Source organism: Ixodes scapularis, unplaced genomic scaffold (genome assembly GCF_016920785.2).
Source record: "Ixodes scapularis isolate PalLabHiFi unplaced genomic scaffold, ASM1692078v2 PGA_scaffold1__304_contigs__length_218370807, whole genome shotgun sequence".
Classification (NCBI taxonomy): Eukaryota; Metazoa; Arthropoda; class Arachnida; order Ixodida; family Ixodidae; genus Ixodes; species Ixodes scapularis.
The window spans coordinates 38,293,037-38,365,125 of record NW_024609846.1 but is presented as its reverse complement, the minus strand read 5'-3'; the positions used below and the strand labels follow the sequence as shown (position 1 = coordinate 38,365,125).

Below are 72,089 nucleotides of genomic sequence, written 5' to 3'. Positions count from 1 at the left end.
AACGTCAATGGCTTCGTCAATCTTCCTGGCGTGGTCTTTCGTTGACTAAATGAATCAAGTGCAGCCGTAGCAAATGTCCCGTGACTTGTGCTTTTAGTGTGTTCATGTTTTCGTGTGTTCGAGCCTTCGATAGTACTTTCAACCAAGATAAAACAAACTATGTGGCGAGTACAGATGCTCTGAAATCGACATTTGTATTATTTTCCGTGCCTCCTACTTTCCTAATTAATAACTAAGCAATACACTTTTTTGCTTCGCTTATTTTTGTGCAGGTGTGGCGAAATTCTTAGCAAAAATGTCACTGCAGCGCAAGATGTAGCAGACTTTCGATTATGGTGCAAAAGGGCGCCGCACTTCCATCACTGGAACTCTTTCGAAGTCCTAACTGGAATGGCTCATTAAACACGCACCAATTTCTCAGATTCCGCTGTGCAAGCACGGACGCAAATCTTGTTTTACAGCTGTTTTAGCTAGTGATTGACGATTTTGGTGTGCTCAGCGTTGTGAAACGAAACCTATGTTTGAATTTTTCTTGCCTCTTTATGTCAATTTATTTTTTCACCTGTAACATTTCTGTGATGATGATGCTAGCGGCGCCATGCATCCGTGGCGCGAGAATAAAGACAAGAAGTGTCTGGCATCTCGAGCTGCCTGCACACGCACGCTGAGAACGATGGTGTTCATTTCTTCCTGTCCCCCGATTTACTCGGGAAAGCTTATAACAAACTGGCGACGAGGGTAAAACCTGTATTATCTCCTTACGGCAAGCATTAGCCGTGTTCAGCTCCACCATGCCGAAGTACGGGACCCTGGAAGTCTTTGACGGGGAACCAGCGGGCTGGTTAGAGTACATGGAACGCACCGCGCTGTTCTTCGAGGCCAACAACATTCCTACTGCAAAAAGAAGGTCAGTTGTTCTGACGTCCTGTGGTGCTAAAACGTACTCCATTCTGCGGAGCATTCTGACCCCCAAGGCTCCTAACGAAGTGAGCATAGAGGATATTTTTGGCGCTCTCAGCAACCACTTCACCCCAAAACCCTCTGTGGTAGTCACCCGTTGCCAGTTCAACAGCCGATGTCGACACACGGGAGAATCTGTGAGCGACTATGTTGCCGCACTCAAGAAACTAACCGAGCACTGCGAGTACGGAACATTCCTGAATGACATGCTTCGCGACAGACTTGTCTGCGGCATCAATGACTCCACAATGCAGACACGGTTGCTTGAAGAGCCCAATCTCACGTTCGAGTCTGCGATACAGCTTCTACTAGCGATGGAAACTGCGAAGAACGATTCGAACTTGCTAATGAAACAAGGAAAATGTCAAGTGGCGTCCGAAGCTATCAACGTGGTCAAAGAAGCTTCATCGAAGAGCATCACTTGCTATCGTTGTGGAGGGCCTCATTATGCGTCTGTGTGGAAGCACTCGAAAACAAAGTGCAACGCATGCCACAAGACGGGACACCTTGCCAGTGTGTGCAAATCAAGAAAGCAGCAAGGCCAATCCAACAATTCCGGACAGAAGAAAAACGCTCACAAGCGTTCTGTCTATGCTGTTGACAATTCCGAACAGTCGTCCACGAGTCAGCCACCCGTGACGTACAACATGTGGTCACTGAAATCCTCCATATCATCACCTCCATATGTTACTACTTTGGAAGTGGCGGGGAAACCACTTCGGCTAGAAGTGGACACCGGAGCCAGCGTCTCCATCATCGGACAAAGAACTTTGGTAGAAGAATTTCCAGAGCTTCAATGTGAACCTTTGGATGTCATCCTAAGAAGCTATCGCGGTGACCTTTCTAAGGTTCAAGGAAAGGTTGTCGTACCAGTTCGATTTCTAGACAAAGAAGCAACGCTTCCTTTGTATGTCGCACGTGATCAGACTCCTACACTCCTTGGAAGAGGTTGGATCAACGCCGTTGGAATAAGTTTGGCCGATGTGAAAGAAGTTACCACTGCATCCAGCATGGAAGCAGTTCTGAAAAATCACAAAGAAGTTTTTCCGACGGACTACGTACGCTGAAAGGCGTGAAAGCTAAGATCATCATTCAAGAGGGAGCGCGGCCCAAGTTCTTCAAGCCTCGCACGATTCCGTTTGCGTTACAGGACAAGGTTGCTCAAGAACTGCAACGACTTCAGCGCGATGGAATTATCTGTGCTGTGAGAACATCTGAATGGGCAGCACCGATCGTGCCTGTTCTAAAGCGTGACGGCCGAGTGCGGATCTGCGGTGATTTCAAGGTTACTGTAAATCCTGCAACCATTCTCGAAAAGTACCCGGTACCCAGTTGGAAGATCTGTGGGCCAAACTTTCAGGAGGCGTCAAGTTTACGAAACTGGACCTGAAGGACGCATACCAACAGGTGGAGCTCGAGCCTGAGAGTCAGAAGATTGTCACCATCAACACTCCAAAAGGACTTTTTCAATATACCAGACTACCATTTGGAGTATCCTCGGCTCCTGCAATCTTCCAGAGAGAAATGGAAAACCTACTGCAGGATATGCAACACGTCGTCGTATACTTTGACGATATTCTCGTGACTGCACTCAATGACAAAGACCGCCTAAAAATCTTGAACAAGGGCTGCAGCGTCTAGAGGACGCAGGTCTCAAGCTCAAGCTTGAAAAATGCACATTTATGGCCCCCGAGGTGGAATACCTTGCGCATGTGATTGAAGCTGGAGGACTGAAGCCAACGCCAGGCAAGGTAGAAGCTGTCCTAAATGCGCCTCGACCAGTTGACCTCAAGCAGCTTCAAAGCTACCTTGGACTCGTCAACTATTACCGGCGTTTCCTTCCCAACTTGTCCTCAGTACTTCAACCGTCGTACCGCCTGCTCGCTGCGAATACATCATGGCGATGGGGGCAACAAGAGGAGAAGTCTTTTCACAAGAGTAAAGAGCTCTTGACATCTGCAGCAGTACTTCAACACTTTGATCCTAACAAAGGATCATCCTCAGCTGTGACGCATCTCCTTACGGACTCGGCGCTGTTCTTGCCCATCGAGATTCAAGGGGATAGGAACGTCCCATAGCCTTCACCTCGAGAAGCCTCCTACCAGCTGAGCAAAATTACAGTCAGCTTGATAAGGAAGCCTTGGCACTCGTTTTCGGAGTGACGAAGTTTCATCAGTACCTTTGGGGTAACCAGTTTGAAGCCGTCACTGACCATAAACCGCTCTTTGGACTTCTGGGCCTTGACAAAGCCATTGCAGAGAGAGGATCACCTCGAGTCATACGTTGGGCAATTACACTAGCAGCGTACAAGTACAAGCTGGTCTACCGACCCTGCCCGAGCATAGGTAACGCCGATGCGTTGAGTCGCTTACCGTTACCAGTGGACAACTTCCAACTTCCGCGGCCAGCTGATGTACTCATGTTGGAAGCGGCGTACCCTGCTGTTCTCTCCGCCGCAGTCGTTGCACAGCATACCGCGACTGACCCAGTGTTGTCACGAGTGAGACAAGCACTGTGGTCCGGTAGCGATCTCCCAGGAGGACCACAGTGGTCGCCTTTTCGAACAAAGCTGACAGAACTCAGCGTCCAAGAAGACTGTTTACTGTGGGGATCAAGAGTGATCATCCCACTCAGGTTACAAGAGCAAGTACTTCAGTTACTGCACGAAAGTCATCCAGGAGTGGAGAAGATGAAGTCCATTGCACGAAGTCACGTCTGGTGGGATGGGCTAGACCACTGTATCACGGCAAAGCTTCAAGATTGTCGTGAATGCCAAAAACATCACCGTTCCGATCAAAAAGTACAGTCAACCCCGTGGCCGTTTCCAGAACGGCCATGGTCCCGCTTACATGTTGACTTTGGTGGTCCATTCCAAGGACGTTATTTCCTGGTATTGGTCGACGCATACTCGAAATGGGTTGAGGTCATACCGGTATCGTCACCCTCTGCTGATGCTACGATCAAATGCCTTCGGAACATCTTTTCGACACACGGTCTACCAGATATTGTCGTTTCGGATAACGGTCCGGCATTCGTAAGCGACAAGTACAGCGAATTCCTGAGCCGCAATGGGATCCGACGTATGCTGATTCCCCCTTACCCCCCAGCATCAAACGGAGCTGCGGAACGCGTCGTGCAGACCGTGAAAGGAATGCTGAAGAAAGCGTCATCTGGAGATTTTCAGACCAAGATTGACAGGATGCTTCTGACATACAGAACTACAAAGCATTCACTAACAGGTCATAGTCCAGCAGAGCTGCTAATGGGCAGAAGGCTAAAGACAGCCCTAGACCTTCTACATCCGGACATGCGGAGTGAAGTACTCTGGAAGCAGCTGAAGCAAAAGTTATTCTGTGACCAAAGAGCACGCAAAGGCCCTCTACCTCAGCATGGTCAAAAAGTGTTTGCCCGAAATTTCAGGTCAGGGCCTTAATGGCTTCCTGGGGTTGTTATACAACCATCGAGTTCATCATCTGTGCAAGTGGAACTGAGAGATGGGACTCGTTGGAACCGTCATGGTGACCATCTTCGAGAACATCATCGTCCACCTGTGACACCCTACAGAGAGCACGGGGCAACCGACTCCACAGCTGAACGAGACAGGTCAACCGGATCTTCCGGGAACGAAGATCATCATGGACCAACAACAGCACACCATGACATAGGACCTCCTCGAACTCGGGAAGTTTCATGCCAGACGTTGCCAACCGTCCAAACTCCGAGTAGTCCCCAAAAGCTGCGCTCTACGAGAGTAAAAAAGCCAGTACATCGTTACAGGCCTTAGACCATAGTGACCCGAACTTTGACGTCTAGGTTGTGAGACAGTATTGTTGTTTCTTCGTATAAAAAGGGGAGGAGTGTGATGATGATGCTAGCGGCGCCATGCATCCGTGGCGCGAGAATAAAGACAAGAAGTGTCTGGCATCTCTAGCTGCCTGCACACGCACGTTGAGAACGATGGTGTTCATTTCTTCCTGTCCCTCGATTTACTCGGGAAAGCTTATAACAATTTCTTACTTTTGTTAGCTGCATTTCCAGGTATTATTAAGGCTGTTGAATGTATTTTTAGTGAATTCTGTATAGTTTGCAGTCTTTGCTCCAGTTGCAAGACTTTGCCCTCGGAACTGGACCATGTCTTGTCCTTTCTAGTTTTAAGGATCCTCCTCTTTGTTCTGTAAAATAAAGAAAATTTTGCACTTCCCTTTCTTTATTGTTATTTAAATGTTACAAGTATGCAAGCAAACAGCCACCAAAATGCAGCTTGCCAAGACCTTACCCACCCTCCCCCCCCAACGAAAAAAAAATTACCATATTTTCTAAGCTATAGTTTACACTCAGCGCCTAATCCAAATGTAAAAAAACCATCCGAGGTCAGCTCATGTGCCAGGGCTAGCGCCTTAAAAGTATTGTACCTAGCACCCCTTCACAAATCCCTGCAGTATTAGCTTACGAAGAAGCTTGTATCATACATAAAACAACATGAATATACTCTGTTATTCATAAAATCTCATGTCTTGCCACAGTGGACAATCTAGAAAAAAATTTATATAGTCTGCACTGGCTAACTTTTCAACTTTTAGGCATGTATAGTATGGGCACTATAAACCAGAATATATGGCACACACCAGAATTTGCACACACTTGTATGAAGAATATTGGAGAAAACACTAAACATGTGCTAGAAAATGTTAAAAATGTAGAACAAAAAGATGTTAAAACATAGGAAAAATACTTAACATAGGCTTATGTCAAATACTTGCTTTCTCAGACATCCCAAAAAGAAGAAGAAAAAAAAAGCTCTTAGCCATTGTTTGGAGCTCCTGGTATGTATTCTTTTATCAGCTTCAAAAACGCTACTCGCAAGGCTAGGACCTGTGAGGGGTCGACTTGCTGCATTGGGTCCGCCAGCGACAGCAGGAAGTATTCGTGTAAGTCTATCCCTTATAATCTTTTTAGTCTAGCATTAATGTCTTCGAGTTCTTCCGCGACTGCATCCTGCACTTTTTTTGGGGGGTGGGGGCTTGCTTTGAGCACTACAAAAGCTCGTTGCTTTTTTTCGTGGGTTGGGAGCAGTGCTGGGGTTCGCTGGCATCTCAACACATTCCGAAGAGGTCCCATTGGCAGCACTGGAGGTGCATGCAGGGCTGTCTGCGCACTGCACGTCCTCTACGAGCACCGTGTCCACACATCCTCTTGGATCCGGTGCTTCGTAGAGGTCGGCAATACGCTCCAGCAGGTCCTCTGCACAGTCTTGTTGTGTGCCTCGCCCTTCGTCCACCACGGGCACCACCATATTTCCAGAGGTCTTGCAGAAAAGTATTCCAGGGAATGTGTTTTGCACTGGATTGCTGAGTATATGTAACTACCCTTTAATAAGGTGGAGAACTGGGCCAGTTGGTTGACGTTATACATGATGGGGAAAACAGTTGAGGAAACACGGACTACGAAGAGGAACAAACACGACAGGAAAATGCTGTACTTGCAACTGAAGAATTCTAGGTGCAAATTGTGAAGTCCTACCCCTCAGGTCTACTCTCATGTGCCCGCGGCGTCTAAGCCGCACCTGCGCCTTTCCAAGGTCGTCTTTCTCCATTTCCCTATGGAGCAAAGGGTAAATATTTGCAACCTTAAAATTCGAAAACCCACTCTTGACTGGCGTTGCTCCGTATGAGTTTTCACGTACTTCGACCCGCAAAAGTTCTCGGAGCTCGGGTTCAATCGCGTTTTCGGGGCAACGCTCCACCGTGTTTTCCGTACATCTGCGGCGGAATCTGCCTCTACAAAGCGTTTGTGTGTTCGACGGTCCGGAAATTACTAGGGGACGACATTCTCCTGTGCCGGTAATAAATATTATATGCATAACAATATTTATTCCTTCACTAATATTCAGATTGCTCCTCGCTCGCCGGCGGATCGAACCGACGCAGAGGAATTCAGATGATCGCGGCGGCTTTCGGGGGCGCACGGAGGGGAATAGTTTTCTCGATTTCCAGCTCTCATTAAAAACGTTGGCGACGAGTGTGGCCCCGAGCTCGTCCTCTCTTTGAGTAGACAGCATAAATGTGCAATCAATGTGCTATATCGTGTTGAGGACATAGTTCAGTCACACAAGCAATTTGGAGATACCTCAGATTAATTTACGTATCATTCAAATATTCCAGAAAAATCTAGATGTTTGAGTCAAACTTAGTTTTGCACCTAAAAACTCACTGACATTTATCTCCAAAGTCAAGTAGTTCATGGGATACACTACTTAAGATACACTCGTCTTAGTTTGATTAGGAAACGTTAAAGACAATTCGGGAATGAAGGAGAATCAATGTTTAATCATTCCCAGCTAAACTTAGAGGAAAAATGAACTGGTGCATAGGTCACGCGACACATGTTTCCTAGCTAAATATAGTAGGGACGCAATTTTTTTCTGTTAAATTTAGCGGGGAGGCCAAATTACTGTAAAGAACGCGTGACAGGTCACGTGATGTAATTTTCTCAGCAAGTTTTGCAGTACATTCAAATCGGTCTTGAGATCACAGGACATAATTTCGCCGACAAATCTAATAAAAAATTAAATTTGTGCACAGGTAACGTGATTCCAATTTCCCTGCTCTGGCAACGTCAATTTCCTCGCTAAACGGCAGTGGAATGCAAACAGGGACGGACGGACGATCGGACGGACAAACATTTAGGACCAAAGAGTTAAACTAAAAGCACTGCATGCTGTATTAACGTAGATGCAAGAATAAAGAATATGTTAAGTACAAAACGGAGCGCGTTGGTAACAGTAATTAAACATTTCGAAGATACATAGAAAGGGGGGACGGACAACGAAGACTTCCAAATAGCAACAACATTTATTGACCCGAAGTTTGTTTATATAGGTGAAGGAGGGGAGGGTGAAAGACGCTACACTGGTAAGTGGGAAAGCGAAGAACTTCCCTGGCTCTACATCCTCTCCCATCGCTTTCCCACTTTCTAATGTAGCATCTTTCACCCAAGCAATTATATATGCAAACTTCGGGTCAATAAATGTTGTTGCTAGTTAGAAGTCTTCGTTGTCCGTCCCCCCTTTCTATGTATCTTCCTCATGTTCAATTTAAGAAGATGTGTTCTATGGTACTTTTTATGTTATAGGAAGTACAATTCAAGGGTTCTCTTTACTCACACGACATGCTCCTCCAGTTGTGCAAATGATGTAGTCAGGAACTTCGCTTTTCATTTCGGAACTACATTGATCCTTATCAATCAAATCTTGTTTCCGTTCCATCAGTGTGTTTGCGACTCGAAATGTGACGAATCCTGCTTTTTCTGTTTGTGATCCAACGCTTGCTACTTCACTTGATGCTTTGTTTATAGGTCTCTGAATCTCTAGGTCGTCTATTTGTTCTTCGACTTCATAATCGTCTTCATAGTGATACGGATTGTAATATTTTAGGAGTAAAACAAATATTTATCGTAATAATTATTGAAAGCTATAAGAATATTTGTACATCATAAGACCTGATTGGTCGTGCAAGCATGTTTGAAACACCAACCACCGTCTGATCATCGACAGGCGATATGTCATAAAACGCTTTAGAAAGGTTTTCTAATTACCAGTTTAATGTATAAAATATGAAAAGATTCAAAGTTGTGGTGTTGTATCTTATAATGATTCGCGTCTGTGGTAAAATAATAAAATCAGGCAATTTACCATATATTTTTCCCAGCCAGCAAAATAGGGTGTACTTCTTGCAGGAGGATCGTCACAGTTTTTTCGGAAGGCACATTGGCTGAATATAGTCAGTATAGTTGACTTTCGTTTCTAATTTTACCACAGCAATGTCTTTCTGCGAAAGTAATATAGTTTTGAGAAAACCATACTGCGCAACATTTAAAGATGCTAGGACCGTTGCTAATTACGTACCATGAAAAGGCAAAAGTTATTTTGAATCGAGGTGCAGACGCTTTGTACTTCAAGACATTTATCACCTGGGTTTCAGGAGCCTCATGGTATTTTTTATCTACTCCTGGAGATTCTTCCAATTTTCTGGTTGTATTTTCCTGTATATTGGAATCCTTTAGAGTGTTGTTACATTGAGAAAAAGTGGTTCTGAGTGTGGCTCCAAGACGGACTGAAAAGTTTTGAGCATCTTGATTTCTTCAGTTGTAAAGAAACAGCAGAAACAATTACTGTTACCAAATACAATTCGTTTTATATTCAGAAATAATATGCAAATTTTATTTATAGACTTAAGATATACCCCGTGTCCTGCCCTTTGGCTAGAAACAAGAGCGTTATAATTTGCGCCAATTTAGAAATTCTTATTGGTGTTTAAAGGCAACTTTCCTCACCACATGTAATCCGAGTGCATGAAACCAGTGTTGTACACGTTCCTCAAAAAAAGGAACGAAAGCTCGTTCCTCATTCCTTCTGAATTTTGGAACGCGTTCCCGTTACAAGTTCCATATGCGAAAAAGGAACTCGTTCTTGTTACAGTTGAAAAAATGGAACGTATCGTTACATATACGTTACATTCTCATTTTTATGATTACAATATTAAATTAGATCAAACAGAGTTGGGTTTGTAGTTTTTTTATCTATCCCATTAAATGCCAATATACGAATTTGAATGTCGTGATGGAAGGACAGGAGAAAAAACATGCGGAAGCAAGGATTTCACTTAATGATATATTCACGTTTAAAAATCTCAGCTTTGGGCCATATTCATCTTTGTGGTGGGCGCCTCGGACGAGCCAAATGTACTGTTATTCTACATTGCATAAGTGTTTTACAACGACCTCACACGTTTTAATCTAACAAAGTTCCTTGTTCGAACTTAACACTTGCTTCTCGATGTTTCTGTCCGCAAGACGAGCAGGTGAAGAAGAGGGGGCCAGTCTTGAAAACTGCCAGTCCTTCGTGAAGGTTAGATTCGTTGTTCTGTTTTAAGGTGCGGGACAAGAGGAGATGGAATGAAGGTTATTTTTGTGTATATTTTAAGTGACCAATGCTCGGGATACAAGGTTGCGTTCGATGTCTGGTAACTTGTTGTTCTGTTGTAAATGTAGATCTCTTTCTAAGAGTTCAGTGATGGCTGTAGTCGGCCGTAGATTTCTGGGTGTATGAGGATTCGTGGAAGCAAAGAAAGTAGCTGAGTTTGAGACGTCACTCTTTCTGTCTTTTCCTTCGACTAAACGTTTTGGTTTCCTGTACAGCAGTCTCGGGCACTGAAAAACAATTTATCAATGTCCATTAGCTTCCTGCACTCAACTTTTACCAAGAGAAAACCTCACAAAATAAACCCTAAAGCGCCGTTCACACGCTTGCAACCGAGTACTACCAAGAGAAACAAGATCGGTTTTTAATGCTCTTGCGACGTCTTAGGACCAGTCCCACAGCAGCGCATCTGGTCCTACGACGTCGCAAGAGGCTTAAAAACCGGTCTTGTCTTGGTCGGTCCGACTCGGATGCAATCTGTCAACGGGCCTTAAAGCGCCGTTGACACACTTGCAACTGAGTAAGACTCAGGAAGGCAAGATCAATTTTTAAGCCTCTTACGACGACGTAGGACCAGATGCGCTGCTGCGAAGCAGGTCCTTCGCCGTCGTATCTCTCTGTCGTACGCGGTTGCACGAGTGTGGGGGGGCCTTAAGAGAAGTAACAAAAAAGTACCGAGGTCCGAGACCTTGCTCTTCGTAATGATATTGTTTTTATATGTTTTAGAATTTCCCTCTCAGGAATAAATTAAAAATTACCCACCTGGACGAAAAAAAGGAACGCCGTTCCTTCTTCCGTTCCAGTAAAAAAGTAACGAGTTCCCGTTCCAGTTCCACCAATGCAAAATGGAACGCCAGCGTTCCTTCGTTCCTCCCAAAAGGAACGCGTTCCAGGAACGCCGTTCCTTGGAACGCCGTTCCGTACAACACTGCATGAAACGCTATAATATTTTAAACTTTAATCAAAACAAGAATATTATTATCGGGGGTCTGGTCTAATTATCCGCCACAGTCAAATGCTAATTTTTGCAATGCCAAATGTAGAACAGTGTGTTTTGATTTATGCCTCCAACCGGACTGCATGGGCAGTGGCTGAATGACCTTAAAACGAAGAACGGACTGTGAATATCCGAGACAGTAATTAACGTTTATATGAAAAGAAATCACAATAAAAATTTACATTAAAATGGACAAAATAGAAAGCACTTCCCCAAAACATTGTGCTGCTGTTACCACATAATCCTTGCGAATTAGGACCCCTGCGCATAGTAATGTATCATTTTAATTATAGATTGCCCCACCCAGGGCCAGTGCTTAGGGAGAGCCTCAGTACCATTGATGATTCTTGCAGAAAGATGTTTTGCTTTTTGACGCTGCCCGCAGTTGTACTGCGAATCCTTTTCGTCTGTGAGTTTGAGATTTGCAGATTCTGTAATCATCTAGATAGCGAGTCCCATTCAAAGACACAGTTTACGTTGGAAATTGTGATTGCAAAAAAAAAGTTAATATATGGACGTTCTTAATATTCGATTTTGAAAAGTACAATTTTGCTTTCTACAAAAAAACCTTATTGTTGCAGAGTGTATCGCCTCCTAGAAATAGCCGGAATACTTTTTGGAAAGTGGTCGAAAAGTTACAGGATAAAGAGGACCGGAGTCGTTTTCAGTAATGGGATCAATCTCAAAGTAAAACGAGGGCGTTGTTCTTTGCAGACCGAGAGAATTCTAATTCGACATTCTTAGAAAAAGCTAATTGTAGCTGCTACTATGACTATTACTACCTTACCACTAGCTGTTTCACCTAAAATACGCCACGGGCAGTAAGTGCGGTTGCAGTACTACTTAAGAAAATCGAAACAATGATTACTAAAGTTTTTAGTCCACCGTTCCGATGACTCTGACAACAATGACCGATACTTCGCCGCCGCTTTTGCGCATGCATCTTATCGTTATCGAGCATTGTTTTCAATGGTATTTGTGGTATGGGAACGATCATCTAGAGCTCTATTTTTGTACTTTGTGTGCCTATGCAGTCAATTATATCGACATTTTCAGCGACATTTTAGAGGGAAGCGATTTACACGGCGTGTTCCTTTTCTTCAGAAGGTACAGAGGCCCAATTTTTTTTAATATTATCAAGTGAGCGTCGGCCGCCGGGACGGCCGGTGCTGTATCACGGAGGCGTGCGGCGAATCAGGAGAGATTAAGCGCGTGCGCACGAAGCCCTTTCTAGTGGGAGCGTCCTCTGCTAGGCTATTCTGTTGATCGCACACAGCCCCTGCTTCGTAGCAAGGAAGGCATCGCCGATACGTCCCTCCTTCTGGAATCCATTCACAATCCTAATGACGGTAGTCTGTGTAACCCCGACTATTGTTTCGATTTCCTTTTGCGTGATGCCGCCTATCGACATTTTCGCAATACGTTACCATGTTTCTCTGGACACTCGAGGAAGCACCAAAATGCGCGCGCGCGCTGGTCAAGGAAAAGTGCGACTACCCGGCTACATAGATTAGATGAAGAGAGCATCAACGCAGTTGATAATACAAAACACCAAGCGGAAAGTCTGCCTATACTCCGTTTCACTTTGTGTTGTACCGCTGCCGATGCTACGAGCCACCTTGGCCAGTCCATCGCTAAACGTGTGTCACGTGGCCTACCCGGTGGGTACTACTGCACGTGGAAGCACGATGTCAAGTGTCAGGGTGAAATCACTGGATTAGTTTTGATGGCTCGTAGCATCTGCTGCGCTATACAGTTTAATACATCATTCCATTCAGTTTGTCGCAACACCGTATTTTTCATTTCTACGCAAACATAAAATGAAAAAACAGCAACAACAACAAAACTCAAGATGATGCACCGTGTATACCGCGCCTGAGCAGTATCCCGCGAGCAAGCGCTCTTAAGATTTTTGATTGAAGGCGGGTAGCTATGCTAGCAGATAATCAGCAGGGGATGTGTACGGTCAACGGAATAGCTTAGAGCAGACGACGCTCGCAACGAAGAGAGCTTTATACTCACGCGCCTAATCTCTCCCGTGCCGCCTCATCCCTCCGCGTCACCGGGCTGGCCGTCCCGGCGGTTGACGCTCGTTTGATATCATTAAAAACTTCGGCCATTGTACCTCAGTGTCACCCGACAGCGCTGGGCTGTCTCTTTTCAGCAAAGGGCTGTGGCAGCCTGCGTAGGATCAATTCCGGACACTGATGGTGGCTAAATTGATGCGTTTTATTGCTTCTCTTCAGTCTTGTGGCAAACACAATTTCTCAATGATTAAAAAAAAAAACGATGTACCATTTTTAAGAACAATGACAAACAAATGAAAGTTATTTTTCGTGGCTCCGTGCGTGACCTAAAAAAATCGAAGGCAAGTGGAATGTTTGTTTTATGTTATGCAGATTTGTCACCATTAGATGAACTACCAATCCACAAAAATATTTACTTTCGAAAATATTTGACCTCACAAAAAAAGCCGAAAGGCATGGGTATTTCTCGCTCACAACATGAACTCCAACAAGTATCATGAATCAAACAACATACTGCAGCATTTTCGCTTTAATGCCGGACAGAATCCGGCTTATTTGAGGGCATGTTTTGAAAAGAGCTGCTCTTTCTTTTAAACGGCATTACAGAAAAACAAAACGGGCAGGTATCTTTTGTCATTTACCCTGTTACCCTGGACCCAACAGCTGTTCCTCCCGAAGACCGGTAACATAGCCGGGAAGACTTTTTGAAGATTATCTATGCTGAAATAATTATTGAAAAACGTCGAACCACCCAGGTCGTGAGCTGCTTGACGCTCGCTTTCTTCGTTGGTTTGCCGCGAAGGCCGAGCGGCCTACGAGACCTTGTATTCCATGGTTCTCACAATGGAATATAATACAAATTTATTTATCCTGAGCGGATAAATAAATCAAAACGTTCAAGAAGAACCGGCAAATTCTCAATGCACAATACAGGCGGGGAGTCGCGCTGTCAAGGTTTCGACAGCTTAGCGGGGTGACAGAAATTTCTGGCTGAGAGTGGTCGTCCGGGTCGCAGAATAGGGAGGCTGCAAAGCTCGTTTTGGCCACGGCGTGGTTGCTCGAGCAACTTGAACGAAAATCGAAGCCGCCCACGAGAACTCTTTCCATCTAAATCGCCACAAAAATTATGTGGCGATTTAGATGGGACGTCTCGCTGTGGCAATGACGAGAAAGCTAGCAAGGAAGGGGGCCTGACGTTTGTGTTATCGCGCCAACTAGGTTCAGACTTTCTTGGTTTCGGTTTCAGTCTGGGTTTTGGCGTGACAGGCACGCATTTCCTGCAGTTCATTACTTCGCATGAGAATCGCGGTTGAGGGTGCTAAATCGTGATCGCCGACCATGCAAGCATACTGGCGTCTCTTTCCCAAAGTTTCATTCGTTTTTAAACTGAAATGTTCCGACAATCCCACGAAGTAAATTACACGGTGGTCGGTCTCGTCAAATTTATTTGTCTTGCTACCAACGCATATTTGCGACCTCGATTCAAGAAATGCCGTAAATTTCACCACCGCTACTATGATCTGCGGTCATTGATGCGTAAACACTTTTGTTGCTGAAAAAGCATAGCGCGGGTGCGATATACCAAAATAGGGGCACGACCACGCTACGGCGCGAAGTCAAATTCTGTTTGGATCGCGTTTAGCAACCGGGAGGCCCACGAGGGAAACGTTCGAGCACCTCAGCTCGGTATTCGTACTGAAAAGGTTCACGCTGCAGTACCCAGGGATCCCTTGCTAATTACACACTCGTGCTCATTTACGCCGGTGCCCTCGTTACCGGTATAGGAATATAATGAAGGGTACAAGTTCCCTCTGACTCACTTATCCGTTCATGTTGCACATTACTTCCTTGTTTGTTTTGACCACTTTTGTTTGCCGAACATCGCGAAAATTCTACGGGGCGAACAAAGTGCGAGGTCACAGAAGGCAGCGACGATACACCATACCGATGGTACGAAACGACGCACAGGAAAACGACACCATGTTATTATAATGCAATTAAATGCAAAGGTGCAAGCGAGCTGGACAAGAATGATGAAAATAATCCCTGGAGAAGGGGAACAAGAGGAACAAAGGACAAACATAAATCTCCAAACACAGCTAGGTGACTGGTGAGCGACCGAAAAAATCCGCCTGGTCGGGGTATCGAACCCGGGACCTCTCCATTACAGGTGGAGCGCTCTACCAACTGAGCTAACCAGGGGTTAGACGTCAGTAGAGCAAACGGGTTTTATCAGTTACCACCAGTCTAACACCAACAGGGGTGAAGCTTGCAAGTTAAGGTTGTAATTATAATGCAAGTAAATGCAAAGGTGCAAGCGAGCTGGAAAACCCTTGCTGGTGTTAGACTGGTGGCAACTGATAAAACCCGTTTGCTCTACTGACGTCTAACCCCTGGTTAGCTAAGTTGGTAGAGCGCTCCACCTGTAATGGAGAGGTCCCGGGTTCGATACCCGGACCAGGCGGATTTTTTCGGTCGCTCACCAGTCGCCTAGCTGTGTTTGGAGATTTATGTTTGTCTTTTGTCCCTCTTTTTCCCCTTCTCAAGGGATTATTTTCATCACACCATGTTAGTTTTGCACGGAACCTGAAAACCTGCGGCGACCTTAAAAGAAGAAAACCCGAAAGAGTTAAAAAAGAAATGCAACACATTTGGTCAATCCTGACTAACGTTATGGTATTATTATGGAACTAGGGCTGACGTCAGCTTTTGCAATTTTTAGTAACAATGTTAAATCGTAGATTTTCGACTTGGCTGTCGATGGTTGACGCAGTGGGGAGACGCTGCGCTGCCGATTTCTCACCTGACACCTAGCCAAAAACCCTGCGCTGTGGTACGGCCGACACGTGCTACACTCGTTTTGGACTTCGTATTGATATTCGATTTTTTGTTTACCTTTGGATGTAAATTTAAAATAACTCTGCGACACTAAAAGATTACTCTTTTAAGTAATGGTCTCTTACTTCTATGGAATAATAGTTATAAGAGTAATTAGTTACAATTTTGCGTTCGGTAATTGTATATGAATTCATTACATGTTTTTAGTAACGTGAGCATGTTTGCATGCGCGTGATCCACGCAGACGGTTATTGAAGTGTGTAACGTTTGTGCAATATAAAGTGTTGTGGATGCATTGCTAACTGCACGAGAAATGCAAATATTGTGTTCTTTGAACTGGGCAATAACTTGCAAAACCTAGCTTCTCGAGCTAAGTGGCAACTATATATTTTACATCAGTTCCTATTTGATTATAAACTTATGTAGTGGCTTCTACTTGGTCTTCTGGATGAGACTATTTCCATTTACTACCATCCTAGGTTAGTGATAAAGTTCAGTTGAGGTTCAGCACCCTTTCTGTCAAAGTTTCCTTTGGTATTTTGTCTCGTTCGCGATGTTTTTAATTCTGCAACAAACTAACCGAAAGTTAGTAAGCACAACAATTTTTTTAAGAGTGTATATTTTGATTACGCCAGACAAAAGGGTAACTAAAATAGAATCTGCAATTTTGCTGATGCAGGGAAGTAAAAAGCACCAATGTTCAACAGTCCCGTTCGTACCCGCGGGTGGACCGATGGACCAAGTAAAAAATTCCTGATAAGAACATCGCTGTTCTACGATCAGCACAAAGGAAATAATAAGTGCGGTGTCGCGTTTCGTACTTTTGAACCATGGAAAGGATGATGTTTTAATATACTCCAATCAATATAAAGGGCTTTTCTTAAGGGACAACGGCGGAAATTTAAGAACAACATTAAAGCCAAGATCACACTGCTCATACTTCATTAAAAAAAAATCACGAGTAACCGCAATACCCGTAGTTCGAATGCCGCGTGACAGGTTTTTCCTTGTACGCATTTATAAGCGGCATTCGAAACACAAATTTTGTGGTGACTCGCTTTAGGATATGAATGCGGGCTGCGTTTTGGATAATGTATAGGCAGTATGACTCCGGCTTAACGGTACAAACTACGAGGACAGTGGAGTGGATTTACTATAGCGTATTCCTCAATGTATGTTCACCACGCTCGCGGCAGATGTGTACGGACCGAGGGGAGGCAACGGAAAGCCATGAACTTTACATATCAGCAAACCATATTCTCAACGTGAGTGCGGAAACTGGTACTCCTAAAACTACGAGAGAGACTTTAGCAATGGACGTGAACAAAAGACACAACCAACAATCTTAAGAATTAAAGAAATGTCTGAAACTAGTTATCACATGAACCAAACTTACAAAGCCAGAACTTTGTTGCATAAACTAAGAGTCTGCTAAAATGAGGGTACTGCGCAGGTGAACTCATGAACGATCACAGTGAAAAAACCTCGCGAGAAGGAACGAAAGAAGGGGACGAACAGAACACCGCCTCTAAATTAATTACGGTGTTGTCGTTATCACTTTTATTCGTTCCTTCACTATGATGAGTTTGCTATTTCGAGCGAAACCTGATTCCAGGCTCAATACAGAAGGTATGTTTTTAATTTGTGATTTAAAATTCTTGGGGTCTACATACGATGAAAAGAGCGAAGAAAGTTTGTCACGCCGACGTAAATGGTATATCCTAATTAGACCTAATTGAAAACAGATATTTGCAACGTTTTCAGCTTTCTAATAAAACAAATTTTTCCTTCAAGTCTAAGTCATTTTGGAGGGTGGCAAAACGCAACTGGATATCCATAGGAACGTCAATTTGGGTTGGAGCCTCTGAGTGGGGGCTTGATTGGTAAAAAGACGGGGAAATTTATGATCATTTTCAATCACTGACTGTCCACTTCAAAATGCAGTTTTCGTGCAGAAGTTGTCTCTCAAACGCTTATAACATCGTAGCGCATTATTTTTATCCGATCGTTTTCTCAACATAAAGTGTTGTCAAAGTAAATATAACTCTCTAATGAGCAAGACACGTTTTGTCGGAGTAGTCGATAAAAGCAAAAATATATATTTGATATGGCTTGAGTCGGGACTCGATTTTTGAACCAGTTAAACTCAGCAACAAATGCACCGTCGTGAGAAATACTAATGTTACTTGTGACTGAGTAACTGCGTAATATGTTATGTAATCAAATGATAAGAGACATATTCGCGATCTTTACACGCATGTTGTGTGAGAATTAGCACAAAGAAAATCATAGTCAGAAATTCATGTTTCGTTAATGCTTTTGGCTAAATTTGCAAATTCTTATAACTTCGCTAATTAATTATGGTCTTGTCACTAAACAAGTGGAATATATGAAGTCGTATACAAGATGATAAAGCTTAAATGTATTGTTCTTGATACCGGCAGGTACTTTCAAGACTGCTCCCCTATTTCACGTTGGGGAGAAATTGTCAAGTGCTTCGTAAACATTTCTAAAACTCAAGACGTAAGCTACAAAGAGTGGACAACCACAAGACGTCTCAAGCTGAGCCGTGTTAAGAGAAGTCGTCTCGATGAAGACGTCTTGTGTTTGCCCCCTCTTTGTAGCTTCCATCTTGGGTTTTAGAAATGTTCGAATCTAATCGGCTCGCCTGCCTTATTACATTATGTTCATGTGCTACGTGTCCGCGCCAAATGAGCTTATGTTGATGTGGGCAGCGTAGGACCTGCCTTCTTTGCTACGCAGATACAAACCGCACGTATAATGACATTTGAACTATTGAGTGGTTTTCCCGCTGCGCAGCTGTGTCGTTAGCGTCCGGTATTACCGCCCATTTCCGAACGGCTGCAAGATACGTTTGAAAATGTCTGGTGATGATTTGACCTTACATTAATGGTTTCGGCATTGAGATATCAAAAGGTTTTAGTAATTCTTCTATTATTCTATTGAGCGTAAAGCTGTAGCAAACTCATGACTTCTATGGGATAACTGTTTGAGTCGGGGGTCTACAAAACAAAGAACGCAGGCCGGATCTGGCACGCGGAGGGCGTCCCACGTCCCCGCGACTGGCCGCGGTCCTTGTAGCGACCCACGGGGCCCGGGCCACGTCCCGTTTCCAGCAGGTCCGCTCCTACTGGCGCATAAATAAGCGCGTGTAAATAAATCGCATTGCGACGTTCACCAAACGCTTCGTATTTTCTACTTGCTTATTTTCTGGCCATCAAGGCCGCAATAATCAGCCAACCCGGTTCCTTAGCTATAAAGTTAGGAGACCCCTGGTATAATCCGAAACACTTGTCCAGAGTCATTGAGTAACTTTACTGCGGTTTTGACATCTCCATATCTGTGTTAATTCTACATTAAAAAGATTGAGCGTCATATTTAAAGAAAAAAAAACGTAAAGAAACATCGTTAAAAAATAATTTGCATAATTCAAAGAGCAATCCAGTGTAACTCGGCTCTCGTGATTGTGAACAACGATATTTTTCAAGCTACTACTTATCTAACGGCTTGATAACGACCATCGCTGTCGAGAATGCCAGGACGTCTTCTAGCCTGCTCTCCTTCACCTGGAGGTGCGGGAGAAAAAGAAACTCTTTTTTTTTATACTTAGTATAAAGTGTAACGTTCTCTACTCTCATGGCGCATTCACACTTGACGTTGGGCTGCACTTGCGAAGCGTTGGCGGATGCGGTTCGCGAGTGAAGTGACTATTGTGTTATCGTGCCAAATAGTTCCTGCCTTTTATTCCTTCGGTTTTAGTTTGGGATTTGGCGCGACACTCACGCCTATGCTACAGTTCATGTTTTCGTATCAGGATCGCGGTTGCGGTTGCTGAGCTGCGATCACCGAGCATGGAAGCATATTGGCGGCTCTTTTCCAATGTTTAGTTCGTTTTTAAACACCAGCCGACGCTTTCGCTGATGTCCTAGGACGGTGTCACAAGGTAAACAACACCGTGTTACATCACCTCAAATTTTGTCTTCCTTGCGACAGACGGAGATATGCGACGACGATTTAAGTAAGGCTGTTAATTTTATCAGCGGTGCAGCGATTTGAGTTTTTTGGTGCGCAAACTCTTCCATGTCTTGAAAATCATAACGCGGGCGTGATATACCAAAAGGGGAGCACGCACAAGCTGCAGCGCTAAGTCAAGTTCTATCTGTATTGTGCTATGTAAACGCTGGGCTTACAAAAGAGACTCTGGAGCACCTCAGCTCGGAACACGTATAGCGAAAGCTCGCGCAGCAGAACCCAAAGACCATGCACTCTTAGTCCGGTAACGGCTAATGAAACGTCTACAGCCTATTTAGGCGTGACACACGGTATATTTCGACGTTACAAGAGAGTGACCCTGAAAGTAGCCATGGCAGTCCAGCGTTTCCACGTCATCCTAGACCACTTAGGCGTTACAACAGCATTTATAGACGTGACATTAAGAGCTCCTTACATCATTGGCGTTACAAGCTGTTTGTCACGCTGATAATGTTACGCCGAAAGAACGAGTAACGGCTAAATCCAGAGCACAAAAATAATAAACGTACAATTTCAAAGTTCGGATCTCGCCGGAGGCCGCGTGCGTTGGCAGTGCTACGAGCAAAACAAACCGACAAAGCGCCGGTCCCGGGGCCCGAGCACGGTTGACCTTGAAGGTCTGGCGCGAGAGCAATCGGTTTAACCACGGCTAACATGACGGAACGTGTTAAGAGGGACCTCTTCATTATACTTTTCCAGGGGGAAGGAGGGGGCGGGGGAGTCGGCGACTAGGCGATTTTTGGACGAACCCACGGCTTCTTTTTTTGCCACGAGAAGTCGCGCAACGGAGTGTCGGACTCGGATTCGGTGCCTCGCCAATAGGGAGTTTTAGCGAGTCGTTTTTCAAGCACACGGTTCCGAAATCACGAACGGTACAGCTGGTCCGTTCCGCGAAACCGTACGTCAAATTTGACATGCTTTAGCGAATCGTGAAAGTGGCGCGACCGTGTAAACGATGATGATGATCGGGCTTAACGGTGGCGCCATCTTCTAGTAAACATGTGAAAAATTCTGCAACGTGTAAATCCGTGGCGACGGTGGCCCTCCTTGACGGTGGCGGGCACTGTGGTGGCGGCCCGTGTTTACGGCGTGCGACTGATGTAAACAAGACGGCCGACGTAACATTTGCCGGTCGGAATTTCAAGAACTGCGAAGCTAGATAGAGTAAAAAGTGTCTGAACGACCGTAAAGGTATATGGTGTGTCTTCGTCATCGTGAACTTGAACGATCGTTCACGTTGCGTGCCGTCGAACCAAATCATTTCGTCTGCTCGCGGTCGGCACGGCAGAGTCTGCCCGCAGATCGCAAAAATTTACTAGCATGCGCAGTTTGCAGCATTCACGATCGCTTACCATTCTGAGCAGTCCTCGAAATGATCTGGTTCAACCTCTCAAATGAAGCAGACTAACAGGACGGCAAATCGCGCGCCTCCCGCTGTCCTAAGCCTAACGCTCGGCTGGGTAGGCGAAGACGGTCGCCGAACCGACCGCCATCTTTTTTTTACCCGAGTCGTGAACGGTGCTGGCTGCGTTGCGGTGACGACTCCAGCGGCTGGAATGGGAGAAACGAACGAGAAGAGCCTCCCAACTGCCCGAACGACTCGCGCGCGCATGCGCAGTGGCGTCGCGGATGCGTTGGAGGGCGAACCGTTCGTGTGGAAACGACCTGCTAAAACTCCCTATTGTCTTTGTCTCCGAACTTACCGACCGGAAGGAAGAGTTGCGCTGCGATGTTCACGTCCGCAGACATTAGTGGTGTAGTGCGCGGCCATTGTCGCCATGAAGGTTGCGACTGTCAGGAGTTTATGAGAGAGACAGGAGACCCTAGTGGAAGTGAGAACGTTGCATCTCTTTTTCGGCTGGTACTTATACTGTGATCTCGCGCCTGCAAGTCATGGCCTCTTGAGTTTTTAGGTGAGCGTTTGGCTGTTTTTAAAATTTACAAATTGTGCTTAAACCCGCCGAAAACTTTGAACCTCGCGGGTTTAATTTGAGGCTCCGAAACATCCTTCAGGAACTCCACCTTCTTCAGAAATAGAACACCGTTTCCTGTTTGCATTCTGTTCACCCTTAAAGACAAAAGGCTTACAAAAGGCATATTTATGAGATGCAAAAAGCATCTTATAAATATAAAGAACGAAATTGCCGTGATGTACCCCACTGTCGCCACTAATCATGGGAGTGAAACTTTTTTTTTTTTTTTCAAACGCTTGCAATAAACTGTTGAAACTCAGTGATTCTCGTTTTCGACTCTTTTTAGTTTATTTGGACTTGACATACGATTTTTTGCATATAGTCTCTTATTTGTGCTCCGACCGCCATAAAAAAACAAGCGATTACAAGAGACTGTGAATCTGTTATGTATTTTTGCTCAAGAAGCGCAAAGCACGCGGGGATAATACTTAGTCATTTGTCCCTTTGCAGTTCGCATTTCGGGTTCGAAAGCGCGCGCGTTTACCGACATTAGCATTTTCGAACAGATTAGACATTGAATGCCGCCGTCTTGCTTTTAGAAGAGGTATATACGCACAACGGTATTTTTTATTGTAAAACCAATTTTCATTGCGACCAATTGGCTATTAGCCGTTGCGAGGGGTCACATTTTTTACCTCAATTTAAGCCTAAAAGTGTCAGCCTAAATGGCGTCTCAAAGGTCACGTCAATATTGGCGTGACTTTTGTAATGCAGATATCTGCGTGACATGTAACGCCGCGAGCACTTTTTCACACCAAAATAGCCGTTACCGAACTAAAATTGTAACGCCTACACGGCGCCACAGAAGTCCCGTCAATATTGCCGTGACTTTTGTAACGCCAATATCGGCGTGACATGTAACGCCGCGAGTACCCGTTAAAAAAGAGGCACTTTTCCACGCCAAAATAACCGTTACCGTACTAAGAGTGTGGGCTCAATACCCAGCCCACCTAACTTACGCCGGCCAACTCGCTAACGAACCGGTGTACAGAAATAAAGGAGAATCCCGATTTCCTCTCTTTCGCTTCTTCGTGCACGTTGCACATCAACTACTGGGTTTGTTTTGACCATTTGTTTGTTGCCAAACTTCGGGGAAAACCTACGGGGGCAAATACAGGGCCAGATCACAAAAGGTACAGACGATAAACCATACCGATGGTGTCCACCGACGCACACGAAAAAGACGTCATGTTGGATTTGCAGGAACTAGAAAACCTGCGGCGAATTTAAACAATAAAAACGCGAAAGCTCTAGACAAATGTGCTATGAAATCGGCTCATTGTGAATAATACAATGATTAGATCCTGAAATTGAGACTCTCTCTCTCTCTCTTTCTATATATATATTTATATCTATATATATTTATATATATACAACGGGCATGGTGGCAGGAAGCTGAAGGCGTGGGTATATAACTGAGAAGAAAAATCCGTTAGTGAAAACAGCAACAACGGACGATTTATTATTCGACGTTTCGGCCGGAGTCCGGCCTTCTTCAGGAAGAACTTTCACAGAAAAAGAAATTGGCTTGCTCTTTATGTTCGTACAGCCTTGATGGAGATGCGCCTTAACGGGTAATCGGTCTCTTAGCTGTAGATGAGAAATTTGGCCAGTGCGGTACAATCGCTAACCTGGGGTTTTTAACGTGCATCACGCAGTAGTGATCACACGAACGCGTGCCGGTACGAAACTCATCCAGATCGAAACGGGCGGGGGCGGCGGGGATCGAACCCAGGAAGTTCCCAGCGCAAGCTTTCGCTCCACGCTCCGAGCTGAGACGCGTTAGCCCACTGGGCCACTTCCTCCCCTAACTTTCACAGGTGAACGCGGGTTGTATTTATACAATGCTACGGTCGAGTCCAAGTTCAATAAACGGCGGGATGACGGTTGGAGGTTCCAAAGAAGCGTAGCTAGGAGGAGTTCCGGATGGGCAAACGTTTGTACAATGCTACGGTCGGGTGCGAATTTCGGCGGGGTGACGGTTGGAGCTTTCGTGAGAGGGAAGCGAGTGCATTTCGTATCCGGGTGAAGAAGCTTGCCGGTCGGGGCCAAGTTTCAAGGACGGTGGGATTACGGCTGTAGCTTCTTGAGAGGGGGCGCAGGGTGACTTTGTGTCCGGCCGGGCAGGGGTGACCTGGACGATAACGTACAATAAACGAAAGACACACGCCCAAACTAAAAAGCTGTCTAAAAAAACCAAAAAAAACCGCGCGGTTATTTGTGTTGTTTTGTGGGCCATGCATGAGTTAGACCTAGAAGGGAACAATGTTAAACCGAGAAATAAAAAGAAAGAAAATGATTATCAACACCTGGAAATAAAAGAGAAGAGTTTATGGTCCAGTTCCGGCCACAAACACAGTACCACTGCTAACAATGAGGTCTCGGACCTGAATGTATGTCCCCTGGTCGCTGTTGCTCTTCGTCTGTTACCATTTTAATGGATGCCAGGGTACCGGGGCTTTCATTTATTCCTTGATTAGTAGCGTTGAATCTGTAAATTAGGTAGGATTCACGCTGTTCACGTTCGCGATTTGTATATATATATACACACTTGGATCGATACCCCACACCTCCACCGGAATGTGAGGATGTGTATGTATAGGTATTCACAGGGTACAAGCAGCGGCAGTTGCTACGTTGGAATATAGTTGTCGAAGAAGCAACACGATCCGGACCTCGCGCTCCGTTCTCGAAAAAATGCGCGGGGCACCGCAAGCCACGTTCCCCATGACGTTTATTTGCAACAATATTTTTTATATAATTTTATTTAGGTAATTATGACATTAAATGAGCCTAGCCCGGAAAAATTCACCCCGCATAAATCAAAGCGGATATATTAGCCCAGGGCAGAAGACTAATGAGAATGGCAGGGCCGATGATGACAAGGCACGATACGTGTCACAGAGAGGGATAAGGAAAGCACGAATCCCGGACAAAAGCTCACCGGACTGAAGCTCTCCGGACAAAAGCTCACCGGACAAAAGCTCACCCATTTTTTAACAGACCCGGGCAAAAGCTCACCAGGAAAAAATTTCATTTTGGTCTTATAGAGAAATCAAGTTTAGAGAAAAAGGTGATGAGCCTCCTTTTAGCGAATTCGGCCACCGCGAAGCGGCGTGTACGGATAAGCCAGGTGAGTTAACATTTTTGTAATGAGCCGCCGCAGACTGCCACCGCGAAGCGGCGGGAGCGCGGCAGGGGGTTTGGGTTACCACGCGCACCAGTCATACACGCGAGGAGTAAAAAAGCCTTTTTTAAATAGCGTCCCCACTTCAATAAACGGCATATCTGTAAACTGAGACTTTGCTTTCTCTAAACCGTGCTTCAATAAAACTTGCCCGTTCTCTAAAACACGTTTCGACGAAATGGCATTCATCAACCGTAGTAAACCCTTCCGTGGGATGGGGGCGTGGGATGGGGTACAAGTTCACCTAAAAATGGTGCAATGTCCATCGCGTCCGCATTTTATTTCAGCCCGTGTTTCGCCCGGGTAGAGAAAAAAAAAAGAGGTGTGCTTTTGTCCGGGCCAATAAAGAAACGGGTAAGCGTTTGTCCGGTGAGCTTTTGTCCGGTGAGCTTCTGTCCGGTTACCGGAAAACACATATGAGAAAGCAAAATACTTTTAACGCCGTGTTCAATTAACCTGAAACATGGGGTAGAGAGGACATATCAAACCGCAGAGGCGAAAATAAAATGTGAGACGTCGCCCTGCCTATTTTCTGTCTCGTCCAAGTTTTGATGTTTCTTCTCTACCCCTGTCTCAGGTTATTTCGACATGGTTAATATTCACAAGCTCCCCTGCACCCTTACCACATTTTCACTTTTAACGCAGTTTCGCAGTCATAAAAAAAGGACTAAGACGTGAGAGGCCGGAAGTGACAATGTGCAATAAATATTGCACACAATTATCAGCGGGAATCAGCCCGCATGCAAAGTGTTGGGTGTGCGTCGCGACGCCATTAGTTCACACGCGCTTATCTTTGCGCCAGTGGCAGCGGGCCTGCTAGAAACGGGCCGCGGTCCGGGGGTTTCTGCATGGACCGCGGCCAGCCGTGGGCAGGTGAGGAAGCCTCTATTGACCGGATGCGGCCGGCGGACCGTGTTTTGAAAACACCCAAATTAAACAGTTATCCCCAAAAAGTCATGAATATACGTCAGATTTGCGCTGAAAAAACAAAAAAACAAAAAATAAATCTACGATCCTCCGACATTTTAATGCCGAAACCTTTAAAGTGGGGTCAAATTAACACAATACATCTTCAAAGGTTGCTTCCAGTCGTTTAGAAGTTGGCGGTAATATCAGAAGCTGCAAACGCATTTGCGCTGCACCAAGACCACTTCATAGTCGAAATGTCATCACACGAGCAGTTGGTATCTGAGGATGAACAAAGGAAGATTCTATATCAACATAAAGGCATTTAAGAAACATAAACATGAGCGTTTAACGCGGACACGCAGCACTTGGTTTTTTCTCCAGTTTGAAGTAGAGAACCAGCCTGGAAGGTCCTTGTCGATGTTGAACTCAATGAATTCACTCTTTCTCGTCTTCGTATATACCATTGCCTTTCTATACGGTAAGTGAGCAAAACGCCATTAATTAGCGAAGTGATAAAGGTTTACTAATTGAGCGGAAAGCATCGGTGATAACACATCTATTCTCGACTATGGGCTTACCTTTGCGCTGTCTCTCACAGCATGCGTGTAGAGATCGCGCATATGTCTCTTATTTCTTTATTACATGATCTAATGCGCAGTCACTCAGTTACAACTGAGCTTAGTATTTCTCATGTTGGTGACTTCGTTGCTTGTCGCGGGGCATCCATTGACTTTAACTTGTTCAAAATGTGAGTCGCGATTAAAGCTTGATCAAATATATATCTCTTTTTCTATTCATTGTCCCGTCAAAAGGAGTCTTGCAATTTAGCTGAGTGATATTGATCTCTACCACAATATATGCTGAAAAATGCTCGTATAAAAATAAAGAAATGCAAGTTTATCAGCGTGTGTGAGACAACTTCTTCAAGACAACTCAAGATTGAAGAGGACAGTCGGTGATTAAAAATTATTATAAACATCCCTGTCTTTTTACCAATCAAACAATCCCCCATCAGTGGCTCCACTACAGATTGACGTGCCTACGGATATCTAGTTTCCTTTCGCCACCCTCTAAATTACTCAGACTTGAAGAGATATATATATTTTGAATATAACGTTGAACCCGCTGTAAATATCCTCCCGTTTTATATTAAACCTTATCAGCATATATCTTCACTTCGGCATGGGAGCCATTTTTTCGACTTTTGGTATAAAGAGTGCCGGACTTTTTATACCAATTTAAAAACATCATTTTCACGTTCAGCGTGGGATAGCGTTTTCTACGAAACATGATACTATACGTTTATGCATCCAAATGTAGGCTTGTTATGCTTATTACACGTGATAACTAGTATCAGACTTTTCTTTATTACACAAGATTGTTGGTTGTTTCGTTCGCTCATGTCCAGGTCTAAAAGCCACTCTTGTGGTTTTAGGACTAAAACTTTTCTCACTCCCGTAGAGAATATGATTTGGTTATCACTAAGGCTCATGGCCTTCCGTTGCATCATCTTTGTCCGTACATATCTGCCGTGAGCTAGGCAAATGTATATTCAAGGTGACTCGATAATCATTCGATTCGACTCTTGGCGACATCTGATCCGTTAGAATTGCTCTTAACTATCTGCTGTTAACCGTTAATTAAAGTCCTTCTTACGGACATCAGTATATTGAGACCTCGCCCCTTGCATATGTCAAACCAATAAAACGTGACACGGCACAAATTATTTTATCCTTATTTATCGTACAGCTGTCTTGTTCTCATCTGAAATATTTGTTTGGTCCATCTGTTCCTCCCGGGTATCGACTTGACAATTAAACATTGGTGCTGCGTACTACCCAACATCAGCAAAAAAAACTGTGATGTTCTTGTTTTTTCTATACGTTTGGCCAGACTAATTAGAAGGAACTAAGGTTGTACTATTTACTAGCTTTCGGTTGGTAACTCTTGTCGCATATGTTACTAACTTCTTACCAACTAAAGCTAGTAGCAGGTGTCTTCTTAACAGTCAATACTCAAGGAAGTTAGTAAAGAGAACTTGTCTCATCAACAAGACAAAGCAGAAAACACAACATTGATTTAGGGGCGGATAATAACTGCTGTAAAAGATCTAGTTCCCACTTATCAGAAGAAGCTAGGAGGTGCTAGCTATTGCCCAATTCAAAGGACACAACAATATTTGCATTTCTCGCGCGGATATAATTGCAACGTCTACACTTTATATTGCACAAACACTACGCACGTCATAAATCGGCTGAACGGTGCGTTCAGCCGATTTACAGGGACCACGTAAACAAACGTAGCACCCGAAAACACGTACATGAACACACGCTACACCGATCACTTGCTGCGTCGTTTGCTATTCTTACTTCTATACCCGCCTTTCTTGAAGCACTACTTTTCTCGGTGAAAACCTCACCAATAAATAATTTACAAACAACCTGCTTTTCTGCCGCTAATATCGATTCTCGATATTGAATATTAATGGTATAAGGAATTAATCTCTTAGTAAACATACCATTCACGGTGTAAATATTTGCTCCAGTCAATATTACTACCTGCTCCTCTGAGGCACACAGCTCATGTTTCCGCCTCTATGTATATTTGTGACTACAGCGACCTATAGGAGATTCAAGTATCGGACAAATATGGCGGTTTAAAACAGATCGTGCAGTACCATGTGTCAGCTCAACGCACAACGCCGGGGGCATCTGCAACCGAGCATTGACCTAAATATGGTCAGCCCCGATTTTTATCCTCAACGTCTCAAACCTGCGGCGGTGTGCTGGCGTAACTGAGCTTTCAGAGGGTTGGCTTTCCTCGAGGAAGCCATGAAACAACAATAAATGGCCAGATTACTGACAAAAAGTAATTAAATTACATCAGTAGTTACGTTTTCAAAAGCAGCAAAATATATTTAAATAACATTGCAAATTACCACAGACTAAAAGTAATTACATTACAATTGCTTTAACAGAGTAATAAAATTACTTTGACATTCATCGTAAATGCATTGAGTCAGTAATTTGTGCTAACTTTATTTACATTATATGTACCAAAATTCAGGTCTCCCTGTTTACACCCCAGAAGCCCTATGCCAGAAGCCCTAGGCCAAGTAAACCATAATGAACAGTCGTTTTACTGGCGCACACGACAGAAGTGTTGAACAACATGAATAGCTTCTAGACGTGACTCAAAGACAGTCCACCCACTGGTTTCCTTGTTCATTCAACAGGAAACTTCATTAGTTAAAAGGTGCTCGTTCTCTCTTCCTGATTAAATATCACTTAAAGCCCGTGTCAGTATGTTAAGTTGGGCCATGGGAGCTCGATCTTACAAGGAGTTTTTTCCTAAAACGTTTACTTTACGTAATCTAATCATATTCGCACAAAAGCACAAGTGTACGTATTCGCGGTCACACCTCTCAAGGAGTATTGTTCCCAAACACCCGAACAGCCGAAGTTATTGCGCGGTGTCAAACAAGGCGGCTGAATATTTGCTGGGCGGAAGCGTCGCTTCTTAAAGAAAGGGATGCCACGAGCTTGTTAAAAAGTGTGTTTTCCCATCAAACGGGTGGCGATATCTGCTCGATGGCTTATTCCCGAATAAAGTTCTCAAAGGAAGGCAGCGAGGCATACCGCGAGCGGTAGCTGTTTCGCTTGACTCCCGTTTTTTCCACCGCGATAATCGCCTTTACTTAACAAGGCCAAGCATACGTACAAAACGGTCTGGGGCCTTGACAAGGCATTTGGTTTTAACTATTTATTCCGGTCGTTTATTGTTTACAATGATCGAAGCGTACTCTTTTACTTTGCTTGACGAACCAGCAAAAAGGCTGGGGATCTATTCTCCTTTCTCCTCAGGCTTTCAAATGTGTTGACCTCACTACTGATGTGCCCTCCGCCTTTTAGCCTATATGCCTTTCATCCCTAAGCTGACAGTGGGGTGGAAGCTACATGCTCCTTCGAAGAGTCAAACGTCTCTCTTTTGTCACATAACCGGGCTCTCGTTCATTCCCACGTGCAGAGAAAGGGACGGGTCAGGCAATCAAAAGAAGCTTGTTGACTGGTTTCGATGACCGCGCTATCTGATTACGTATGAGGTTCGTAAGCCAAGTCCTTCCAGTGATGTCTTTGTGTGTAAGATTTCCTCCTTTGCCTTTCCAGCCGCCCTTGTGCGTCTGATCAGTACGTACAAGGTTTCGGGCTCAGATCGCCGTCGTTTATTTGCTCCGATGTCTCTTTCATGAAACTTCATCTTGAAAAATATATCGTATCTTTTTTTGAAAGCTAGCGAACGAGCTTTATCATATGGGATAAAAGTAATTTCAAAATTAATGAGTTAATTTCTGGAAATTACTGCCTCAAAGTAATAAATGGCATTACTGAATTGCCAGCCTAGAAAAGTAATCCATCATATTACTCATTAGCACAAAAAGTAAGTTAACTACGGTAATTTCATTAAAATAATATCGTCACTGCCATCTCTGGAAAGGCCTGCCTACTGTCCTTCCACGGTGCTGATGGACGATGATAAACGCGGAATGTATGGTGCACGCTATTGCGCATGTTGCGCTAAGAGCAACCTGGGTAACATGCTGGTACTATACTTGCTACGGAGTCACTGGGGCAACTGTTTCATTGTGCAAACCCCCGACAACAGGAATCGAGGAAGCCACAAAAGACTAGCAGAAATTGCGAAAAAACCTATTCCGGCTATACTTCGTTTCAGTTTAGTTCCGAGCGCTGCCGGTGTTATGAAGCGAAGGGTCAATCAAACACCGCCAAAAGCGCGACGTCATGACGTGCTCTCTTCGCTTGATAGGACAAGCCGGCGGAGGTGCGCGCACAGAGAGACGGCGAATACCGGATGGTCCTATCAACTGCAGAGAGCACGCTATGACGTCGTGTCTTTTTCACTATTTGATTGGCCTTTCGGCTAATAACATCGGCCGCGCTCGGACCTAAGCTGAAACGAAGTTTCAGCTTAGGGCCGAGCGCGTTTTCCCGCTAGGTGACGTCCGTTTCACTGGAGTCGCCAGTAGTCTCAAACACAACCTTATTAAGCAATGGAGCCAAAGCTACAGAGCCGCAGCGCGCCATTTAAATGCGCAGTTGCATATAGTCCAACCAAAATAAAGTGTTAGGCGTAACTAAAACAATTATATATATTTATATATATATACATATTAGTCTCATTTTTACAACGTAATCATTATAGTAGTCGGAACGAGCCAGACTTGGAGCACTTTCTTCTTAGATCTTTCGCGTTTTCTTGGTTAAATTTGCCGCAGGTTTTCTAGTTTCCTGCAAAACAACATGGCGTCTTTTTCGTGTGCGTCAGAGCCGTATATGTAGAGAGTTTGGTCAATGGGTGGCGCGGGCAGAGCCAGGGCGTGCGGCAGACACGGAAAGAGGGCTTGGCATTAGTTTCTTGACCAACCAGAAGCCGAAAAGAATCCCCTAGCGGTGGTAGCGAGAAACAGTTCTGACCAAAAGGTCTATGTTCGTATATGGTTTTAATAAGCGCGTAAGAGTGAAGTGTAGTAACCTTTTGTTGTTGAAATTAGGGTTCACGTGTTGTTTTAATCATGATCATGCAGAAAGATGTAAGAAACGAATGCGCCGCTAAACTCTGTTTTGCGCGGACAGTGTGTGACCGCTTGGACGGCAGATTATCGGCCCTCGGCGCTTGGCGTACGGATTATGTCGATCGTTCCGCTAGTCGCACTCTTCTACCATCATTTTGGATGAGTGGGATTGAAACATCACGTGTACCACATTTTCAGCCATCGAGAGTACCTCCAATGAAGTTGTCAGGTTTGTTTCTCGCGACCACCACCAGGGTATTATTTCCGGCTTCTGGTTGGTCAGATTTGAATTTCTGAAGACGCCCTGGAACACGCCCAGCCCGCTGTCCGCTAATTGCGCCTCCTCATTTGTCTCCTATACTTCCCAACGAATGGCCAAACTTTCTACATATACGGCTCTGGTGTGCGTCGCTGGACACCATCGGTATGGTTTATCGTCTGTATCTTCTGTGATCTGGCCCTGTATTCGCCCCGTAGGATTTTTCCGAAGTTTGGCAACAAATTAATCCTCAAAACAAACCCAGTAAGTGATGTGCAACGTGTAGGAACAAGTGAGAGAGAGGGAACCGGCACTCTTTATTTCTGCACACGGGTTCGTTTGGCGAGTTGGCCGGTGTAAGTTAGCAGGGTTCGGTATTGAGCCCAAGATCCTTCTGTTATGCAGCGTTGCTTTGGCTTTACGTGTTCCGAGCTGAGGTGAGCCACCGTCTCTTTTGTAGGGCAAGCGTTAACTGAGCGCGATACTGATAGAACTTGACTCCGCAACGTAGCTTGCGCGTGCTCCCATTTTAATATACCGCGCCCGCGCTATGATTTTTCAGCAAAAGAAGAGTTTGCGCCCAAAAAACCTCAGAGCGCTGCAGCACTGATACCATTAACAGCACTAGTTAAATCGTTGTCCCATATCTGCGTCAATCGCAAGAAAAACAAACTTACCTTGTTATACTGTCCGAGGAATTCAGCGAAAGCGTCGGCTGGTGTTTAAAACCTTATGAAACATTGGAAAGGAGACGCAAATATGCTTGCATGGTCGGCGATCGCAACTCAGCAACATTCACCGCGATCCTCATACGAAAAGATTAACTGTAGCATAGGCGTGTGTGCCACGCCAAAACGCAAACTGAAACCGAAACAATAAAAGTCCAGACCTATTTGGCGCGATAACAAAAGAGGCAGTTCGCTCGCGAACCGCATCCGTCGCCGCTTCGCAAATGCAGCTCAACCTAAAGTGTGAATGCGCCACTAGGGCTGACAACGTCACACTTCATACTTAGAGTAAGAAAAACGAGTTTCTCGTTTCACCCACACCTCAAGGTGAAGTGTAGAGCAGGCAAGAAGATGTCAAGGCATTGTCGAAGGAGATGGTCGTTATCAAGCTGTTATATAAATAGTAGCTTGAAAAATGTCGTCGTTCACGATCACTGGAGCTGAGTTACAGTGGATTGCTCTTTGAATTATGCAAATTAATTTTTTTTCTTAAGAACGATGTTTTTTTTTTTAATTATGACGTTTAATCTCTGTAATGTGGAATTAGCATAGACATGGAAACGTCGAAACCCCAGTAAAGTTGCTCAACAACTCAGGACAAGTCTTTCGGATTATACCAGAGGTCTCCGAACTTTAGAGCTGAGGGACCAGGGTGGGTGTTTGTCGCGGCCTCGAGGGCCAGAAAATAGCCGATTAAATAATACGAAGCGTTTGGTGAACGTCGTGTTGCGATTTTTTTGCACGCGCTCATTTTTGCGCCAATAGGAGTGGGCCTGCTGGAAACGGCACGTGGCCCGGGGGTCAATGCAAGGACCGCGGCCAGTCGCGGGAACGTGGGGCGCCCTCCGCGCGCCGGATGCGGCCCGCGTTCTGTGTCTTGAAGACCCCCGACTGAAACAGTTATCTCAGTCAAGTCATGAGTATACCTCAGCTTTACGCTATATAGAATAATCGAATTCCTAACACCTTCCTACATTTCAATGCCGAAACTTTTAAGGTAAGGTCAAATTATCACGAGACACTTTCAAAGGTATCTTCGAGTCGTTCGGAAATGGGCTGTAATACCGGACGCTGAAAACGCATCTGCGCTGCGGGAAAACTCCTTAATAGTTCAAATACGTGCGGTTTGTTTCTGCGGAAGAAAGAAGGCAGATCCTACGCTGCTTACATCAACATGAGATCATTTGACGGAAACACGTTGCGCATGAAGATAATTTAATAGGGCAAGTGAGCTGATTAAATTTGAACATTTCTAAAACTCAAGGCGGAGGCTACAAAGAGGGGACAAACACAAGACGTCTTCATTGAGACGTCTTCTCAAAGACGGCTCAACTGGAGACGTCTTGTGTTTGTCTTGTGTTTGTAGCTTCCGTCTTGAGTTTTAGAAATGTTTACATAGCAATTGACTTGTTTTCCCCAACCTGAAATAGTAGGGCAGCCTGGAAGGCACATGCCGATACTGAGAACACTAAATTTACGCTTTATAATCTTATATAGGACTTCATATATACCCCTTGTGAAGTCAGGAAACCATAATTAATTAGCGAAGTGATAAGAATTTACAAATTTAGCCAAAAACATTAGAAACACATAAATTTTCGACTCTTACCTTTGCGATAGGTCTCACGCAACATGCATGTGGAGATCGCGCATGTGTTTCTGATCATTTTATTACATAATCTAATACGCATGCAGTTACTCAGTCACAACTAACATTAGTATTTCTCTTGATTGTGCATTAGTTGCTTGTTGAGAGATCTGTATTGACTTTAACTAACTCAAAAAGCGAGTCGCGACTCAAGTCCAATCAAATATATATTTCTGCTTTTATCGACTGCTCCGTCAAAACCTGTCTTGCTCATTAGAGAGTTCTATTGATCTCGACAACATTGTACGTTGAGAAAGCGATCGTATAAAAATAAAGCACTACAACGATATAGGCGTGTGAGAGAAAACTTCCGCAAGACAACTGCATTTTGAAGATGACAGTATGTGATTGAAAATGATCATAGCATTCCCTGCCTTTTTACCAAACAAACAATCACCTCAGAGGCTCCAATATAAACTGACGTTCCTATAGATATCCTGTTGCGCTTTGCCACCCTGCAAAACGACTTAGACATGGAAGAAATTTTTGTTTTATTAAAACGTCGAAAACAATGCAAAATCTGTTTTAAATTAAGTCTAACGAGCATGTACATTTACTTCGGCGTGACATATTGTTTTCGCTCTTTTCATGGTATGTAGACCTTAAGAATTTTTAATACCAATTTAAAAACATAATTTTTGTGCCAAGCCTGGAATCAGGTTTCGCTCGAAATAGCAGACTAATCATACTGAATAAACCTCGAGACAAGGAACGAAAAAAAGGGGATAACCACAACTCCGTCTCTAATTCAGAGACGGTGTTGTTCTCGTCCCATTCTTTCGTTCCTTGTCTCGATGTTTTTTCACTGGGATCGTTCAACAGCTCGCCTGTGCAGTAACTTTCATTTTAGCAGGCTCATAGTTTATGCATAAAAATTCTGGTTTTATAAGCTTGGTTCTTCTGATAACTCGTCACGAACATTTCTTTAATCCTTAAGATTTTTGGTTGTTTCTTTTGTTCTCGTCAAGGTCTAAAAGACCCGTTTGTATTTTCTTGAGTACCACTTTCTGCGCTCCCATCGAGCATATGGCTTGCTAATCAGTGAAGCTCATGGCTTCCCGTTGCCTCATCTCTGTCTGTACACATCAGCAGCGAGCGTTGATGAACTTCCATTGAAAAAGACGTGATAATCGTTTGATTTGTCTGTAGGCGTAGTTCGTACCGTTAAGTCAGAGTCAGATTGCTTAATCATGCTACAAAACGCAGTCTGCATTTATATCTTAACGCGAGTCACCGCGTGATTAGTGCTTCAAATGCCACTAGACAATGCGATCGAGAACAAATTCGGCACGCGGCATTCGAACCTCGGGTATTGCGGTAACTCGTGTTTGCAGACTAATTTTTTTTTCTTGTTGTTATGTATAAGCAGTGCGATCCCGGCTTTAGAGTTGTTCGTACTTTCTGTGAAAGACTTTTAGAAAAATTCTGTATAGTGATGTCCGTATATTAAAACCCCATCCCTCTCATATGTAAAGCGTACAAAACGCAAATCCGCAGTAATTATTATTTTTTCGTTGATCGTAAAACCGCGATTTTCTCATCAGAAATATTTACTTAGCCAATGGTTTTACCCAAAGTACCAACCTGACGGTTAAATATTCGTGCTGTTTAATGCCATGCGTCGGCAAAAAAAAAAAAAACGAAAAAAACGCGGATTATGTTTCCGTTATCCTTTTGGCCAGCGTAATTAAAATATACTCTTCTAATTTGTTTGAAACTGGTTGTCAGATATGTTACTAACCTTTTACAAACTGCAGCTAGTAATAGGTGTGCTCTTAACATTCACTAACCAATGAAGTTAGTAAATGGAAATAGTCTCATCCACAAGACCAAGTAGAAACCACTACATTGGTTTAGAATCGAATAGGAACTGGTGTAGAATGTATAGTTGCCACTTAGCTCAAGACGCTGGGTCGTGCAAGGTATTACCGAATTGAAAGGACACAAAAATATGTGCAATGCTAGCGCAGTTAGCATCGTATCTCCTTCATTTTATATTGCACAACTATTACACACGTCATCAATCGGCTGAACGTACCACACGCATGCAAACTTGCACACGTTGCTAAAAAAAATGAAAGGAATTATATATACAGTGATACAACGCAAAATTGTAACTATTTGCTCTTAAACTTACTCCTCCATAGAAGTAAGTGACCGTTACTTCAAAGAGTAATCTTTGAAGTAACGGTCCAAAATATGAGCTGTTCGAACATATCTTGAGCAGCATGCCAGTTACTGTCGTTTTCAGTCTACTTCTGTGTTGAATTATATTTCAGCGATATACGGCACGTCCGCTCTGGTTGTGACATTATACTAACTCTTGTAGTTACTACAACCAAAGAAGGCATTGTTAATTGTCTCGAGCTTTGGAAGGCGCGCAATCGTTAGATATCATCCTCTCTGTGTGTTCGAAATCAAAGAAATAATGAAGTGACCAAAATAACTGACGCGCACAGAACTTCGATAGAAACTCGCGTGAGCTCAGACAGTGTTTGTTTCTAGAAGTAAACGTTTCGTAATTGCGAGATTATCTAGTACTGTTGGAACCGAGAGCCCACTTTTTATACAACCGCACTTTCCCCTTTCTTATGCGCAATCAAGCTGCAGCTTGCAAACAAAATAGCCAAACAAAAAAGTGAATTTAGGTGTTAGGCGACCTGAAGAAAGGCTTCGAACTTCTGACGACTGCCATGCTCTGCGCTTTGGAAGTGCAATTGATAACGTGATCCCGGTAATATTCATCTGACAAAACAATCCATTCCAGTTACAAAACAAGACTACACGTTTTTGTTTCGTGTTTATATTCCCGTTTTTTTTCTTATGTGAATAAAAACGAAAATGTAACGATTTACAATCATTCTCTTACCTAAATAACTAATGGGAATACTTTACAAGTACTTTGAAAAATATGTAAATAATTCTTTATACAATTACTGATAAAGGGAATACATTAAAATATTTCGTCACTTGTAACGGAATACGTGCATGTTTTCATACAGGGATCACATCCACAAACGGAGCACACGAAAACACGTACATGAATGCACGCTGCACAAATCAATGACTGCCTCGATTGCTCGTCTTAATTTTATACCCACACTCCTGAAAGCACAGTTTACCTTAGTGAATATCTCTGCAAAACATTTTTTTTTACGAAAATTCAGATTTCTTTTATTAATTTAGCTTCTCGACATGGAATTTCAATGGTCCAAGGGATGGATACATAGTAAACATAACATTCCCGCTGTAATTATTTGCGACGGCGGATATAACTACCTGCTCCTCTGTGCTTCACAGCGCATGCCACAGCCTCTCAGTATATGGTTGTGGACAATTTTATATAGCATTACAGCCGAAGCTACAGAGCGGCATCACGCCTTTTTACTACGCAGCTTAATATTGTTCAACAAAAATAATGTGTTGGGCCTAACTTAACGCATTAAAATATATATGCATAAAACTGTCATTTTAGCCCTGGTTCTAAAATGTAACCATAATATTATTCAGGATGAGCCAAACGTGTAGAATTTATTTCCTAGCCCTTTCGGGTTTTCTTGGTTTAAGTTCACTAGAGGCCTTCTAGTTCAATGCAAAACAAACTTTGTGACTTTTTCGTCTGCATTGTTGGGTACCATCGGTATTGCGTATCGTTGGTACTTTCTGTAAGCTCCCCCTTTCTTCACCCCAAAGGATTTTCACAATGTTTGGTATCCAAAAGTCGTCACAACAAACAAAGAAAGTGATGTGCAACTGTTTTAAGAGCATCGAGAAAGTGTATTCGCCAAAAGGCGCCGAACAAGCAATCAAACGTATTCATCTAGCCACCACCTGCGTCCGGAAACGCGCTTACGCAGGCTACCACAGCCCTTTGACGAGATGACTCACAGCCCAGCGCAGTCGGGCAAAACTGACGCACTATTTCAAAACCAGGAAAACGCGGTGTAAATTGCTCCGTTCTAAAATGTCGCTTGAAGGGTATATAAATTTGAGTGCATATGCACATAAAGTAGTAATAGAAAGCTTTAGATGATCGCTCCAATACATCCGATATTCCTATTAACGATACTCGAAAACGATAAGCTGCATGCACAAAGGTGGCGGAGGTGTATCGGCCATTGTTGTCAGAGTCATCCGAACGATATACTAAAACTCTCTACTGACCGCTGCCCGATTCTCTTGACTTGTATAGTGACCTTATTTACTGCCCGTGGCATATTAGGGGGAAACAGATGGTGGAAAGGTAGTAATGGCCATAGCAGCAGCTACAATTTGCTTTTCCTAAGACTAGAATTAGAATTCTTTCGGTGCGCATGAAACAACAGTACTAGTTTCGCGATGAGATTCAGCCCATTACTGAAAATGACTCCTCGCCCCTTCATTCTGTTAGTTTGCGGACATACACCAAAAACAAACCCAGGTATTTCTAAGGCTGCACTCTGCAACGATGCGGCTTACTTGTAGAAGACAAAATTATGCATTTCCAGATCATATCTTAAAGTCGTGCATATATTTAATTTTTGTGATCACGATTTCCAACGCAAATTGTGTGTTCGAATGTGTACTCGCTAACTGGATTATTACAGAATCTGGAAGTCTGCAACGCACAAACGGAACCGAGTCACAGAATAATTGCGGAATGCGCCAAGAGGTAAAACACATTTCTGCAAGAATCATCAATGGTACCCAAGCTCTCCCGAAACACTGGCCCTGGGTAGTCGCAATCTATGATTCAAACGATACCTTAGTATGCGGAGGGGCCTTAATTGCTGAGGAATATGTGGTAACAGCAGCACACTGTTTTGGGTAAGTGCTTTATATTTTTCCAATGTAATGTAAATTTTTATTCTGATTTCTTTCCATATAAAAGTTAATTACTGTCTCGGACATTCACACTCCGTTCTTCGTTAGTTTGTAAGGTCATTCAGCCACTGCCCGTGCACTCCGGTTTGAGGCATGAAGCAAAACACGGGGTTCTACTATTTGCAGCGTAAACTTTGCACTCGATTGCGGCTCATGATTAGACCAGAAACCCGATAAACAAATTTGTGTTTAAATTTTAAACAATTATCTCGTGTCAAGCATTCAGATTACAGGTGGTGAGAAAAGCAGCCTTTAAACACCGATATGAATTTCTAAGGTGCGGCAAGTAAACCACCCTGCGCCAGGCAAAAGGCTAGGACACAGGACGCATCTAAAGTCTATTCGTGAAATTTACATTTTATTTTCTAAATTTAAAAATTATTGTATTTCGCAATAGTAATTTTTTTCTGTTTTTTTCTTTATAATTAAAGGAATCAAGACGCTCATAAGTTTTCAGCTCGTCTTGGAACCACACTCAGAACCAATTCTTCTCAATGTAACAAAATTCTGAAAAAGTGCAATATACAGAAAAGGACAACCAGAAAAAGCGAAGTACCTCCAAAAGAAGATGAAGAATACCATGAGGCTCCTGAAACCCAGGTGACATGTGTTGAAGTTGAAAGCATCTGCACCCCTATTCGACAAAACTGTCGCCTTTTCATGGTAAGTAGCAACGGTTTTAACGTCTATAAATGTTGTGCATTATAGTTTTCTCTAACATGTATTACTTTCACAGAAAGACATTGCTGTGGTAAAATTAAAAACGAAAGTCAACTATACTGACTATATTCAGCCAATATGCCTTCCGGAAAACTGTGACGATCCCCCTGCAAGCAGTACACCCTATTCTGTTGGCTGGGGAAGAATATTTGGTAAATTGTATAATTTAATTATTTTACTACAGACGCGAATCATTATAAAATATAACTGCGCAACTTTGAATCCGTTCGTATTTCGAACATTAAACTGGCAATTAGAAAACATTCCTACTGCGTTTTTATGACGTATCGATTGTACGTTAATCAGGCAGTGGTCGCATTTTCAAACATGCTCACATGACCAATCAGGTATTAGAATGTACAAATTTCCGTATTGTTTTCCGAAATAATTCTACTAAATATTTGTTTTACTCCCAGAATATTATGATCCATATGAATATGAAGATGATAATGAAGTCGAAGACCAAACAGACGACCTTGTGATTCAGGAACCTATAAACAAAACATTGAGTGAAGTACCTAGCGTCAGACCACAAACGGAACAAAGTGGATTCCTCGCATTTCACTACGCAAACTCACTGATGGAAAGGGAAATAGATCTGATTGATCCGGATCGATGTAGTGCCCAATTGAAAAGCAAAGTTCCTGGCTACATCATTTGCACAAGTGGAGGATCATGTCATGTGAGTAAAGGAAGCCCTTCAATTGTACTTCCTATAAAAATATGACATAATAAATCTTATTTCTTTTAGAGCGCAGCTCTTAGGCGCCCGTTTCCGGCTTGAGCGGCGTCGCCGTCGCCGTCGCCGTCGCCGTCGCCGTCGCCTCCTCCGTCGGCCTCGGCCACGGTGGGAGACACAAGGCCCATACGCACATTGGCGTTTGAGCGCAGTGCGTTCCGTAGCGGCAAGCGGACGCGTTGCGTTGCGAAGACCGCTTGCGCCAAACTTGTACGCACAGTTGTGTTGACACGCAGTCAACCGCAGTCAAGAGCCAATAAGAACGCGCTATCGTCGCTAGTGGCTCACCAATAGTAAGCGAAATCGAAGGAAATATGGCGGCGCACAGCGACAGCGTCGAAGTGTTCGATCTTGGGACAATCTCGCCGGCTTCCCCGACGTTTTGTCAAGCTTGAACCATCGCAGCCTTGGAAAATACAGTCCCCACCGCTCCCCAAAACGAAAAAGCAAGCACTGCGACCGGAGAACCGGATACGTCTCCTCGAGTCGGCCGCGTGGGGCGAGCGAACACGTCACCCCCCTCTCCTCTTTCGGCTTCTGATTGGTCGAACGCACCCGAACACACCGCAGCGCTTCGGAAAGTTGAGCGAGTCTCTACTCGCTTGCGTCGCGCTACCGAGCGTTGCAGGAAGGCGCGCGTCGCTCCGCAAGCGACCGCGCCTGGCCGCAAGGGCTCCGCAACGCACTCAAACGCGTTCAAACGCGAATGCCCGTATGGACCTACACTCTTTAGGTGAGGACACAGCGGGGCTGAACGCGTGGCGCGAGGAATCAGATAGCGTTCGTTCGACGGATATGGGAAAGGCTGCATCATCCCGCTACTGTAATCCCGCTGCCACCGTGCCCGCGGCTGACAGTGTCGCCGGCGGCCAAACGGCGAAACTCTGGGAGAGCGAAAAAAATTATCTCGTTGCCGTGACACACCGGTACACCGCGTGGTCTTTCTGCACCTGCGAGAACCTCGCTAAAGTTCTACGCGTGTGGAGCCTGAGGCGGCACGAGCCGTCTTGAACGTGCTCACGGGTTGACGAGTCACCTGCCGGCGCCGCTTCAAACCATAGTGAGAGAGAGAAAGGAAGAGAGTGAAAAGCGAACTTTATCTGCACGTCGCGAGGAGCGCGCTGTCCTCACCTGAAGAGTATTATCTATCCACCGTGGCCCCGGCGAAACCGCCCTTTGCAATATGGAAATAATGCAAGCGGGCGTAACCGCACTTTGCATTATAGAAACTTTTCACCGTTATATTTAGCGGGAATATTTTCTCTAAATTTAACGGAAAAAAATTCCACTCAAAATTTAGCGGAAAAAATTTCCCGCTAAATTCAGCGGAAACTTTTTCCCGCGAAATTTAGCCAAAAAGGTTTTCCGCTAAATTTTGAGAAAAAACTTCCCCGCTAATTGTAGCGGGAAAATTTACCCGTTAAACTTTGCGGAAAATCTTCCGGCTAAATGTTGCCGAAAAATCTCCCTGCTAATTGAAGCGGAAAAATTTCCCCGCTAAATTTAACGAAAACTTTCACCGCAAAATATAGCGGGGAACTTTCCCCTAAATAGGATGGGAGCAGAAGAGGAGGAGGGGAAGGTACGGAGGCAGAGGAGGGGCATACGCTCCCCTTCTCCTCCTCCTCTCCCCTCCTACTCTTTCATTTTTTGCATCTTTGCTGTAAAAGCATACAATGACTTTTAGCGTAACATTTCGTCCCAAATGTTTGTCCGTCCATAGTCTATCTGCGCAGTTCAGCGCTATGTTTAGCGAGGAAATGGCCGTTACTTGACCTCTAGTAGCAGTACTCATATTCCGTTCTCGCGTTAAATTGCGTAGGGAATTTAGAGGGAATTTTTGAGCATCAATTTATTGGAAAAATTTATGACACGTTATTTAAAAACCGCTATAATTTCGTCACTAAATTTAGCGAAGGAAATTATATCCCCTGACTGGTCACGTGGCCTTTGCACCAATTAGCCCCCCCCCCCCCCCTCCCTCCCCGCTAAATTTAACAGAGGAGAGTTATCGTCCTTGCTCCCCACGCGAAGAGCCAGGGTTCAATTCTTGGGAACGACGTGTCTTTTTTTTATTCTTTCTACTTGTTATTCTCGCAAGTTCGAGAACCTTCTCGTCTCACCTTACGAATGTTCGACGGGCTCGAACGTTCTAGGCCGAATGTTCCAGAAACCCACGCCGGTAGAAAAGGTGTTCCGTGTGTAGCCGGGGTCAGTTTCGCCCCAGCATTCGGCTCTGCTGTTACGCCGACTTCGACTCCCGCGAGGCTCTGCTGTTATCTTCTGTTTTACTTTTTTTTATTTTCGGGCAGAAGTTCGCCTCAGTTCTTCTAGTTATTTTCTTCGTTTCACCTCGTCATCCGTGACAATATAAAGCAGCGTATTCCATGCACTACAGGACTTAGGAAAAAATGTCAGACAGTTTAGTTTACAGTCATGTCTCGTTAATACGGACGACTCCGTGCCCCAGGAAACTCGTCCATTATAAAGAATAAAAGCCAAAAACACAAACATTTAAGATATAATTGTGGGAACAGATGACAGTTTAGTTAGCCAAACAACGAGATGTGACTTTGCACTGAGGTCTTTGATCCTACTTCTGTGTCCAAAAGGCTCAACACGCCGACCATTTAAGTGCACGTTCTCCGTCGCCCTCCTGCTCAATATAGGCTATCGCCGTCTCCCAGCCAGCCACAACGAGCTTCACATCGAGTAACGGTCGGTCTCTCTTCTTTCTCCGTTGCTTATGTCGATGTGATTTTTTTTATTTTTTTTTTTATTGATGTAGTTATTGAGAGGATTCAACCGACAAGCTCCAGCATCTGCTCGTCGCTAAAAGGCTCCCAGTCGCTGGTCTCTTCGTCTACTTCCAAGAATGCCGATGCCTCTTCATCTGGGTTTTTCTCACCGGCAGCAACTTGAGCTGGCTGTGGAAACGCTCATCCACGTCTCTGATTCGTCTAGAATTGCGTGCACTGTGGACTTTGCGAGATTAATTCATAGGTTTTTTTTTCACTCCACGCTGTCACGTACTGAACAGACACTGAAGGCGTTTCACGTTTGAATTTGCATATCTTCTTTTGCAGCTGAGCAGAAAGCTCTGCCCGTCCACGCTTAACAACCTGTCAATATCCCCGCTTTCAAACTGACCAGAGAATTGTTCATTCTGAATCCCGGAGAAAAGCTCACCGGAGAAAAGCTCACCGGAAAAAAGCTCACTGGAGATAACCTCACCGGAGAAAAGCTCACCGCAAAACCGGTGGATAAGGAGAAAAGCTCACCGGCCATTGAGCGTATGCGGAGGAAAAGCTCACCGATTTCTTTTTCTGCTATTTATATGGAGGCTGTTGGAAGATGCGTAACATATATCAATTTATTATTATTAAAATTCGTCAGCTTTGTACAAAAGAAAGTCTAATTTTTTCTAATATTTGTTAAGCTTATTGGGTATACTGCTCCCAACAGAATAATTACGGGCGAGTGTTTTCTGTGGCTTGCTCCCTAGGCAACGAAAGCCTAACTGAAAACTTTATGAACTTGAAGAACAGGAAAAAGTTGAAAATTTAATAATGTTTGCCTACAACCTAAAATTCAATACTGTAAATGCCGAATATCCGAAAGTGCATGCGCAACCACGCGGCGCCTGAAATTCTCTATAAAGCTTTTGTTAACTTTTGAAAACAGGATAAAACAGTCAGTAGGATATCGAGTCTTCTTTCTTCCACGGACATGCGCATTTCCTAGCCTCTCGTGCTGGCGATCCACACGTTGCCTTTGTGTAATAGTGCTCCTTCTACGGTGAGCCACCCATGACCTTCAGAGCCACACACTGGCGTTGATGTTACTCGTGACATATATACGAAGTAGCCTTCTGTAAGGTAGCGAATATGGCGATTTGGTAAACGCTATACATGCTGAAAACCGCTCAAATGACGACAACTGAGTGAAGAAAACATACACGACAAGACGAAGCTGTTCTCGCAACTAAAAGTTTGTCAGTGAAATTTATGGAATACAAAACAGCGCGGCGGACGCTGATTGCATCAACAAACACCTACTTATCTATTAGGCAGTACCCAATATTCGGAGCTGAAACGGTTCACACACCGCGTTTCATATTAGCTCGCAAAGAACAAACCTCTTTATCTGACAGAGCTACCGACGGCGTACTGTCAGCTGTCAATAAATTGCTGTCTGTGTTACCGGTCTACGATGTTCTGATTCTGTAACCGCCTTGCGGCTTCATTAATATACAAAATTGGCGATTAAATATTTTGAGGAATTAGTAAATATGCCCAATGAACTTCAAGAATATTACAAAAAAACGACATACGTTTAATGAAGTGGCGATTGCGAATTGTGTTGAATTGCCAGGTTTGGCGCCAAATCCGCTAAGTTAAAAAAAAAAAAAAGAAGAGAATCGGTGAGCTTTTCTCCGCATCTGCCGGTTTTGCGGTGAGCTTTTCTCCTGTGATCTTTTCTTCGCCGCCAGTTCATCTTTGCCTTGTATGCACAACGAATGTGATCCACCCCGTAGGCCACCGCGCAATGGTATGACACCCCGGAAAAAAGTAACATACCTTCCAACTTGAAAAGAGGCACACTTTTTACCCGTGCAAGGATTATCTCAACATAAGGTATATGCGGTGGCCTCTATGGGTCACCAACTTTTTCTTCCATCGGATTTGTTAGCCCGCATCGAAAATAACTAGTTGGGCAACAAAAGACATTGGTGAATTCCGGGTACACACTGGGGTCACTAATATTTTTCTTTTCATTATTTTCTTTGTAGACAGATGTCCGAATTAACGAGACAAAAATTCATGTATTTTTCAGTTTTATTCCCAAACTAGCCGCCCGTCGTCCGGACTGCGGGTTTCTATATTAACCGGGTAGAAGTACATGTGGAGAAATCGGTCGCCGAAAATTTAGTCCATATTGATGCGTGTCCATACTAACGCTGTAAATATTAACGGGACATGAGTGTAGTTGGAAGACTACGTTTGGCTCAAGAATCTTGAATTGCCTGGAAGATTTGAATGGTATGCATATCAATATGAGGTACCTCCATTTTGCTTGTGTGACTGAACTATGTTATCAATATGATATCGCACCTTGATTGCAAAGTAATACTTTCTACTCAAAGAAAGGATAGGATGCGTTCGGGGCCACACTCCTCGCCAACTTTTTTTAGTGAAAGCTGGAAATCGAGAAAACTAATCCCCCCGTCCGGACTTGAAAACCGCCGCCGGTCATGTAAATTCCTCTCCATCTTTTCGATCCACCGGGGAGCGAAGAGCAATCTTATTATTATTGAGGGAATAAATAAATGTTTTGTATATTGATACAAATAATTACCGGCAGTCACGAATGTCTTCCCGAGGTGATTTGCGGACTGTCGTACACACAAACGCTTTGTAAAAGCAGATTCCGGCTCAGATATGCCGAAAACATGGTAGAGTGTTGCCCGGAACCGCAATGGAAGAAACATATTTAAGCGCCCTTCGCATATATATGCAACCCAGTAAGACTGAGAGAGACCAGACTGGTTTTTAAGCCTCTTGCGACGTCTCAGGACCGGATGCGCTGCAGCGGAGCAGGCCCTAAGACGTCGCAAGAGGCTTAAAAACCGGTCTGGTCTCTCTCGGTCGTACTCGGTTGCAAGAGTGTGAACGGGCCTTCATGTGATGACTCTGGCCGCTCTTCCCGCGGGGAGCGAGCGACCAGATCGTGTTCGGAGCTAGCCTCGATCCAGGAGTAGTTAATCCCGCGCCGCCGCGAAGGGCGCTGAGGTATGAGCACCATGGGTATGAGGTCCCTCCTCGGTGGCCACGGTGTCGGCGCAGTAGCGTGCTCGCCTTTTTCGCGGGGTGGTGGTGGTGTGCGGCCAGTGGCTGGCCTAGAGTGTTGCTTTGGTGCTGGGCCGATCACAGGTGCCACCATTGAGCACGAAGGTGAGCCTTAACCCGAAGAAGAAGAAGAAGAAGAAAAAGAAGAACAAGGAGACGAAGGAAGAGAACACAGATTTAGGGACTCTCGCGACTTGGTGGCGGCGTGGCGGCGGAGAGGTTTAACAAGAAGCGATGAGCGAGGGAATGTGGGACCACCGCTGGGAGCAACAACCGGAGCGGTCGGTTTGGGAGGGATTCTATACTTGGGCGCCATCTATCCCCGTGCAAGCGAAGCGCGCTCGGTACGCCGACCATAATGTTACCGCCGCGTCGGACAGAGAGTCATCACTTAATGTGTTTCTTCCAAAGTGGCTACAACAAGAAGCGGTGAGCGAGGGAATGCGGGACCACCGCTGGAAGCAACAGCCGGAGCTGTCGGTTTGGGAGGGACTCCATACTTGCGCGCCATCTATCTCCGTGCGACTGAAGCCCTCAGTGCACCGAACATAGCCTGGTCGCCGCGTCGGGCAGACAGTCATTACATAAATGTAGTTCTTCCACCGTGCCCGGGACACACAACTGAACTCAAACTCCGAGAAATCCTGCGGGTCGAATGACATGAAAACACGCACAGAGCAACGCTATAGGAGAGTAGTTTTTCGAATTTTACGGTTCCAAATTTTTACCCTTCACTCCAGAGCGAAATTGAGAAAAACGATGGTGGAAAGGTGCAGGCGTTGCTTAGATTCCGCGGGCACAGGAGATTATGTCTGAGGGCGTAGCACTTCACTATGCGACGCAACGCGGACGCTGTCGATAGTGGCGGTGACGGCCAGCTTCCAAAGCAAAGCGAAGTGTCACTTTTGGGGATCATACGCTTCTAATACTTCTCCTACACCAACTCCGATATTACTGGGAGACACGCTCCCCATAATTGCATTCTTCGGCTAGTTGTGTCACAACAGCGATTTAACAGAAACCACCCAAGCAGCACAGAGTTGACCAATCATTGGCGAATTGCTGGCAATGGTCCTTTGCCCAGTGGCCCAAGAGTGGCCAGCCATTGGCCGATTACTTGCTTTTCTCTGGCTGTTGGCTAATTGCCACTGGCCATCAGCGATCAGTCAAGCACTGGCCGATCAATGGCCACTCTCTGGCCATTGGCCAAATGACCATCGCCAGTCATTGGCCAGTGCTTGGCCAAAATCTTCCCATATGTCTGGTAAGGTTTTCATCGTAACTTAATCCAGTTTAAGTGCTCATGCTGTGCTCGTATTCATTCGATGAACTCTATTCAAATGTCGTCTTCCATGGGTGGTCCTCGCGCTTTCCCTTTGACTACGTCAACTGTCTTTGGGAAGGAAAGATTGAAAGAAATACTTCTTGAAATTACACCACGATAAGGATACTTCTGACCGAGTTTTATTTCGTGTGAGTTTACCTGCTCCGCGCTTGTGAAACCTGTTTGTGCGAAGTGCTCAATATACCAACTCAATGTTATTCTGTGGGACATAATAAACCGCCCGCACTCTCTTCGTACCAGGAAGGGTAACTTGTAGCTATTCCCTACTGAAAAAAGACCATTCAGACCGCTCAGCCCTGATGTGTTATGGAACCCTAGCAGACCATCAAGACTTCCGCACGTCCGACTTCAGACTTTACCCCTTCAGCCTACTAACCCCTTAGCCATCGTACCTTAGAAATACAGCTTTCCTGAAAGCCGCAACAGTCCAAAATGCATGTAAAGCGTTTACTCCAACCCGCACGAGGAAAGTCGCCGCAGGAATGCACAAACTTCATACGCACAAACACCGTCTTCAAACGAACTCACCTAAGTCGCTGGAGCACCGATAGAGGTAGCCGTTGCCCATCGTCCTGCGGTATGACCACTTCTCCCACAAACAAGAGAGCGTCAACAGCCAACAGGAACAAAGACTTTCCCGACGACCAACGACCGTTTCCACAGGCAGCCTATTGACCCATAGCCTCCTATATACTGACAAAGCCTTCCAGATGGCCACGAGAAGCGGCCGCCAAAATGGAAGAGGTGGAGTGGCAGACAACGGATGAGAGGAGAGCCACGTGACTGGCGCCCGCTGCAGCGAGACGCCGAAATGCATTGCTCCCGAGCTAACAAGTGTGGTTCGGGAACTTGCCGCTGCAAAAGCTGTTTGCTGACGTCCAGGTTCCCCGAGAAATGGCTCTTTGATGCTTTGCGCTCCGTATCCTCGCGCTCCAAATTTCCGACCGGGCACTCTATGGCTCCGCCGTCGAACTGTAAGGCTTTCTGAGTTTATAGGAGGCAAAGATTGACCAATCTCTTCCTTTCTTCTAGGGACGCGGGAATGTCACTTCGATTCTTATTTCAGGGCACCCCTCCCAGTCGCGCGCTGGGAAAACCGGACTACTTTGCTTTCAGAGCACTGCACATTCCGGAGGACGTCGTCGCCAACCCACCAATGTATCCGGCCCATCCTTTTAAGGGAAGCCGTGATCTTCGGGGTGCGGCGTTTGCTTCGGCCGCCCGAAGACAGGGTTGCAAGCCGTGCTCTTATGCCTGCAACTTCTTAATAAATGGCATTTTCAACGTTCCGTTTCTAAAGCCACGGTCACGCACTGGTGTGCCTTGGACTGGTAAATATTGAAACGCTCTATACACGCAAACGATGCTACCAAAAGTGACTCAAAGTAAGCAATACGTACGAGCACACTGTACTCTGCTGTCCGTCGCATATGGCAGACATTTCGCACCGGCTTGGCTTACTACGTTGCTGGGCGCGCAGCTGAGCCAATGGGTGGCCAACTCGTGCCACCAAGTTCTCGAGGCGAGATCGTTTTATAAAGCTAGCTCGATGGACTTCGGTCTCCGAATGAAGCGGCAATAAGTGGGCATCATCTGCACTCAGTGAGTCTCTATAAAAGCAATATTTTCTTCCTATTGCGTCTACACGATGGACAAATAAACGCAGCGACACAGCAGGTTTACGCAATCGTGTCACCGACGCGTACTGCCGATGAACACAGCACGCTGACGCACTCCCGTCTTCGGATGATTTCTGCAAGGGCCTCCCCGTAAAGTCTAGTGGGCTTCACAGACCCTTGAGTACAACCATGAAAGGCCACACAGGCCTTTTAGAACAATTTTCAAGGAACACACGGCTCTCAGAAAAAAAAAATTAAGGGTATGCGAATATTAATATTTTTGAATACAAATTGAATACAAATAGTTAGCCTCGAATATCGAATCGAGTATCGAATAGCCGAAGGCAGGTGCATTTATTCACAGCATTCTCATTTTCACATGTGGGAACTGCAGTTAATTTTGCTTTTTCTTTTTTTCTTTGTTTTGAATGGCAGAACTGCAGTTGATTTTTCTGCATGACAACTTGTAATCTTGACAAAAAAAAATTTAGTTGTAGGGAAAATTACAAGTTCTCACGCGGAAAAATCAACTGCTGTACATGGTGAGGTAGGAGGTGCTCCCTTCGAGCGGAAACTACACCTCCAGCCACAGAAAAAAAATCTCTCACTCGCCACTGAAGTGGCGGGTGATTACCAGGTATTTGATGCAAAGCTTCGCCAGACTCGAATATCTTAAGTACCCGACAGTTCGCCACCACTCACACGGAGAACTCTCTCTCTCTCTTCATCAGTGCCTCCTCTGCATACGCCACAACTTCCCATTTTGAAGCTGAAACCTCTTTGCTTTACATTGCACTTTTGGCTAAGCGGTCAAATGTTTGCCAAACATCTGCTGACTGAGTAAAGCCTTGCTCCTGTGACTGCGTAGCAGCTCCCGGCTGGGTTTTGTCAGTAGCATCACATGAGGCTAGCTATGGCAGCTACAGAGCTTTTAGCCATAGTAGTTTTTCCTTTTCGGCTTTGAAAATAGACGACATGAAGCGTGGGTCTAAGAACATAACAGGGCATGCTTTCTTGTCTTCCTCATACTCAGTGAACCTTACCTTGATGAATCTTATCTGGTCTGTGGGAAATTCTGATGCCCCAGCATAGTTACCTGGACAGTGGAGCATACCAAAAATTATAGGAACTTCGGAAGACAAAGACGGATACTTCTCACCACTGGCAATAACAGTGGCTTCAATGCTTGTACATATTCAGAAGCATCATTCCACTCTGATCAGCCAAGTTCATCGATACAGAACTTGAAATTATAAAACAGAGAGGACGAGGACGGGAACAGGACACCTTTCATTTAGCAACAACATAGAATGGCACAACGATAAAACCGCCCCCCAAAAGTCTCAACGTTTTCAAAGACGGAAAGAAGCTACTAGTTATAAAGGAAAGGGAATACACTAAATATAAAAGATTGAAAAGCGCATCACTAGAATAGTGATGCGCTTTCCAATCTTTTATATTTAGTGTATTCCCTTTCCTTTATAACTAGTATCTCCTTTCCCTCTTGGAAAACGTTGAGACTTTTGGGGGGCGGTTTTATCGTTGTGCCATTCTATGTTGTTGCTAAATGAAAGATTCCTCTTCCCGTCCTCGTCCTCTCTGTCTTATACTTTCAAGTTTTGTATCTATTAACCAACACGCTCGTTTTCAATTGGAAAGTTCATCGATGTTACAGTGCGAGGTAGCAAGCTCCAGAGTGACTGCTTCTTTGAGTTCTTTGACTGGCTATTCCATCTCGTCTCCACGTCTTGCACCAAACGTAGTGCGTTTTTTCCCGTTTTCTTTTGGCACTCCCCAAGCGTTTTTTGAGCTGATGAACTGTGCTTGTAATGTCCCACAACATGCCTCACGTTTTTGCACAGGCGATCACTGGCCGTCGAACGGAATCACGTGTCATTAATCGCCAGTTGAAGCATATGCTCGATGCACCCTCTTTCAGTTCCCTGAAGTCTACTTACCGCAGCACGGATGTTGCGCTCGTTATATGTTACGATGAACTTCGCACATTCATCGGGTATCTCCCAGTCATGGCATATTTCGTCCAGAATAGTTACGATGTTCACATCACTGTGATAGGCGGCCATATGTCGAGTGTTCAAGGTGAACCACGTCGTCATGAATTTTGGAGTGAGAAGATGGCAGGTGACGCTCACGTAACTTTCGTTAGCGCGCGATGTCCACATGTCGCTTGTGAAGGCAACAGCGATAGCGTCGCCTCCAAATCACTGGCTCTGCTTTCACCTTGTTTCGGGTGTCGTCATATATTAGTTTCACTAGCACGCGCGAGAGTGTAAAGCATCCCGCTTTACACTCTCGCGCGTGTGAGGCGATAGTTGGAAACGGCCTCTGTCAGAAGTTCTTTGAAGCCGCAGTCTTCCACAATGCTGTAAGGCTGTAAATCAAGCGCCACCATGGCGGCCACCTTGTTATTCAACGCTCACACCCTCTTCTCTGACAGGGGCTTCGTGCGGCGCACGAAGTCCGTCAGCGTCGGTTGATCTTTTCTTGACGTACCAGTAGTAATCCCATGATACTCTTTCAACAACGCAGGATGTATTTTAAGATGGTTGACAATGGGCGTTGTCGTACCGCGGGCGTTTTAAGTGTTGACTCGCAAGCCGTAGATTGAGCCATTGATGCCGTCACTCTCGCAAAATAAGTCCAAGTAGCACTCCTCCCTCTTCGTTTAGGTGCCGTTTCCCGTTCGTTCGTCCGCTACGCAGACGGTTCCCCGCAATCACCTCCATCTGCCATAACCCCGGAGGGCGAATGCGAAGTTGATCACAGTTTTAGAAAGTCAGGAGTCACAAGGGAACAGAAATTCGCAGGTTACCGCTACCGACACCGATGCCACCAGTTTAGGTCGAAGCCACCATGCAGCTATGTCGCTGTCAATCGGCCTTGCTTATCGAAAATGAAACAGAGCAAAACTTATGCTTGCAAATACGTTCTCGAATCGTTTAATTTCGAATATTCGTGTTACGACGAATATTCGAAAAATACCAAAGACTTAGTTTACGAATCGAATACAAATATTGAATGTATAATATTCGATTTGTATTCGAAATTTCGAATATCCGCCCACCCCTAAAAAAATATCTTGGCGGGCCTCTCATGTCCTCTCAGGAAATCCTAGTGGGCCTCACAGACATTTTTTTTCTCAATAGTGTTTGCTGGGAACACGTGCTAAGGAAAACGTTAGCGTATTATTGTAGCCTGTTTTTCGCTCGCACTTGTAATAAAACGGAGTATAATAACGTATTTTAAGTCTAGAAGTGCCGCCTGCTTGTGATCTAGAGGGCAACGTCGTTATGCGTTCAGTTAGGGGCTACAGTCCACTGCACTAATAAAATTACGTGCTTCTCTTTTAAAGGTCAGTAGAACAGCTCCCGATTGGAAATACTAAAAACATGGTTAGCTATAAAAAATATTACTTAATTTCGCTTATGTTCTATAAATATTGTGGTGACCCGGTAACAAGAGACAACTGCCCTGACCTAGCCACACAGCTCAAGATCCTTGGTTTTCGGTGAGCTCAGCTTTTTGCTTGCATCGCCACAATCTAGGCTCAGCAAAACAGCACTGCGCCGACGGAAGCCCTACCTTAAGTCATGTTCGATATACGAACAGCTTTCAAAATGAATATCAACTATTGCATGACCGAGTTGATGTACGGCAAGTCACTCTGTCTGCTAGGAAACTTCTTCGACCGAGCAAGTGACACCGAAATTGAGAGTGCCGAAAACTATGTAAAAGGACTGCGTATCCTAAAGCAGGACCTCCGTTCTACCTACACAAGGGTACCGTCGACACGTTACATGTTTATTCGGGCTGATATTCTACTCTGTACACATGTCTTTCTCAGAAATGACGGAGTCAAGCAACCCCTACAGCGCACATACGATGGACCGTTTCAGGTGCTAAGACGCAGTGTCAAAACTATGACATTTCTGATAAAAGGCAACGAGAAAGTCGTCTCGTTAGACAGTGTTCAGGCTGCCCAGCCTCACTCCGATTTTGTGTACAAGATGCAATACCGTTTCGAGGACCTCGACAAGCTCAGCTCCAGACGGACAATCCATGCAACTTGAGTCGGGACAAAATCGATGAAACCTCACGACAACTGCTTCCTCAGGGACGTAAAAGCTCGTCACCTCCGGCTGCTCACTAGGGGGGGGGGGGGGGGGGGGGGTACTTGCGGTGACCCGGTAACAAAAGACAACTGCACTGACGAGGCACACACGTCCAGAACCTTTGTTTTTGCTGAGCTCAGCTTGCTACTTTCATCCTGAGTCAAGGCGATTACGCAATTTAGGCAATCAGGATCGCGGGCAGTAGAGACGAGATGTTCAGACCGAAGTGAACCATACTGTGAATATTGTAAATAAAAATTAAAGAAAAACACGAGGTAGGGGGACGAATCTCTGCACTATCATGGGAAATAGTTTAAGAACCAACATTTGTGCAGCTTAGTATGAATCATTTTCGTAAAGGTTAAGTTCCAATGCTCTGTCTAGAAATATCAAGGCAGGTATATTGAAAGGTTACGTGAACAAGGGGGGATATTTACTGCTTTTAAAATGGCACGCATTGAAAAGTATAATTCTGTCTGACCTTTGTGGTCAACAAGCAAGCATCTCGAATGGATGCATTATTTTAGAAGCAACAACTTTTTCTCCGTTCTTTAATTCTTTGTCTGTATTTTGTTTCTGTAACATTAGCAGTAGTGCTGCTAGTAAATCAGGTTGAGAAACGTGTTTTGTTTCATGAACAGAAAATAAAATCTTTCTGTTTAATATAAAAAAAGCCATTGAGGTCAAAAATTTCTGATAATTTATTTTCAGGGAGACAGCGGAGGACCCTTGATGTACGAAAATAACGGCCGGTGGACTCTTGTTGGTGTGGCGTCTGACGGACCAGACGACTGCTATCACCCGGAGAAGCCTTTGCTGTTTGTGAAGGTCTCGCACTTTATGGACTCGCTTATTTCCACATTTATGCAACCTGGAAATCACAGTGACAGAAATGTCTTATGTGCTGCGGAGACTGCTCGTAAAGAGTGTGTAAGGAGGTTCTATCAGTTCTACAACTACACTTTAGAATGATAAGACATCCTGAATGAATTTACCTTCAAGCTAGTATAAAATTCAAAAAAGGGTTGCGCCAGTGTGCAATTTTATTTGCCTACATTTATGATTTTACTTGCTTTGTGCAAATATGCGTGATTGCGCTCGATGAAAACTGGTAATGAAAATACAGGGAGTGCGCAGGGGAGGTGATATAATTCACCTATCCTATAACTTTTTCTATCACTGTCGACAAGATTTCCTTCTCCTGGCCCACTCACCAAATAAATTCATAATGACAACTGTCTTTCCTTCTGCTATACACTTGCTCAAAAATCAATCATATAACTTTTTTTAGCGAGGATCTTTCATTAGTAAAGTGGAGATTTGGGCCAGTTGGTTCATTGCAAGCAAAAAAGCGCCGAAAAAATATACAGGGACACAGACGAAGGGAAACAGGACAAGGCGCACTCTCAACTGATGTTTATTGAACAATTCACACGTTATATAGCCACACACACACAAAAAAAAAAAAATCATTTCTTTTTTATCTACTCAGCCCGCGTTTCAAAAATTCAAACTCATTTGTAGATAAGGATACCGACGTGTCACTTATACAATTCTTGTCTCTGGTCCTAATTGCATACGCCTCGTGTAATTCCCGCGACACTTTATCTTTGTATCTAGCCAAAATCTTGGTGTCATTGAAGGCCGGGGTGCAAGAGCATCTATTGCAATGAATTGCAAGGTGCCCCGAAGGCGTCGTTCTTGTAGAGGCAGCGTGCTCTCGGGTGCGATCATTAACGCACCTGCCCGTCTGGCCCACGTATGTCATCCCACACGTCATGGGGATTTCATAGACGACGCCAGTGGCACATTCATTCATCGAAATAAGTACGTTGAATGTGCCACTGGCGTCGTCTATGAAATCCCCATGACGTGTGGGATGACATACGTGGGCCAGACGGGCAGGTGCGTTAATGATCGCACCCGAGAGCACGCTGCCTCTACAAGAACGACGCCTTCGGGGCACCTTGCAATTCATTGCAATAGATGCTCTTGCACCCCGGCCTTCAATGACACCAAGATTTTGGCTAGATACAAAGATAAAGTGTCGCGGGAATTACACGAGGCGTATGCAATTAGGACCAGAGACAAGAATTGTATAAGTGACACGTCGGTATCCTTATCTACAAATGAGTTTGAATTTTTGAAACGCGGGCTGAGTAGATAAAAAAGAAATGATTTTTTTTTTTTGTGTGTGTGTGGCTATATAACGTGTGAATTTTTCAATAAACATCAGTTGAGAGTGCGCCTTGTCCTGTTTCCCTTCGTCTGTGTCCCTGTATATTTTTTCGGCGCTTTTTTGCTTTCATTAGTAGTTTCGGGATGACATATCTTACCACTAAAGTGACATTTCCTTTCATAGCAGGGTTATTCTGAACGCCCCTTGGAAATACCATTCGCAAATTGATTAGAAGGAGATGGTCAAAAACGCTTATCTTGATAACCATAATTCACGAGATGTAGCACTTAAGGTGCCACCCTTACCCAGGTAGCGCACCGCGTCGGCCGGTATCGGGACTACGCCGGCCGGTCCCGGTAACAGGATGGCGGCGCCCGGCCATTGGTGCCGGTGAGCTACCGGCCACGGCCGGCGTCGGGGTTTCGTCTTGCTCACTGGCCAGTTCCGCCGAAGAAGTTACAGTGACTGGCCGGCATCGGGTTTTTGCTGTCTTTGCTGGCCAGTCTTTCTATGGAGGTTCCAGTAACTGGCCGGCATTGGTATTTTGCTGTCTTTGATGGCCAGTATTTACATGGAAGTTCAGTAACTGGCCGGCATCGGCACTTTGCTGTCTTTGATGGCCAGTATTTACACGGAAGTTCAGTTACTGGCCGGCATCGGCGCTTTGCTGTTCAGGCTGGCGAGCCCCGCCATGGAAGTTCCGTTTCCTAACCGACATCGATTTATCTTTTTTTTTTTTTTTTGCCGTTTTTACTATGCAGTCAAGTCCTCCAGATTTTGACGAACTGTGGCAATTCATGAATAGCGAGTGGAAATATTTGCGTAGATCAATCCTTCGCAAATAACTGCCGACGCTGGTGTATTTGATCCCAGCATGGCAGGGCTGACGTGTTTTATCGCGAAAACGCGAGAAAAAATAATGCGGCGTGGAACATTTGCAGTTCAGGATTCGAGACTCTGACCACCTACGCTATGAAGAATAAATTACACAACACCGAACGACACCTTTTCAGGAAGCTAGTTTAATTTGATGCACTATACTTAAGGTCGGTGGTATACGCACGTGTTTGGCACTGATAAGAAAAATAAAATAAAAACGGTATAGCAGAGAATCCCAGTGAAAAACAACAACCACAATTAACAAACACGTGGCATGATTGAGCACGCGCTTTGAGTGACAAAAACAGTAATTTGCATTACATTGCAGAATCTGGACAAGAAAGAGATGTGTGTTTTGCTTATGACGCTGCGAGATGTACACAACTTTCTTGAGATCATGTTATTGGTGATTTTAATTGAGTGTGAAAATATGCTATTTCAGGCAAGAATCGACTATTTTCTGTGGTAGCTACGAACATCTAACAGAAATATTTCAAATGTTCACATAGCCAGATGATCTGTCCCCGATAGCTTATGTTATACGACATACCGCACCAAAAAAAAGTAAATATAAAAACTTTTTTTTTTTTTTTTTTTAACACGATAAAACGGGAAACACAAGGGCGTTGTGGGTGTTTACACTGCCGGGTTTGTGAATGTGACCCCTTGGCGCTACAAAACATAAATGTTATCACACCGAACGATATCGTTTCTGAAAGCTAGTTTATTTATCCGCACTGTTCTTCGATCTCAGGAATAAAAACATTATAGGCATAATAAAAAAGTAAAATTGCGGAGCACAACCTCAATAAGTAAAACCAGGGGCAGGCGATGGATATCACTGATGTGCCAGAACAAAATTAAGTACTACTTTCCGGAACTCAGAAAATTAAGAGATGTGCTCAATACGTAGCGCGCTATGAGCTCAGGTAAATAACTGCCTTAAAATAGCGGTATTTTTGTTTTAATAGTGGCTAAAGGTGACCGCCTTCAGACAAACTTCGGCTGCATCACTGTGGCAGTTTGACCATTTACATACACATTTTCCCATTTTTCTCTCAATATTCCCATTATTATTAGCTTCTTTACTTCGTTGAAAGCACTTCCGCTGTTTGCGTACTACACCAACCAACCTATTATTAGCACGGAGGGAGCGATTTATCCCGGCAAACAGGAGGGCCACGGTTTGTGCATTGCATCAACTCAAATTTGGGCTCGCACTTTTTATTTACACATTCTGCGTGACTTTTACCCTAAAGTAGGGGCCGGCGACTGCAAAAAACACAGCAAATATTTAAAATAATAAAAACAAGCAAAAAACGCGATAAAAAAAAATAGAAAACGTTCCCTCTAGTTGGATTCGAACCACCGACCACTAGGTTACCAGCAGGACGCGTTAACAACCAAAGCCAAACCGACATACAGAGCGTCTGATGTTTTAAAAGATTATACGTCTGCTAAAGTCGGTTGGATACATTGTGCGGTGGTTTCGTATTTAATTTTTTGCTACGTGTTCAGGACGCATTTATATTATTGTGGCAATGTTTACATGCTAAATAAGTTATTATTAATGTGTATACTAATGTTTTTTTTTAAATTTGCATTGCTGGTAGTTTTATTGCAAGCGTGTTGAAGATAGTTTCCGTAAAGTCACTAGATATCCATTAGAGCCAACCAATGCAATCCAATCCAATCCACAGCCCTTTTGCACGTTTGGCCGGGCGTGTGGGTTTTCATATCTCTGTCTTCAGGTCAATTCACCGATTAGTCGTGATGCGTGGAGTTTATCTTAGTTTCAAATGTGTCTAAACAAGAAGGAAGCGACTGTGAGCCGTGGAACTACGTCAAATCTGCTCAACAGCCAAGATCATGGTACGGTCGTTCCAAAGTAAGTTCCTTTCTTTGTCTGTTAGGGCTAGATTATTCTTTCCTCCGTTCAAAATCCTTGTTATTGTCTAGATCGCTTGCTTTTACCAGTATTACTAATTGTGCGCGAATGGGGTAATGCGAGGCTGTTTTTCTTCGCTCACAAATAGGCTGCATACTCGCTCGAGGTCCATCAGTAGCGGCGGAACGTTTGGGGAGATGGAGGGGGGGGCGGGGGGGGGGGGGGGAAATCGCGGCAGCGCTTGGGCAGCGGCGGGCGCGCGCGGGGTGGGGGGGGGGGGGGGGGGGGGAAACCGCGGCAGCGGCGGGCGCGCGGGGGGGCCGGCCCGCCGGCGGGTGGAGGCGAGGCGGAAAGGGGAAGGGGGGTTGTTTGATTGCCTGCCTCCACCGTATTGTTCACTGGTAAACTAGAATGTCTGGAAGAGCGCGGTGCCCTCCGCCTCTATTATTTGTCGCGGGCGTTGGCCGTTGCAGTGGGACAGCATCGGCGACATGGAACTTTGTGGTGTCGTCGGACGAAAATCGGTGTTTGTCGCTCTAGTGGGACGAGGCTTCTAGAGAAATCGTGAATAATTAGCAGATACTGTGAAAACCATACAAGGGGATTATTTTAGGCCTTTATTATTCTTAGTATGGGCGACCAATGTGTCCGCACATCCGTCCGTTACCTGAGCTGCCGAGAAAATTGTGTTTACAGTCTTATGCATATGGGTGGGAGTTAGCACATTCCACTTGGACCTGTTCGAACTTTTGCTAAAGCTCCTTTCGCATTCTTTATTTTTTTTCTTCTCCAATTTGTGAGTTGGGAGTCTACACTCGTATGTAGTGTATGTATTCCTCTCTTTTATTCCTTGTTTTTTGTTTGTTACTTTTCAGGATGTTCAATCAGAATGAACTCACCACCGTATTACATGGAAAGGCTGTTGTTATTTCCAAAGTGTCTGTAAAACAGTCTACCTGACATCTTTTGCTCATGCCCTGGTTTTTGAAGCTCGCATTCTCCGAACACAGCCTTTCTGATTTCTCTGATCCTTTTTCTTTTATGTTCAATAGATCAAGTTGTGAGTGTGCACCAGTCTGCGTCCTATGTGTTCCTGTCCTTTTGTCCTTGTCTTTTTGTGCACGTTTTTCACGTTGGTCTATGATATTTTTTATCGTATATTCTAATCTGTGTTTTCATGTTTATACTTACTGCAGTCCTTACCGAGTAGAAGTTGGCCTTCACTTTCGCCATTCTGATGCGAGTGTCCTGAGACGACACAGAATGCCAGCTTCCTCTGCTGAAGGCCAGGCTTCATGGAAGACTGCCAAGGCTGTTCATGGTAAGGTTCTTTATATATTGAGCAATATAATAGAAACTTATTGCTGATAGGATTGTTTTTAACGCAGACTGTGTTTATGGACTGGCCTTTAGCAATTCCGATGCCATTCACGTGGAATGAAATCCTGTAGGGAAATTGCGCATCCCATTCGTAAGCGGAATGCTGAGTTTACTACAGAAGTGCGTCTCGACTTGCTGCCAGTATAGCTGTGTGTGTTGTGTTTGCATTTTTATTTGTTTATTTAGTGTTCCCAATAATGGCTGAAGCCTTCCCATTGGAAGTGGCAACACACAAATGAACGGCAAGAGAGGTGAACAGCGCCACTCACGCCGTTCGCCACCGCACCCATTGGTTTTCGATGAGGTTTGCAGTATTGGTCTCTATGGTATTTGGTCATATATCGCACATGAACACAACCAGGGCACTGTGCCTACAATTCAGCTCTCACAAGATTTGCATTAATACACCCTGCAGCTGGTCGCACTTTCAGAGTCATTTTAATGTTGGAAAAATGAATAATGACATTGGCATATTTCTCGTGCCAAATCCTTCATGCCTGTTCCGAACTCTGATCCCCACGAGATCACAGTAGAGTCGTTTCTGTTGTACAGTAAAACCTCGTTAATTTAACCCCCGCTAATTTGGAAATTTGGATAATTTGAACTGCCGATTCGGTCCCGTCAAACTTATGTATTAGTCAATGGCAGCAAACGCTCAATAATTCAGAGGGAACGCGGCGCACTATCGTAAATTCGGACGAATTCGGCAGGTGGCGCTATCTACCGTCTGTTCCAAAAGGTATAACCGATATCCATCCGAAGTGCGCACGTGATTTTTCCGGTTTTCCCATGGTTTTTCGGTTCTCCGTGTTTCGCACCAGTTTTGCTCTGGATCGCCGTGCTTCAGCGCGTTACTCTCCTGGCAAGGAAGCGGCAGAAGCATTGCTGCAACGGAAAAAGGGTAGCACAAGTGACCGACGACTGGAATGGCAAAATCGCGACACGCGGGGCTATTGTTCCCGAGTGTGCCAATAGCGAGAGTGACAGTCACGTTTTATGCCTCAACGCGGGGATCCTAAAGCCCGCCATTTTAACAACTATCCTATCCCTTAATTTTTCGTCGGCCACCCCCACATTGTAAATTGCAACGTGACTGGCACTCTTGCTATCGGCGCTCGGGAAAAATTGCGCCGGGTGTCGCGATTTCGCCGCCCCGATTACTGGTCAGTTGTGCTACTCGTTTTCCGTTGCAGCTGTACCAGGCTAAGAATTTAGCGACGAAAGTGGAAATACTGAGGGCCTTAAAGGGCGGCGTCTTGCGACAACTTATGGAAAGTTACGACGTCAAGAGAAGCACTTTGGCCACGTACGTAAAAATTTTGGCCGATATCCTACGGGCTTTTGAGAGCGAGAAGTTCAACGCGAAAAGAAAGCGGCCTTGGAAGGTGGTGCACCCGAAACTAGAAGAGGCCTTGCTGTGCTACATTGTCAGCGCACGGGATGCGTACCTCCGACAGTGCGAGTGCGGTGGAGCACTCGACCGCGCTAAGGAAAGTTGCCGTCTTCGCCCAAGTGTCGTCCAGAAAGCAGGCGGTAATAAAAGATTTTTTCTCAAAATAAAGGTTTGTCACAGGGCAACGTTTTCGCGCAGCTTTCTTTGTCCTTTCGATATTTCTACTTTCGGTTAATTAGGACATTTTTGCCGGTCCCATGAGATCCGAATTAACAAGGTTTTACTGTAGTGGCACGGCAGATTCTATACTTGTTTTGCTTCAATCTTTGTAAGGGGGAGGCTGTAATCCAATTCTACTCATTTCTGATATACTAGATAGCACCATATTTGCAGAGATAGTCTTCAGATTTTGTAGTTCCAGCAAAATATATTTCAGCTTATAAAATATTTGTTATTTGGCTCGTAAATTTTCAAGCAGATCTAGATTGAAGGCAGCAAATATCTTACCTGCAGTCATGGTATGTGTCCGAAGTATATTGCATTAAAATAATTGACCCAACCTCTTATTTTTGTTTTCAGTGCCTCTAGCGAATTGTGGATGCCAAGATTGCTTTTGTTTGTTTTACATAATCTACAACACTTTTTTCATCTTTATACTCTGTGCAGCCCTTGCCGAACGGAAGCTAGCATCGACTAGGCCAATTCGTTCCTGCATCATCAGCCAAGCCGAGGATCAGGTTCATGGCAGTCTGCGAAGGTTGTTGATGGTAAGCTGCCTTATATATACAGCTGTGTAATAGCAGCTTGTCCTGGATGACAATTTGAAATGCGTGTTTATGTTTTAGAAAGTGAAATTTGCATGGGCATACTTGCAACGTGAAACCTCATCAAGCCTGTTTTGATCTTTCATCCTTTTGAGATTTCAGTACAGCCGTTTCTGTTGCACACATACTGCCTACTTTGGCCAAGTAGAGACTTGATCCATATGAAGGTAAGCAGGTGATTATCAACTGCTCAGTGCTGTCCGTGGTGACGTTCTCTCCTTATCAGATGACTTACCATGCTTGGTTCGCAAGGCATTTTAAAAGGAGACCAAGTCCGCTGGTGCATGATGCTCCCAGTACTGAACAGTCGACGATCGCTTGTTCACACTCGTAAAGATCACGACTGTACTTCAAGCTCGGCAAGTGTGACACTTATGTGATTCAGCCAGTGGCTGTGCAGTATAAAACGCGCCCAATTGGCAACTTTAATGCAGTCTCGTGTAGTCCCATTGATGTTTTCTTTTGGCATGCATGATATGTGTTCACACTTTTTTTTCCCTCGCTTACCGATAGCCCTAGCTGTCTGCAGAGAGTGAGTGTGAAACATGCCTACAAGCCTCTAAAGCAGTATGCAGTGCAATTTTGGTCTATTGTGCAAGCGAGGAAGAAGACTGCTCGTTTGGCTGTTGAGGCTGTGACATAGACATTAATAGTTTTATCTGAGCATTGTTAGACTTGCTCCACTCAAAGGGAAAGCACCTGCATGCACACAATGCTCAGTCAGCAACGACCAATTGGAGCGCAGATGCCGATGGAGAAGACAATTCCTGCACCCCTATGGCCACTGCCGACTGAGCGTTACGTGCTTGCCTGGTTAATTTCCCGCTCAGTGGCTGAGCTGAGCGGGCCGTAAAAAGCGCTCAGCTAAAACTTTTTCTGATAGGGGGTGGCTGACGCATAGATATTTCAGACAGAGGGATGGCCGACACTGCTCACATCAATTCTCAGTGTGAGCAGCTCTCATCGCAATACGGAAATTATGATTAAAACTTCCTCTACCCGTTTCTGAAGGTTTTGGGACTTGTGCTCCTGGCAGTATTGTCGGGCTAGACATCATTACACCCAGATCCACTCTAATAAATTCTAAGAGGATGAAATCAGTTGCCACATAACTTGTGCAAAACTAAATCTGGAACTCACTCCTCCTTCCTGCTTTCCACTGTATTGAGAACCTTGTCCCAGTATGTGACGAGTATGTGAAGAAAATTGACCAGATAAACAATATCACTTAGAAAATAGATGTCCCATACATATTAACCTGCATCTACCAGCCACTGTACACTACCTCACTACTGATTTCGTATCTTTCAATTGATATTCCTGAACTGTTCGCACCTGTAGACATTTTAATGATGATAACGAGGGAATGTTTCATCTCATGGGATGTCATATGCTTAAAGTAAGTGAGGCTTGCGGGCATTTTAAAGGGCTAGGGCATGCCGATGGAAAACACTCAATGTGAGTTTGATGGTGGACGCTGATAATATATACTAGTTTTTGTGTAAGTCGCTATTTTTTATTTCATGAAGTCTGCAGATGACTTTTAGTCGTCAAGTTGCCATTATGTGGGAACCGGGGTGTCATACTCTGCAATGCATTACATGTTTACCTGTGTCTACCCAATCTCATTAGTATGTGTACAACGGTGAGCTGTATATGTCAAGGATATGATTTGTCATTGTCTCAGTAATGCTAATGAATCGCTATGTTTACCTAAAAATGCTGAATGTGGATATCGGGGACTGCACACCTATCGTAACAAACGTCAGTGTTAAATAACATGCCAACTACTCTGCCAAGCTCGCCCGTCTCTCGACATGCCATTTTGAATTAAAATAGATGATTTCCACAAGCCTTTCTCTGAAGTGGGCCTTTTTCATACAAATAGCTGACCTTGATTATGAGATAACTGGACCATTTTCGCCCCTTGGTCATCCAGTGTGTTGTTACAGGTGTGTCCCTTAGGGATTCTTGTTTTGATATAGTTTCCAGATTGAAAATAAAATAAAGACAATTAGTGCATCAGCTACAAAAAAATTTCCTTTTACATGGGCTGCTTGTCTCGTGCCCCTCACCCCAGTTTGGAATTTCTGGATTGTCACGTCCAGCTGCTATTGATTTACCCTGTCATTCTACTGTGGTGTCGATTCTCTTTACAGGTGCTGTAATGAAGGACTTGCCTTCTCGGGTGCATGGTCGACTTGCATCACAAGCTGCATGAGAAGTGTGAAGAAAATTTCCTAGGCCCGTGACATGCAGCCTCTTTCATTCAGCGCACTCCTCTGGCGACAAGCGCATGATTACCAGCCGACTGTAGCTTCACTGCAACTGACAATAAACAATGACGGTAACAATTTTGTATGTTTCATTTATTGTTTACACACATTACGTGTTACAAATAACCCTTGTTATGAACTACATCATTTCTATCCAGGTGTGAATTGCACACAAAACCAAATGTTGGCATGGAAAACAAGACCGTGAACTGTATGGTTTTAGCCCGCTAGCCTGGGATCTTGCTGGTATCTTGCGGTACTGCTGGTACTATGCCGGGGATTTGTGTTGGCAGCAGCCCGGGAACTCGCTGGGAAAAAAGACCGGGAACTGTATGGCTTGAGGCCGCTAGCCTGGGGTCTTGCTGGTATCTTACCATATTACTGGTACTACGCTGGGGGTTTGCGCTGGCAGCATCCCGGAAACTCACTGGGACGCCCAGTGCCGGGCGTCCCAGTCAGTCCCAGTCGCTGGCCAGTGACTGGCAATCTCACTGGCCCGTTGTCGCCCCACGGGGCGTTTCCAGCATCGGGCCAGTAGGATCTTGCCGGCAGACCGGTACCGCCCCATTCCCAAACCAGCGAGTTGTGCTACTTGGGTATGTGCATGACGTTTTGGTCCTTTTTTGACGGTTTATTACATTTGTTTCTATGTATTCATAAAGTTAATGTCAAATTGAAGAACTGTTTTCGACTAGATTTTAATGTCTCAATATTACAATTATGCTGAGTTGTTAGTTTATTATTCAGCAATTTATAGATCACTCTCTCCTATATTGAAAAATATATTGATTTAGTTATAACGTTCCATCGTCCAGGATTATTTGCGTAAACGAGCTGTTTGATGTAATAAATTAAAATTGTAATCAACGATCTTTACAGATAGCGCACATTTTAAAATAAAGAATCAAATTTAAAACGGTATAACTTTATCGTGTTTACAAATCTGCAGAGTCGATTGAAAAGACCCATTGCAGTGTGAAGAACAACATCGTGTACATATTTTTTTATTTGTTTTTTAAAATTACCTGCCCTAACCCAAGTGTTGTGAGAGGAATCATAGCCTCTCCATTTCACAAGGTATTGGAGATCAGGCGCACGTCGTTTTCTCAAAATCTTCTCGATGATCCAGGCCTTGTTTTCGGGGTTGGAAACACGTTGCAACTCAGCTTCGTAGAAGGAACTGAGAACGAGCTCTTTTTTCACCATGTCGACGAGGTAATATGTTGTGGGAATACCTAGTCGAATTCTGTCGACGATAAATACCTCATCTGTGAAGGACTGTTTGCACTTTTTTAAAAGAAGGTGTCGTTCTTTGGATATGCGGACATGGTCTCCGATCCGAAATTTCGGTTTCTTGGGTGCTCCCGACGGAGGAGGGAAAAGATGAAGAAAGAAGTATGTCTGATTCTCCTCGGTGACGTCAATGGGTCGAGCACCCAGCGTTCGGTGGTAGCTGTGGTTGTAGGATTCTACAATTTCGGGAAGGATCTCTATTAACCGCCTCGTTCTTGCATACTCAAAGTATTTATAGATCCGACTCATAATGGTTTTTCGTACGCGTTCTACTATGGAAGCCTTTTGCTTTGAAAACACAGAATACGATTTAACTCCCTTCTTATTTAGATATGACAAGACTAATTTCCCGTAAAACTCACGGCCGTGGTCCGTGCATAGAAGCATACTTTTCTTCATCCTACAAAAGACGATTTTAAGCGCTCTCATGATCTCTTCTCCCGTCTTTCGAGCGATCGGAACGGTGGAGAGAAATCGAGAAAACGTATCGATCACAAATAAAATGTATCTTTTTCCATCATTATATTTGGCAATTTTTTGGATTTCCACAAGGTCCGCCTGATAGACGTTTCGAAGTCCCAGGGACAGCGTTTTGCGGTATAGACGAGGGCGTTCGGTTTCCCTAAACAAGGTGTAAGCGTCGGATCCCTCTAAAAACTTTTCCGCCGTTCTTCGTCCCGTATGTCTGGCAAGTCTATTGACTCCACCGAAGGATGCGGGATGGGCTGCTCTGTAGTAGAGCGCTTCGCTTTCCTTCTCTGTCGACGGCATCTCGACTTCCGCCGGTAAGACTGAGCGCGAAAGGCTGACAGGTCCAGGAAGTTATTAATTACGGCGGAAACTGCACCTCTCACCCAGGAAGGTTGTCTATTGTAGAGCTCGTAGCGTAGTAGATCGATTATGTTGGATTCCTCGATCCTCTTTACGCGTTAACAACCATACCTCGGCAAACCTCACTCATGAGGGCCCTCACTCACCCTCACTCACCCTCATCTTCACAGGTGAGGTGAGGGTGAGTGAGTTTCTGAACCAGGAAAATTCATGAGTGTGAGGGTGAGTGAGGGTGAGTGAGGGCCGTGAGGGCCGTGAGGGCGGTGAGGGCGGTGAGGGCGGTGAGGGCCGTGAGGGCCGTGAGGGCGGTGAGGGCCGTGAGGGCCGTGAGGGCCGTGAGGGCGGTGAGGGCTGTGAGGGCTGTGAGTGCTGTGAGTGCTGTGAGGGCAGTGAGGGCCGTGAGGGCCGTGAGGGCCGTGAGGGCGGTGAGGGCCGTGAGGGCCATGAGGGCGGTGAGGGCGGTAAGGGGTATGAGGGCCATGAGTGCGTGAGGGGAGTGAGGGCGGTGAGTGGCGTGAAAGCCATGAGTGCGTGAGTGGTGTGAGGGCGGTGAGTGCATGAGGGGTGTGAGGGTCATGAGTGGCGTGAGGGCAGTGACATGAGAGGCGTGAGGGCCGTGAGGGCCATGAGGGCGGTGAGTGAATGAAGTGTGTGAGGGCCATGAGTGCGTGAGGGCGGTGAGTGCGTGAGGGCGGTGAGTGCGTTAAGCGCCCTTCAGATCGAGCATCTTTCTCAGCAATTTTGGTGTTAATGGCGGGTTGTTCTCTATAGCTTTCCCTAGATCGACACGAATTGCTGAGATCGGGTCCGGCTCGAAATAAGCAAGCAACTCGGAGCAATTCGAATACGTTTGAAGCGGCTGCACCCAATCAGGGACGCAAAATGTTCACGTGAAAGCTCGTGCCGGTGATGATGACACCGAAAGACTTGGTTCTGGTTTGAAATCGATAGTTTTTCTGGAAATAAACTGTTTCAGAAAGGTGGATTAGTATTCTTAACGAGATTTAAATGCATAGAAACAGGTTTATAACGCGTAATTGTGTCTAAATAGTGCAAGAAAAATAAAATTTTATGATGACGATGGCCAATTGCAGCGATTGGTTGCTGCGTGTGATCGCGGGCGGCCCGTGTTGCTTGTGTTGCGACGTAAAGTTTCTGGGCGAAGTTGCCTCATCTGAAGCTGGCCTGAGTGGCGTGAGGGCCATGAGTGCGTGAGGGGCGTGAGGGTTGTGAGGGCCACAAGGGCGGTGAGGGGCGTGAGGGCGGTGAGGGGCGTGAGGGTGGTGAGTGGCGTGAGGGCGGTGAGTGGCGTGAGGGCGGTGAGTGGCGTGAGGGTCGTGAGGGCGGTGAGGGCGGTGAGTGGCGTGAGGGCTATGAGTGCGTGAGGGCCGTGAGGGCGGTGAGGGCCGTGAGGGCCGTCAGGGCCGTGAAGGCCGTGAGGGCGGTGAGGGCGGTGAGGGCGGTGAGGGCCGTGAGGGCGGTGAGGGCCGTGAGGGCGGTGAGTGGCGTGAGGGCGGTGAGTGGCGTGAGAGCTATGAGTGAGTGAGGGGCGTGAGGGCCGTGAGGGCCGTGAGGGCGGTGAGTGCGTGAGGGCCGTGAGGTTCAGTGAGGGTGAGTGAAGGGCTGAAGGTGAGTGTGACTCTGAGGGTGAGGACGAGTGAGGGGCTGAAGGTGAGTGTAGCTGTGAGGGTGAGGGTGAGTGAGGGGCTTAGGTGAGTGTGGCTGTGAGGGTGAGGGTGAGTGAGGGCGACCTAAAATGCCGACCTCTGTTAACAACCAACTTTCCATCAGGGGTGTAGGCAATCACCGACGAAATGCTCTCCAAGAGCCCCTGAACCTTCTTTCTTTGACGCGGAGGAAATGAGGAAAAAATTAGCTCGTCGTTGAAGTAATCTTCGTCTAAAATATCTTCCATGCCTTATCGAGCACTCGTTTAGATGCCAGTGGAACAGGATCAGCACAGGCATCTGCAGCAGCAACAGCGAAGGACGAAGGTAAGTGCTGCGATGATGATGATTCTTGCTGCTCCGAGGAACGCTTCGGCGAAATGTTCGGAGAGGAGGATCCTGGTCGACTGGTCGATCCAGCTTTGACCACTCTTCCTTTAAAGCGATCGTAGTTTACGATGCTCGTCGGCAGATTTCGTCTGACCAATAGCGTCGCGACACGTTCGAAATGAATGGGAACTGGCATCTGTTTCGCTCGCGAAATTAGATAAAAAACCATATCAATGATATTTCACTCATGGAGAGGCTTCTCGTCAATTATAATCTCTAACGTGTGTGGGTCCCATGCAATAACCGGTTTTAACAAATTTAGAAGTGATCGACCATTTTCCCTATAGGTTTTACTCAAAATATTGACGACTGCATTGATGTCGCGATCTTCCGTGACATCATTCGTCTGCGACATTTGTTTTCTCGTAAAGGGAATCGTTTCCTGATGCATGACGTTGTTAATATCCGGATTTTACGGACGTAAACTTTTATGAAGCGCCTGAATGATTTTTTTCCGTTTGACGTCATCCGCTTCCCCGTCTTGTCTTAAAATATCGGGAATATGCTCTTCTTTGTAAGGTATGAGATGGTATTTCTTCATTTTCACAGTCCGATGGCCTTAGCGATAGCTCTTCCTCCGAGCGTAGATAACAGACCCAACAGAGCCGGAAGGATCAAAGGTAAAAAGCCTCCTTTCTGTATCAATACCCTTTTTATATTCTCGTGACCTTTCTTTCGGTTTCCCAATGATCTTATGAGGGCTACAAACCTCTTTACCTTCCTTTTTATAATTGGTGTGAGTGGAACGTTTCCTGTGCAAAGGTTTAAGCGAATTTCGCGAATGATGTTTAGATGTCCCTTTTTGACGTCACGAAGAAGGACTTCTCTTTGTCTAGACGATTTAGCTTTGGACAAGAGGTGCAAAAACCGTGCATGTCCCTTCAAACGATTCATGAGGAAGTGTCGTAGACGACTTCTGGACCCTCGTCCGGCAAGATCCTTGTTCTCACGGGGAAATTATCGGGGCAAGTTTGCGACAGGTCGATCAGGATGTAACTGAATGGTGTTTTACACGCGTCCGAATATATACCCGGAAGGACATGCCCTCTCTTCACTCCAAAGAGCTGTCGAGATAGAACCTGGAGTTGATCGACAATCCTCAACAATCGGAATATCATTAGAGCCGTAGAATTTAAGCTGATTCTTCGAAAGTATGAATCTTGGTGAAACATGTTCTGAGTAATGAAAATGACGCAGGCGTTATAGTGGTAAGCAGCGCCTATGAAATACTCGCATATCTCCTTCAGTTTTGTCCTATTAGGGAGAAAGTCGTCGAAAATAATTAGTGAGTTTGTCTCGGGATTCAAATTTTGTGGAATGTTCTTAGTGAACACAACGTCCGGGTGATCTTTAAAAAACGGTTGCTTGTAAACGTACACGTAGAAAATGACGTCCAACTTCTTATCAAACATTTCCTTTCTATAATGCAACAATTTACGAATATACGTGCTTTTGCCTGGTTTCAAAGAACATATCATTGTTACAGACGCGGGCGCCTCAAATTGGAATTTATTGAGAACGACCGTCATGACGGCCGGTTTGCAAATGTGAAAGGCAGTGTATCTACACCTTTCTATGTACGCCGGATACATTTACCACTTTCCTTACAAAAATACACGATGAGACGACCCGCCAGCTTCCTCACGCTGGCTTATCATAACCATAAACTCGAAGCAACCGACCCTGGTGCAGGGACGGATCCAGACCTCCATTTTAAGGGGCGCGGTTCCTCGGTGTAAAACGGCGGGGGGGGGGGGGGGGGGGGAGTGTTTATATTTTTTTGTGGAGTAATCATTTTTAGTAAACTCGGATAACATAATATAGATCTTGGGAGCTTTTGTATCGGCTTATCTGTCGGGGATGAACTCTTTGAATTAAAACCTTTCGGGTGACCACGCTAGAGGTAAGTATCTCGAAAATTGTGGTGACACTATCCTTTCTGAAACATGGGTTTCACACCGACACTACGTGGGCAGTCGATTTAGGGCATCTTAAAGACATTGCATTGGCAGACATTCTGGTTGGAGCTAGTGCTCAACTGCTGCGGCAACGGGAAGAGCGGCTTAAATCAGCGGAGCGAGTACGTTGCAAACAAGCGACAAAAATGGCCCGGCGGCTTCGACGCTGCTCGCGGCGTCAAAACACTGCTAACGCAGCAAGCGAAACGAACACTTCCACGCAAGTTCGTCGGTTGTTCGCCGCATATTTGGAATGTCCAGAGCGCAGCACATGCGGCATTGCCAACCCAAACTCGTGTTTTCACGTGTTCTGGATGCAACTTGAGAGAACGAAAGCGAATAATTGTTGAAAATTTTTGAAAGCATGTTGCAGTTCGGCAACTATAGCTTTTGAACTTAGACAAGACCTTAAACCAGCAATGGATCCTTTCAAACTATATTCAATTGCACTTCGTCTGGATATTTTCTGTACCAAAGGAACACTTACGTGTTGCTGGGTAGTTAGCTCAATCGTGAGGGTCGAGAGGACAGGTGCAGAGATATGATAGGGCAGAGCGGTTGTAAGGTCGGCGAATCTTAACTAGGCTAAAGGCCGATGACGACTGCAGCATGGATGTTTGGGAGTCGGTGTTCACTCGAACGGGCACAGGCACTGTCTATTTAATTTATGTATGCTCGCATCTTTGAAAGGGCTCGTTTTCCCCAATCCGTTCGACACACACATATTCGCTCCTGCAAAGCCGCGCGAAAGCTCTGCCGTCAATCCACAGAAGCCGCGTTTAACTAGAAAAGACGGCGCCAAGGGGAGACAAGGGATAGCGGGCGCCTTTCTTAAAATATGTCCCGCCACCCTAAGTTGAAACGGCATTGTATACAAATAAATGCCTACGGCGTCGGCTTGAGGACCCCGTGTAAGCAGCGTCCAGCCTTTAGAGTGCTCGTACCGTTTATCTTTCTTTTATTAGCTTCCCGCCACGAGAAGTCGTACCGCAGGCAGTATGAAGCCCATCAGAGGAAACATCTCCCCCTTCTGGCGCTCGTCGGCTTCTTTCTGTATTCCGCGCTGCGGCGCTGATCCCCAGTGAGGGATGGAGGCGAGGACGAAAGCGGGCTTATGTTTAAGGCAAGGTCGTGGGGAGGTCCGGAGCGTCTTCAGGAGAAGCTCAGACCTAGACTGCACTGTACCCAGAGCATTTGCTTCCTCTCTCAGTTGAGAAGAAAAGCAACTGGTCACCTGGTTGTACAAGCTGCATACCCCCCCCCCCCCCTTCCCTCTGGAACGTCTCCTCCCGGTACGTCCCCTCCGCACTTCCCTTGGCAATCAGCACACTGTGCCAATAAGATACCTTTAGTGAGCCCGTGGGCGACAGCATCTCAAAGCAAGCCAAAAAAGACATGCCAAAAGACAAGCCCAGAGCCACGAAGAAACCATCAAACGAAAAGTGATGAAAAGGCGGCCGCTAGAGAGGAAGGATAATCCGCTACCTTTGAGGAAGGCTGCTTGGCGTCTGCGTTTGGGAGCTTTCAGGGCACAAATTTTTCGCAGACAACCCCTAAAGAGAGAGAGGGAGACAGAGAGAGAGAGAGAGCAAGGTATTTCCCCCCCGTGCTCGACGTGCTGGCCTTGTTTGGAAGTGTGCCTGCAGTCGAGGACCCTGATATTTGGTGCGCCTCCCCACTGTCTCTCCACTTCGAAACTCCTAGCGCAATCCCTGTA

General features: G+C 45.1%; 2 protein-coding genes and 1 pseudogene across 2 annotated transcripts; 2 read left to right on the top strand and 1 right to left on the bottom strand.

Moving 5' to 3' along the window:
- Positions 1-1,274: 1,274 nt before the first annotated feature.
- Positions 1,275-2,027, top strand: LOC121047298 (uncharacterized protein K02A2.6-like). Its single transcript, XM_040502426.1, has one exon. It carries the CDS (start codon positions 1,275-1,277, stop codon positions 2,025-2,027), a length of 753 nt encoding a protein of 250 aa, XP_040358360.1.
- A 3,084-nt stretch (positions 2,028-5,111) lies between these two features.
- LOC120843184 lies at positions 5,112-11,375 on the bottom strand (annotated as a pseudogene).
- Positions 11,376-38,508: 27,133 nt separating this feature from the next.
- LOC8051836 (enteropeptidase-like) lies at positions 38,509-54,496 on the top strand. Its single transcript, XM_040214438.1, has 6 exons — positions 38,509-38,566; positions 38,634-38,952; positions 39,441-39,672; positions 39,746-39,881; positions 40,146-40,411; positions 54,126-54,496. The coding sequence occupies exons 1-6, from the start codon at positions 38,509-38,511 to the stop codon at positions 54,384-54,386; spliced, it is 1,272 nt and encodes a 423-aa protein (XP_040070372.1). The 3' UTR covers positions 54,387-54,496.
- Positions 54,497-72,089: the final 17,593 nt, after the last annotated feature.

Coding starts and splice junctions, on each gene's coding strand:
- LOC121047298 (XM_040502426.1), top strand. CDS start 1,275: ATGGAAACTGCGAAGAACGATTCGAACTTGCTAATGAAACAAGGAAAA.
- LOC8051836 (XM_040214438.1), top strand. CDS start 38,509: ATGACTCCTCGCCCCTTCATTCTGTTAGTTTGCGGACATACACCAAAA. Junction 39,673..39,745: donor AAAACTGTCGCCTTTTCATG/GTAAGTAGCAAC, acceptor TTACTTTCACAG/AAAGACATTGCTGTGGTAAA. Junction 40,412..54,125: donor CAAGTGGAGGATCATGTCAT/GTGAGTAAAGGA, acceptor ATTTATTTTCAG/GGAGACAGCGGAGGACCCTT.